Raw genomic sequence first — 72,089 nt, 5'->3', positions numbered from 1 at the left:
AGTTCTGTTGTATTGAGCGCGCAAAATGCCGTGACCGCTAGACTCAGCTGGTTCTCTCAGACGTCTACAGGGAAAATACCGAGAGCTGGAGGGGAATGTGTCGTTTAAATTGAAGTCTACACTCACATTTTTTGTAAATATTAATTGGGGATTTCTACGTCCACGCTTACATGGCAACCATCAAAAGTCTCTGTTGGATTCCTTTCATTTTGATTTCTTAAATCTGTTGTCATTTACGGCATAAATTCCTCTTCTAAATTTACTGTGGTGTTTCTGACTATCTGGGAGGAGACTGAGTAGTGGAACGTGTTACTTTTACACATAAACAAGAACGATCTGTCACACTACTACACTTTAAAACACAGATTATATGTAATTCATGTCACACAGTCTCATACGGAACCTACATCCGCTTTCTTTTATATACTGTATATGATAAGATACTGTAATCCCCCTTCCCTTCTGTGTGAGAGGATGAACGAGAAAATGTATTTCTAGTTGCATGCTTGAGGGTAGCAGACAAGCCTGTCTGCTAGAGAACAGTAGGACCAACGTCGGAACAGATAGCTATGCTTTCTAAAGGGAGAGAGGTTTCTATTCTTAGTATGGTCCTGTCCGTCCCTTTTCATGTTGGCATAGGAAGCTGCCTCTCTGGCCACTTCCGTTTGTATTTGTGAGACACCCTCAGGAAGGGACCACGGCAGTCTGTCCACGGCGAGCGTCTGAAGTGCTAAGATCTCCGGCTAAGCGCATGTCTGCTAAGTCCGTAGGACAATGGATTTCTTAAGATCAGCCTAACCGAAAATTTAATCACCTTTATTTCAGGTTTAGCTCTAAAATATCTAATGTTATCTTGAAGTGCAACGAAGTGTAATTCGAGTGTGAAGTTCAGAATATATTCCGGTAGTGGCTTTGTCACTACTTTGTGAGTAAAGTAGAACCACGTGTTGTTCAGTAACTCTAAGATCATTAATCTTAAATGCAAATTTGCGTGAGATTATAACGTCTCGTCTTGACAATATTTTTCAATATACCAACTTTTCTTTATGTTCAACCCACGTGGGGTGTACTTTGTGAGACCAGTACCAAGTGCTTATACTATTGTTTGACCCGTCAGGTTAATACTAAGACGATAGTAACCAGTTCGAGGTTTTTATTTTGTAAATTGCTTTTCGATCTAATTTATTGTAACTATCAAAATTATTGTGGAGTTACACTCTTTGTGTAAACCAAGTAGACCACGTGAAGCATGTGGTGTAATCATAAAAGTAGCCCTCAGCTATTCTTTTCGGGAGATTTCACAGAGAGTTAGTATGAATTTATTATGCCAGTGTGTGGTAATTACATGACGGACAGGATTGCGCTACGAACGTAACTTCTTTGGGTGAAAATTGGATCGGTTGGTTGTGGTTAATTTCCTCTTGGATATGTTTCAACGTTCTTCGTGTGTTATTTTATGAATGCAGTGTTGTATGTAGTCTCCCAATCTTGGCTCTCTATTTGATGTGTTCCATAAGATTAAAAAAATCACATTTTCACAATCCTAAATAAGGCACCAGCTTAGCTATGATTCAAGTTTAATATGCTGAAATTTCAATGATCAATGTTAAAATAAATTTCCAAATACAAACTGATTTATTTCTATTTATTTAAATTCTCTTTTATATATATATATATATATATATATATATATATATATATATATATATATATATATACATATATCACCGGTTGTCGTACGACTATTAAAAGGATACCTGGTGAAACAGTTGCGCAGTAATGCAAGGTTAACTTCCTCAGATAGCTCACAGGTTTTAACCCACTTTTATGGTCTTGTCTATCAGCACCGGTTACACCTCAAATTAAGCAACAACATTACAACCATTCAAAAATATCTGCTGTCATCAGTGCTTTCATTAGTCTCTAAAATGAATTCCGCCGGAAATGCAGCGATTTATTATCTCCTGGCTTGTTAACGATTGGCAACTTTCAGAGAAGCGTTTGAGTGGCGAATTTTAAGTAAAATATCCATATTTCTCTGGTTGCCATGTCAAAATTTGCTACTTATATCAAAACACAGTGCAGTTTACACTGTCTCACCTCACTAGCATGTTAAGCAGACACAACTGCGAGAGCATTTTGAAACAGTGGGTTTATTGAGTATATTAAGTGGGGAACAGAGGAAAACTGAAGTCAGTAGCTAATGAAAAAGCACATCATTGGCACAAAAAAACCTGTTATGTTTGGACATATGTTGTTCCAAAACCCATAGCAAGTCTCGTTTCACTAGCTATCGACGGCCCTAATAAATTACATTCTTGCACCGAAATAGTGTGTAGTTATTGGAATAACAAGGTAGACACTGAAGTCTTACATAATAATGATATGGTAAAATCCTGTCCTCTTTGCATGCTGCCATTTGCAAAAATCTCATTTTGGTATCTGACACTGTTTATGAACTATGAACAATGTTATGGATATTTCACCGAGCGAGGTGGCGCAGTGGTTAACACACTGGACTCGCATTCGGGAGGACGATAGTTCAATCCCGCGTCTGGCCCTCCTGGTTTGGTTTTTCCGTGATTTCCCTAAATCGCTTCAGGGAAATACCGGGATGGTTCCTTTGAAAGTGCACGGCCGACTTCCTTCCCCGTCCTCCCCTAATCCGACGGGATTGATGACCTCGCTGTTTAGGTACCTTCCTCCAAACAACCAAACAACCTTTATCACTGGCGCGTGATGGATGTGAAACATTAGACCAATTTTATCGATAGTGGCGACAGATAGATACTTCCACCCACGTCCTAATAAAAATTTTGTTGGATAAATTTCATACCCACCAACATGTTACGTAATAAGCACCAAACGCAACACCATAGCAACCTCTATTTTTCATTTCACCATATTCCGAATTTCGCGCAGTCTCTTACTCTCGCGAAATTTCACAATATCTATGACCATTAACGAAAAGAAAGGTACATCATCATGAACCTTACATATAAAACTATAAGTAAAGCAAAAATGAAACACTTTTAGTTTCTGTAAAATCGTTTGAGAAAAACTGCAGTGTGCTATTCTGTCATTGCTGCCCGGCCAGAAGGTGGAAAACTCTTGTCGGCCTCCCCTTCCACGCAAACGAATGAACTCGCCCAGCGCTTTAGACGAAAACTGGTCATTGCGCATCCGCCACCATATATTGCGTGAGTTATATCAGAAAATATTCTCAAGTTTTTAGATTGAGGTCAGGAATGCACAGAAAGAGAAACATACTTTTTCGTTCTCCTGATCAATGTGAGATTCGGCACTGTGAACATTTCTCACTTCCAGTACCTTATCATTCATTTGCATTATATAGTTCCACTTCAGAAAACATTGCCACATTTAGGATGATCGAAATCTGTGTATTGTAAACTCTAGCTAAATCGCACTTAACCAGTTTTTCTTTTTTCATCACGAAGTGAAACGACGTTCACTGTTCTGGATGCCAGTCAAGTCAAGCTCTTTTATTGTGACAAGTTTAGTGCACCCCTCCGTTGCTATTCGTTTCACCCGTGGCCGATAATGAGGATCGTATCTGTCTTTGTTCATTTATTTGCTGAAATACACTGACAACTTGTGTTGAATTCGTTCTCCGTGAGCTCTTAAATCTGCTGTAAAGTAGCGTACAATACAATTCAGTAACTAATATTAGCGTTAAGAATAAATATGACCGAGCGAGGTGGCGCAGTGGTTAGACACTGGACTCGCATTCGGGAGGACGACGGTTCAATCCTGTGTCCGGCCATCCTGATTTAGGTTTTCCGTGATTTCCCTAAATCACTCCAGGCAAATGCCGGGATGGTTCCTCTGAAAGGGCACGGCCGACTTCCTTCCCCATCCTTCCCTAATCCGATGAGACCGATGACCACGCTGTCTGGTCTCCTTCCCCAAATAACCAACCAACCAACCAATAAATATGAAAGGTCACAAGATACAGTGAGAGTAAATAAGATATATAAAACTGCTACCAGTCGCTTTTTCAGTAATTACGTTTTATTCCATGAGCCGGTTTTCGAACCTTTACAGGTTCATCTTCAGATGGTTTCTGGAACTTACATCATTACATCTAGCAGCGCGAGGTTAGGCGAGCGGTCTCAGGCGCTACAGTCATGGATTGTGCGGCTGGTCCCGGCGGAGGTTAGAGTCCTCCCTCGGGCATGGGTGTGTGTGTTTGTCCTTAGGATAATTTAGGTTAAGTAGTGTGTAAGCTTAGGGACTGATGACCTTAGCAGTTAAGTCCGATAAGATTTCATACACATTTGAACATTGCATCTAGCATAAAACCGGGTGCTGGCTCTACGAAAAAAAGATGAACAAGCTTGAATGTTCGCCATGACTATTGCTTGCCTGTCGATATGGATGTAAATTTAGGTTATTACTTACTGCGGGAGAATGGGTGGCTCTTTTCGTTAAGTGTCCCTCTGTCTGCCTCCATTTTGATGTCCTGTTGTTGTATCACTACACACACTTTCACACAAACTACATTAATTTACACTCTGTCAGAGTGTAAATTATCATTTAATATAAAAAGGAATACATGTCAAAAAGCGTGGCATTACTTACGCTGCTATCACTCTCAGATGGATGACTGAAATGTTGAACAATGGTGATCACGGAACGACTGCCCATTAATACATCAATATGTGAAACATGCAGTTATACACAACGTCAGCTGTGTCATCAAGTACTTAGCAATCTACGTGATCTATGGCATAATATATTAGTAAGTTAATTACTTTAGAACAGTTACAGTTATTTACTGAAAAATTACCTTTTAATGAAAAACTACTGGTGATAACTGATGGTTGTCTTTCCCACTGCACTTGTACATGTAATTCATTTACTGTTTCCTTATATATTTCATTTACTGTTCAGTGAAGATGTAGAGTAATTTGCATCGGTCACCCTGTAGCTCATGCAAACCAATAAGAGAATATTCTCTAATATTATATTTTAATGTGGACTGGAAACTTCCATGTTAATGATAATAGTCAACTAAAGTAATGAAAACGAACTATGGCACTAAGATTCTTTAAGCAACATTGTTAATAATAGGGGGCCTAGCCTACTCAAAAACCTAAAGATAACCCTGAATTATGAACAGATCATTCAACACAGTTTCATATTTGGACAGTTTCTCTACTCAATGATTATGGCAGTTTGCATGATAAGTTCCACATAATCAGTTATAACCTTTCATGGCACATAGTTTAATTCCCTTTCGGTTGATATTTGGAAATTTTAATGTATTTCTCTTCTATTTCTCCAAAAAAGCGATTCAATAATAATCCAATAAGCTGGTGTCCGTTGTTTTGATATGTACCTTTCAGGTGTATGGAGTTTTGTAAAACAGTCCTTCTTTAAACAAGTCAGTACATTTGCTGTGTTACTGGACTAAATGGATTACATGCAAAGCTAATTAAATATGGCAGGCTACAATTAGGTCAAAGACTTTTACCACTAATAAATGAATGTTGGTCGAACTGCAAGTTCCCAAACTCTTGGTATAAAGCAGAATAATCTCTCTTTTACAAAAACAGAAATGTAATGACTATAGAAATTATTATGGCATTAGTCTTCTAAACATTGGATATAAACTATACTGAAAGATACTCAAATAGCCACATGGAGACTATCATAGAAGCTATTATTTCTAAAGAACAAAATGCTTTCAGATCAGGTCATTCATGCACAATGTGTTTATATTTAAAAACGTCACAGCAAAACATAGAGAAATTAAAATAGAAATCTGGATAGCCTTCACTGAGATTGAAAATGCTTTTGACTGTGTGAGCCATTATGGCCTGAGGGTCATTATGTGTGAATGTGGATATTCACATTTTCTGGTAGGGGTAGTGAAAAGTCTCTACAAAACTACAAGCACTGTAATAAATACAAATAGGAATCGGTTAGAAGAAACAATTATTAACCACAGTGTTAGACAAGGATGTGGACCACCACTCACCCTTTTAATATTTATATATTGACTCGTCAGAAACGGAAATGTAACGTAAACAAAGGGATTAAGATAACGAATGAGAAATATTCGAATGTACTTTTGTTTGCTTATGTAACCATTTTTATTCAAAAGAATGAATGTGAGCTTCAAAGATCAGTATAGGAGCAGAACCAAATTTGCAAGAAGTACAACTTTACAACTTCTAGCAACAAAACAAAAATTATAACATTCTGTGGAAAATACCCAGTAACATCAAAAATTGTTTTGAATAATTCAGTTTTAGAGCAAGTGTCTAAAGTCTCTTTTAGGCTGTGTTATAAGTTTCGGCTTTGACTATGATATTCAGAATATAGAGCTGTCTATGGTACCAATAGCAGAACATTGGACCATACAGTCAAAGAAAAACCATCATGAACTTCTATAAAGTATTGGTGGTTCCTGTGTTATCCTACGGAAGCGAAGGCTGGGTTATAAAAAAAAACAAAAAAATATAAAAAAAACAGAGAAATGGAATTCCGATTGATGAGGCTCCTAAGAAAGATCAAGGGCTGCACAATAAGAGAAGATATTAGAATAGAATTAAATATTTTCAGCATGAATAAAAAATTAAAAACTATCATGAAGACAGGAGACAGCACCTCCTGAGAATGCCAGGCCACAGAATTCCCCAAAGATCCTGAACTACAACCCGGATGGGAAAAGAGATGCTGGAAGACGGCAAAAAAATGGGAATGATTTTCTTTTCTGAGGTCGGAACAGGTAACAACGTAATTCTTGAATGGAAGACGCTAATGGAAATGATAATATAGATGATGATATGACATGCCCGACTATTTCAGTGACTTGGTTCAGACGGTGACCATTGGATACTGAATGTGCATTCCCATACAGCCTTTTCAGTATGGGTAATTAGTTGTTCATCCCCATGAACAATGGACCTTGCCGTTTTTGGGGAGGCTTGCATGCCTCAGCGATACAGACAGCCGTACCATAGGTGCTACGACAACAGAGGGGTATCTATTGAGAGGCCAGACCAACATGTGGTTCCTGAAGAAGGGCCGCGGCCTTTTCAGTAGTTGCAGGGGCAACAGTCTGGATGATTGATTGATCTAGCCTTGTGACACTAACCAAAACGGCCTTGCTGTGCTGGTACTGTGAACGGCTGAAAGCAAGGGGAAACAACAGCCGTAATTTTTACCGAGGGCATGCAGCTTTACTGTATGGTTGAATGATGATGACGTCCTCTTGGGTAAAATATTCCGAACGTAAAATAGTCCCCCATTCGGATCTCCAGGCGGGGACTACTCAGGAAGACATTGTTATCAGGAGAAAGAGTGTGGAATGTCAGTTTCCTTAATCGGGCAGGTAGGTTAGAAAATTTAAAAAGGGAAATGGATAGGTTAAAGTTAGATATAGTGGGAATTAGTGAAGTTCGGTGTCAGGTTGAACAAGACTTCTGGTCAGTTGAATACGGGGTTATAAATACAAAATCAAATAGGGGTAATGCGGGAGTAGCTTAAATAATGAATAAAAATGTAGGAATGGGGGTAAGGTACTACAAACAGCAGAGTGAACGCAATATTGTGACCAATATAGATACTAAGTCCATGCCTACCACAGTGGTACAAGTTTATATGCCAACTAGCTCCGCAGATAACGAAGAGATTGATGGAATGTATGATGAGATAGAAGAAATTATTCAGATAGTGAAGGGAGACGAAAATTTAATAGTCATGGGTGACTGGAATTCGATGGTAGGATGACGTCCTCTTGGGTAAAATATTCCGAACGTAAAATAGTCCCCCATTCGGATCTCCAGGCGGGGACTACTCAGGAAGACATTGTTATCAGGAGAAAGAGTGTGGAATGTCAGTTTCCTTAATCGGGCAGGTAGGTTAGAAAATTTAAAAAGGGAAATGGATAGGTTAAAGTTAGATATAGTGGGAATTAGTGAAGTTCGGTGTCAGGTTGAACAAGACTTCTGGTCAGTTGAATACGGGGTTATAAATACAAAATCAAATAGGGGTAATGCGGGAGTAGCTTAAATAATGAATAAAAATGTAGGAATGGGGGTAAGGTACTACAAACAGCAGAGTGAACGCAATATTGTGACCAATATAGATACTAAGTCCATGCCTACCACAGTGGTACAAGTTTATATGCCAACTAGCTCCGCAGATAACGAAGAGATTGATGGAATGTATGATGAGATAGAAGAAATTATTCAGATAGTGAAGGGAGACGAAAATTTAATAGTCATGGGTGACTGGAATTCGATGGTAGGAAAAGAAAGAGAAGGAAACGTAGCGGGTAAATATGGAATGGAGTTCAGGAATGAAAGAGGAAGCCGCCTGGTAGAATTTTGCACAGAGCATAACTTAATCATAGCTAACACATGGTTCAAGAATCATAAAAGAAGTTTGTATACATGGAAGAATCCTGGAGTTGCTAGAAGATATCAGACACATTATATAATGGTAAGACAGAGATTTAGGTACCAGGTTTTAAATTGTAAGACATTTCCAGGGGCAGATGTGGACTCTGACCTCAATCTATTGGTTATGAACTGTAAATTAAAACTGAAGAAACTGCAAAAAGATGGGAATTTAAGGAGATGGGACCTGGACAAATTGAAAGAGCCCGAGGTTGTAGTGAGTTTCAGGGAGAGCATTAGGGAACGATTGACAAGAATGGGGGAAAGAAATACAGCAGAAGAAGAAGGGTAGCTTTGAGAGATGAAACAGTGGAAGCGGCAGAGAATCAAGTAGGTAAAAAAATTAGAGCTAGTAGAAATGCTTGGGTAACAGAATAAATACTGAATTTAATTGACGCAAGGAGAAAATACAAAAATGCAGTAAATCAGGCAGGCAAAAATGAATACAAACGTCTCAAAAATGAGATCGATAGGAAGTGCAAAATGGCTAAGCAGCGTAGGCGAGAGGACAAATGTAAGGATGTAGAAGCACGTATCACTAGGAATAAGATAGATACTGCCTACAGGAAAGTTAAAGAGACCTTTGGAGAAAAAAGATCCACATGCATGAATATCAAGAGCTCAGATGGAAACCCAATTCTAAGCAAAGAAGGGGAAGCAGAAAGGTGGAAGGAGTATATAGAGGATCTATACAAGGGCAATGTTTTTGAGGACAATATTATGGAAATGGAAGAGGAGGTAGAAGAAGATGAAATGGGAGATATGTTTCTGCGTGAAGAGTTTAACAGAGCACTGAAAGACGTAAGTCGAAACAAGGCCCTGGGAGTAGACAACATTCCATTAGAACTACTTATAGCCTTGGGAGAGCCAGCCCTGACAAAATTCTACCATCTTGTGAGCAAGATGTATGAGACACGTGAAATACCCTCAGACTTCATGAAAAATATAATAATTCCAATCCCAAAGAAATCAGGTGCTGACAGATGTGAAAATTACTGAACTATCAGTTTAATAAGCCACGGCTGCAAAATACAAACACAAATTCTTTACAGACGAATGGAAGAACTGGTAGAACCGACCTCGAGGAAGATCAGTTTGGATTCCGTAGACATGTTGGAACACGTGAGGCAATACTGACCGTACGATGTATCTTAAAGAATAGATTAAGGAAAGACAAGCCCACGTTTCTAGCATTTGTAGACTTAGAGAAAGCTTTTGACAGTGTTGATTGGAATATTCTCTTTCATATTCTGTAGGTGACAGGGGTAAAATACAGGGAGCGAAAGGCTATTTACAATTTGTACAGAAAGCAGATGGCAGTTATAACAGTCGAGGGACAATAAATGGAAGCAGTGGTCGGGAAGGGGTGTGAGACAGGGTTGTAGCCTATCCCCAATGTTATTTACTCTGTACATTGAGCAAGCAGTAAAGGAAACAAAAGAAAAATTTGGAGTAAGAATGAAAATCCATGGAGAAGAAATAAAAACTTTGAGTTTCGGCGATGACACTGTAATTCTGTCAGGGACAACAAAGGACCTGGAAGAGTAGCTGAATGGAATGAATAGTGTCCTGAAAGGAGCATGTAAGATGAACATCAACAAAAGAAAAACGGGGATAATGGAATGTAGTCGAATTAAATCGGGTGATGCTCCAGGAATTAGATTAGGAAATGAGACGCTGAAAGTAGTAAATGTGTTTTGGAGAGCAAAGTAACTAATGTTGGTCGAAGTAGACTGGCAATGGCAAGGAAAGCGCTTCTGAAGGAGACACATTTGTTAACATCGAGTATAGATTTAAGTGTCAGGAAGTCGTTCCGGAAAGTATTTTTGTGGAGTGTAGGAATGTATGGAAGTGAAACGTGGACTATAAATAGTTTGGACAAGAAGAGAATAGAAGCTTTCGAGATGTGATGCTACAGAAGAATGCTGAAGATTAGGTGGGTGGACCACATAACTGATGAGGAGGTATTGAACAGAATTAGAGAGTAGATAAATTTGTGGCACAACTTGACTATAAGAAGTGCTCGGTTGGTAGTGCATATTATGAGGCATCAAGGGATCATCAATTTAGTATTGGAGGGCAGGGTGCAGGGCAAAAATCGTAGTGGGAGACCAAGAGATGAATACACTAAACTGATTTGGGAGGATGTAGGTTGCAGTAGGTACTGGGAGATGAAGAAGCTTGCACAGGATAGAGTAGTATGGAGAGCTGCATCAAACAAGTCTCTCGACTGAAGACCACAACAACAACAATTAGTTGTTATATACTCTTAGCTACCTTCCAAAAGACCTTGAAATAGTCTTACTTCTGTACTAGCTACGTCCTTAATAGCAAATGGTGTTGGATACAGTCTCTTAAGGAAAGATGTAAAATTTTTTCTTATTAGTGGACTTTCATAGCCTACCATACACCCTATTTTTTCAGGAAAGATCTCCATTTATTGTTCTAACAATAATTGTACTTCTTGTCTCTCACTGCTAGTTAAGATATATCTTGATTTAACTTTCTCAAGTGATACAGGTGTGAGGGTCAACAACTGCAAGGTCCTTAGCATCCCTAATAAAGTATAATTAGACAATTGATGATAAAAGTCATAAAAGTTTGAAAATTGGAACTGCAACTAGTAGCGAAAGGGAAGTCCTGAAAACTTGCACACATGTATGCTCACACACAAAACAACGAAAATCGCATTATCAGATGTAACACATACTGAAATGGAAAAACCAGACGAATAATTAAAAGATGATAGCAGATTAGTGCAGCTCGCTGACCACTTGCATGTAACGAATGAGCCAGCCATATTGCAACACACTAAAATGTTCAGAATAAAATCATAGGCCAAAGTTTAAAAATGCCACAAAATTTTAAAAGCTTGATGACACCCATCATCAACTAAAATAGAGTGCAGATCACCACGTAAATTTGCTCCTGATCGCTTATCACAAAATAAAATGCACGCAATGAAAATGTGGCAGACATAGATTTGCGAGTCACAAGCATCACGGACGGTGCCAAATTTTTATGTGTATCAGGACCATTTCATACTGCCAAAAAAGACCACATGAAGAACGTCTGAGTCAGATCTTTGGCTTGGTCGTCAGTGACAGCCACTCTTACAGCAACTGCGTGGATCTGTGACCAACCAATAAGATGATGGCCTGCAGGGGAATGGCACATGGTTTGATGTCACGTTCTCTGCAGGCCTCCTTGGCAGCATTGTCTGCCTGTTCATCACCCAAAATTCTCTTATTCTCTGCTACCCAGCAGAATGACATCTCTCTCTGCTCTTAGGACTGGAGCAGACGAGAAACTGTTTGTCCCAAAAACATCCATCTCCTCCAGTGCATTCAGGACTGATGGAGCTCTGCCCACAATTCAGTATGTTGTAGAAGGCGAATCATCCTTTCCTGGGAACCATAAGCGTACATGAGTTGAAGACCATGATACCTATCGAAAATGTTTAAAAACGGAGATTACAACATAAAATCTAGAGAGCTATCGTTCTTAAAATTCTTCAAGTCTAACATAATTCTGGGCCTCTGCAGGAGATACTGTTGTGGAAGCTTGAAACCAGCCATACATATCTCCAAAAGGCAATCCTTCTCAAAACCCTCATTGAATTTCGTTGCTCGGTGTCGAGTATGAAAGAACCCTTCCGTTTGGTGGCCGAGCGATGGTGTGGTACGCAGGTGTGTATGGCGTGGATAGTGTTTCATATGCCTGGCGCACCATGAGGAGTAGTAGCTCGATGTAAGGCGGTGGGTCACTAGTTTTAGTGCAAACACTAGGGATGGGGTGGGTTCAAAACGACCTAGAGACCATCCCAAATCCTTCCTGATGCAGCACATCGAAATTGGTAAATAACAGTGTCTTACAGATCCGTACATATTGCACGTGTAATCGAGCCAAGATCAGTCGGAGACTCTGTAAGACTGGAGCACACAAATTCAATCTGCTCCACGTGAATAACTATGGCTACAACGCTTTTAAATACTTAATGATTTTGGCGACCATCTTTTCCACATGTTTCAAGTCAAGTGTGAGGCCCAGAAACCTCAGCACTTCTTTAAAATTCAGAACTTTGTCCCTCATCCTGAACTCACAGTCAAGAAAGCTTCCAACAGAACGGAAAAGTTCAAAAAGAAGAAACACAGACTTGTCGGTTGGTTATTTAAAAGCCCTCTTCTCTGCCCAAGAGCTTATTGTAATAGACAGGCTGTTGTTGCTAGGCTCAAAGAGGAGCGAAAGGCAGAGAATTCATCCCAAAGGTAGCCACACTCAAAACATTACCTTGAGAGACACTGGTTTCCTGCTAAGAGCGATCAGAAATGGCTGGGTGACAGGAGGGACGTATGAAAGCAGGAAACTTTTAAAGATGAGAAGACATCCCCAAAAAAGCCTGGTCACGGAGCTTCCCGCTCATTATACGCCTCGAAGTAATAACCCTTGTCGATTTCAAAAACTGTACTGAAAATGTGATACTGGTGCAGGCAAGCACGTTGTATTTAGTATTTACGCTTCTACGAGGGCCACGTTGTCAAAGGAGGAGAGATATCTAATGAATCCACATTGAAAGCGGCTATGGAGTTGCCTGTATTCTAAGATCGCAGTTGTATAGCTCTCAACGTTCCAGCAGTTTGCTTCTAGACTGTCTTTCATTACAGTCGTATCCGAATATCGGAAAACACTAGCTTTTGTACATACTTTTATGTCATAATCAATTGTCTCTTTTATATGTGTCTTCATCCAAAAGTATAACTTTATTTATATGCCATTCGAAACATAACCTGCAACATCAAAACCTTTGGGGCTAGCATCTCTAACAATAGTCCTGCTTTTCTCCTTCAGGCTAATTCACTTACGAAATTTCTTCCAGTCTGTAAATTCATTTGTTTGTAACACTTCCGAACTGGGAGCTTTATGACCTAAATGACCAAGAACAAAATGTAACTTCATATTAGTAGAGGGACAAGGTTTGTGCCAGCGCACGTTGCATTGTTGCCAAATTTATTCAAGATGTCGGCGATGACGTCATCCAAGATGGCGGTATGTAGACTTGGCAACAGTGCATGATGCCATCCAAGATGGCGGATTTTGGCGGGAGAATAGTCCAATTGTGCTACGTCCACTAACATAAACTCAAGAAAAAATGGCATGAAGTTTGAATTTTGGCGGGAAAGTAGTCCAAATGCGCTATGTCCACTAACCTAAGCCTCCAGAAGAAAAAAAATGGTGGGAAATTTGGATTCAAACAGGATAATGAATGCAAAGACCGTACCTGTCTTTTTATTACTATTGATTATCATTTATTAACATTCATTATCATTCATTGTAATTTATTATCATTGATTATCATTTATTATTATCATTTATTTATATTGACCGGCCTCCACTAGAAATTTACCTCCAAATTCAAATTCCAAAGTGATAATGGCTGCAAAACCTGACTTTTGTTTATTATTCATTATCATCATTATCATTTATTGACATTCATTATCATTCATTGTCATTTTTATCATTCATTATCATTTATTGTCGTTTATTATTATTTATTATTATTGACCCCCTTCCACTAGAAAATTCCCTCCAAATCCAAATTCCTACAGGTCAATGGGTGCAAAACCTTACTTTTGTTTATTATTATTCAATATCATTTATTAACATTCAGTATCACTGATTGTCATTTATTATCATTGATTATCATTTATTATCATTCATTATCATTTATTATTATAGGCATACCTCCACTAGAAAATTGCACCAAATTCAAATTCCAACACGATATTCTCTCGTAAACTGTACTATGTATTACTATCATTATTATTTATTCAAGATGTCCGATTTTCTCGGTGAGAAAGCCATTCTCCTTACATCCATAACAAAAATCTATCACAAATTCAAATCCCCAACACCATAATTGATCACATGTACGAGCTTTCTCCGTCACTTATCTTTTTCCACTGGTAGCCTATTATAATCGCGTCAAATAATAAACTGCACTTATAGTAACGTAATTAACGTCCTTTGATTTTGCAGGGGGGAAGGGACTGAAGACTTTATTTCAAGCAGTATGGTCATCACTTGTTCTCCAACACAGTCAGCACACACATCTTTGATATCACAGTGCAGTCACCACGACGTCCGCGCTCCAAATGAATTAGTTCAAATCCTCTCCACCCCCTGGCCAGCACGCGGAGACACTGCCTACACCTGTCACGTTAGGCGGCCGGCCACTAGCGCGGGGGTGAGCCCAGCGATCGCTCCCACGTCGTAAATATGTTTTTGCTGGACACACTGGAATTTCTCGAGTTTGACGTCACAGCGGCCCCTTGTCCACTCACCACTTGTACTCGTCGCCTCCGCACGTTTTCCGCCAAAATTGTCTGCCTCTGAGCTGAATCACACAATTGTCGACCGTTCCCTGAGCAAGTCCGAACCAACAGATACCGACCTCACACAGCCACTCGCCACGTGTCCTTGTGCGATCGAGAACGCAGTGCTATACTTTTGGCGACAAAGTTTGCTCGACAGTGGAATCTGCCATGACTATATAACAGCAGGTTTGGACCGCACTAAAACGCCCGCTAATTGACTCGATCTCGCGTGCGCGTATTAACTGCACAATCGCTGCGCCACACACACCCTCCATACATGCGACGGACATAGCCTTCTGTAAATACCTGGAAAATGACTATTTATTTCAGACATTACAGTCTTACAGGTGTGTTCCAACTGACTTCTCCGTGCTCACACAGCGAATCTCCAGAGCACAGCCAACGTACACGTGGCCGGCTGAGCCCGCTCTCTGGCCGGCTGACTTCCAAGTAGTTGACGGTGCCCGCACAGCCCCTACGGCCAGCGCGCCAGGTAGGCGGCGGCGCGTCGCCACAAACGGTCCGGCTACATAAACATCCTCACCCGCCTGCGAGCACTTAACCCCGGACTTGATGGAACCTGTCAACCGCGTACCATACAAAGGATACGTTTGGCGCCAGACTTTGACCGACAGTGGAATCAACCATGGCCATTTAACAGCGTGTTTGCACGTCGCATCAACGCTCGCTATTTCACTCTCACCACCCCACTATATTAAGTAATTCAATTTACAATTTCATATACGTATGCAAATGTGTTCTACTCCATAATTTCTACTACTTTTTGAGGACCAGACCGCCACCTCCTCCTCCTCCTAGGAACCAGCGCCAAGTTTGACATCTGCCAGTAAACAAAGCTCACTTGTGCTTCCACCACCAACCTAAGAAAATTGATTCAAGCTAAGCCACCAGCACTCAACCGCTTCCTACACGTTTCTGGTAAAAGCACTCACCCTCCACTACGTCCACGGATGGAGGAACGAATTTACTAGATTTAGGGGTGTAGTATCTATATCACACCGACATGCCCCACGTCTTACAGACATGCAAAACACTGTTACATAACTCATTTATAATGTTCTACACACACGCTTGCTAATTGTAAACAGTTAAAAATAACTCATAGCACAGCCTACAGACCTGCAAACCGCTCGTAAATAATGCGAAACATTTACCTCCAAATACCCAAACAACTGCTAATTTTCGGAAATAATTTCGGTGCATAGGCTGATGGAAGGAGGAACGAGTGTAATTTATTTATTTGCAACATATATTTTTGAACTTTTACTTCTCACACGATTCGATATATAAGGCTGACATAAGGCAGTTTCTGAACACCAGTTGTGCACTACACTTGGCAACACAACCACACCCATCAAGATATTCATTCCAATCCAGACCTGTAACTCCTCTACAGATAAATTTGTCCAGTTATTTGTCTATTCACTCACATTCTGACCAGATTGCCGTTATTGCGCAAAATCAGCTTAGACTGCACTGAGCTGCTCGGGGAAGTTAGGAAGGGCTGCACTCTATTTATTTGGAGCCCTTATATTTAGTCGTAGAGTATATTTGTCACAAAACAATCGCACTGTTCCCACTGTGGTCATCTGACACAGGCCACAAACACGTAAACAACTCCTAATTTCGCCACACAATACCAAACAGCTCTTAAATGATGCAGTACACAATATCAGCAGACGAGCTCTGTACTCTTAAACTCTCCAAATAAAGCACCGCACAGTGCAAAGCCATGCTCGCAAAATAGTGCAACAGACGCGCCCAAACACCACCAGCTGCCAAACCGACCAAACGTCTCGGCTCGGCCTCCCCCAAACATGACCTCAACACAGTCGCATTCTCACCTATCACCGGGCCCGCATCTTGTGGTCGTGCGGTAGCGTTCTCGCTTCCCACGCCCGGGTTCCCGGGTTCGATTCCCGGCGGGGTCAGGGATTTTCTCTGCCTCGTGATGGCTGGCTGTTGTGTGCTGTCCTTAAGTTAGTTAGGTTTAAGTAGTTCTAAGTTCTAGGGGACTGATGACCATAGATGTTAAGTCCCATAGTGCTCAGAGCCATTTGAACCTATCACCGGAGAAATTGATATCGTCTATGCGCCTTAGATTACGCTCCAAGGCAGGCCTTGCGCGCATGCGGTCGGCGGGGAAGGGGATTCCAGAGTCTTTAGCCAAGTTCAGCTTCCGAGCGCTCGTGACAGCTGACACATGTGAAAGCTGCATGGTTCTTCTCATGTATACAGCCGGCGTCTCAGGTAGGGACCTGCCTTCACGTCTATTCTCACAATGCCTCATACCGCGTTGACACACTCGATTAACGTGGCCGGGAAAACGTGTACTACTCGCATGCAACCGAGATGGTGACGGAAAACCAAGCACTCTGATATGCGCTTCAGGCACGTGCAATCATTGAGAACACTCTATTTATATTTTGAACAACTTATTTAACCATACAGTGTATCACAAAACTCCAATCACAGATGTGCCCTGGGCCATGTTGCACAGCCCACAGACACGCACTCAATCATAATTTCAGTACACACTATAGCAAACTGCTACTAAATGATACATCACACAGATGTGTAGATACGCACAGTACTCGTAAACTGTCCTAATAACGCATAGCAGAGCCTGCAGATCCGCTCGCAAAATAACTCAGCACACGTGCGCAGGTCCCCCACTCTGCACCCTACCCACAGGATCGTGAAGTCACCCATCCGTCTGATTTCAGACCTCGCACAGCCCCTGCTCGGCTTCCGCAAGCGTGAGTTGGTGCGGTCAACGCGCTCGTGAGCGGTCAAAGCACACATATATGTCCGTCCAGGACCGCGATCCCGAGCCGCGATCACCGAACGCGGCTGAAAGTCAGCTTTACATCAACGTGGCATAATTCCAAAGCGCAGCCCCCATGCGCTAGACACATCATTGCAGCCCATGCCTTAACCTCCTATGACACTGTAGCACACTGCACATTGCTCCTCACACGGCATTTCACGGCCCTTTAACTAAACATAACTTCACATCCCTGCTCTCGCCTCGTCGCGTGACCAGCCATGTAAAAACCGTCTCAATATTAATCTTAGTTTACAACATTTTTTTAAAAATAAGATCTAATCTAAACCTCCCACCGCAATTAACCCCACACGCATCTCACCATTGACATACGCAAACGTCCTCAACCCTATCTTGACACTCATATATCACCCCACAAAGCATGCCTATCAATCAATTTGCCATTCTCATCGCCTATTTTCGAATTATAAACGTAGTCTCTATCTAAACACCATTCAACTCTTCTTTCTCGCACTTTCAACAGTAAAATTAATTTTACACACACCCAGAAATACCAAACGCAATTAAAGAGGCAAACTTTTATACAGAGCATCAAGCACATACGACAATATTCAAAACCCGGTCCATATTTACCACCTCCACCTTCAATTAAATATTATTACCATTGCCCCAACATTCTGCCAGCGCTCGATTTGTACCAATTTGTCACTAGCGGTCGAATACCACTATCTATAGATTCCATAAATTTCCACATTAAAAAAAATCTCGGCCCGCCGTTTAGAGATTCCTATATCCGAACACATAGCATCATTCAACTATCTCTTGCTCTTATCTAGTAACACATCCATCAGGTCTGGGGCAAGGTCTTCTCTCTCATTCTTTCTTTTCTTTCTTTCAGCAACAGACTGCTATTTTTTTTTTTCATTGGTAGCTAAACTAAGCCATCAACTTAACATCATCATTCACGAAACATATCTTCAAATACGTAAACACACATACTTCATTACACAGCGGTCCCATTGAGGACATGATCTTCAATATTACAGCTGTTAATCCAATAACCACCCAAACAACCTCTCAGGCCCAGACCAAAATGCTGAAGTGGGCTCTCCCTATACCTGCTCTCTAGCTGTTGTCTAACGACATACAGTGCACTAATAGATTCCTGAATAGCGCAGATCTCTATCTCCCCCTTGCATCTCCAACAGGACTTGTAAACAGTATCCCCTCCAAGCCAGCGAACTCGACGTCATTCACCCTTCGTGTCACAATTTCCACTCGCATATATAAAACCATATTCACTCCTGCAAAAACTCACTTAATAATTAAAAAGCATTCTCCCTTTACAAGCATATATGAGTATGCATTTACCTTCACCCATCTGATCTCTGCAATTTAAGATGGAGAAAGACATATTTATTACCTTCTGCAACCTGTCTATAAACTGAACGATCTAGTTACTACAACAGGACCTTGTTTTGACCATTCGCCGGAAATGCGCGCAATGTTGTATGCCTCAAACTGCGTACAAGTACAACAGATCCTCTACACCCTATCATCTCTATCCTCTACCATCAAACAGTGAAAAAGTAGTGAAGGTACCAATGCTATCCACCTGCAGTGCGGACAAACAGAATTCACAAATACTCCCCCCGAATAACTCAGAGTGCAGCCATCCAAGAATTCCTAACAGCTAGCCAAATCCAACACCTCAAACTACAAATGCCTATATGAACAAGATCATATTAAATATAAACACACGCTGCAGAGACCCCTTTAACGTTTGATCACCCATACTCTAAGCGAATGAGAAGCTGCCTCTGGCCCTTGTTCAAACAAAGTTTTGTAGTACGCTTTTGCACACTGCCATGCATTTCGTTTTTCTGCCGTGACTTCGAAGTCATTGTCTGATTCTAAACAGACATTAACACGGACTGATGCACAGTCTCTCACAGGAAACTATATCTTGCGCCTTATAAATCATATTCTCACAGTCGGTAGCATAACATTGAATGATTTTAAACAAAGGACACCCACAAAACAAGGAAAATAGAAGAGCCTGCTGGCGTTGTAGCCACTTTCCTCGAAAGTGATTGACCACCTCTACATTTAAACTCATATGTTGCAGTGACCGAATAGTTTATAACTCTGCATTCAACTTCTAGTGATTGGTCATTTTTTGCACACAAGTACAGGATCACCGTTTTCGGCGCTAGCAACCCTGGAAGTTGTGGTCCATCAACCAAAATTTCTCCCCGAACTCAAGCAAGCATTGTGAGTCAATCATTATGCCGTACCTAATGTGCAGATGCGATCGATAAGACACCACCGATGTACTGTAATATTATCCATCACAGCTGAAATCGCAAAAAATTTTACAGTAAGTCCAACACTCGCCAATCATGTGACAGCTTTTTCTTCTTAATTTCAGTATCATAGCTAAACCATACATCCTCTACTTTGCAAGTATCATTGCGACCATTCATAGATGACTGCTCAGCACGTCCATTCACACTTAATTCTCAAACACATAAAGACGATCAAATTATGCTAGACAACACTATACATATTTCCAGGACCTCGCGCATAGTACTCGATCAATCTCTCTGCATATGTCGGTCACAGAGCTATATAGTCCTCTTACGTTAAAAGACCTACCTACCCCGCAACATCGCTACCCAATTATTCCTCAACCGAGCAGACTAATACAGCTTCACTCCACCTCTCTTGACTGAATAGAGTTTTCCTAGTCCTAATCCATCCAAGTGCACCACATTTCTCGAAATGTAACCAAATCTTGGAGCTTAGCACTCCATATCGATCTATAGTAACAGATCTCAAAGTGCCTTAATTTAATAGCATACAGTTAAGAAGAACAAGAAAGGAGCGAAATTTATACACAACGTAGTTCGATAGATTTTTAAGCAAATCATCCAATCTATCATGTGTAAAGTATTGTTCTAGGGACCATGATCGGTGCATCGAAGGTTCCGGTAGGTGAGACAGAGAGAGAGAGAGAGAGAGAGAGAGAGGGAGAGAGAGAGATAGAGAGAGAGAGAGGGAGAAAATAAACACACACACACACTCCTTAGACTAGAACGTTCAGCACTTAAAAACGGGCAAAATCTTAGATCGCTTACTTTTCCGTCCTGTCAGACATACATTCTTCTCCCCAGTCACCTTACGCTCAACTATCTCTACCCCAATCGTAAAACTTTTCCTTACTATGATACGAGCCCAATATAGCCCTGCGGACACGTCTAGTGCCCGATAATCACGCCTGATCCAGAGTCAGAAATAATACTATTAGTCCATAAGGTCTATATAAAAATGATAGTTATTAGCAGGCGGTAAATGCTACAAGCAAACAGATGCGCATAACAGCAGCCTCCAACATGTGAAAATTGAAAGTCATCCCGTCACCGACTCTGTAAACACCCGTCTGTCGGGTAAGTGTGCACACAATGATTACAACCCCTCACACATACCCACAGCTAACTTAGTTATGACGCTGTAGTCTCGACTTTACACCAAGCATGCGATGGGTGGGGATCGCGTAAATCAAAGTGCATTTAGAGGAATGTGTCAACCATCATCACACATGAGATGGAAGTCCTCTGATGACCGACGGGTTCACCGTAACGATCGCATGTAGACAGCGCTTTAAACCACATACCGAACACGTAGCTGCATACGACTAGAACGCTGGCTATATCACGTGACTAAAGCATCCAAATAGAATACTGGAAACAAAATTCTGCCTTCTTGAGAAGGCTCAAGAATAAATGAGTCAACGTTTGAATCGTACCTAGTTATAGCTCTGTCTCAATCGATCATCCTGTACACCCTCTTTTATGATTTAACACAGATGTGAGTAAGCTTAGACGTGAATGATTCTCTGTCCTCCTGAAAAGCATCAAATACAATATTCAACTGGCATGCATCACTGCTACCTCAGTAGACATACACTATAATATGATTGGGGTGGAGATAGCTCAGCGTAAGGTGACCAGGGAGAAGGATGTATGTCTGACAGGACGGAAAAGTAACCGATCTAAGGTTATTGCCCGTTTTTAAGTGCTGAACGTTCTAGTCTTAGGAGTGTGTGTGTGTTTCTGTTCTCTCTCTCTCTCTCTCTGTCTCTCTCCTACCAGAACCTTCGATGCACCGATCATGGACTCTAGAACAATACTTTACACATGATAGATTGGATGATTTGCTTAAAAATCTATCGAACTACGTTGTGTATAAACATCGCTTCGTTCTTGTTCTTCTTAACTGTGTGCTATTAAATTAAGGCACTTTGAGATCTGTTACTATAGATCGAAATGGTGTACTAAGCTCCAAGACTTGGATACATTTCGAGAAATGTGGTGCACTTGGATGGATTAGGACTAGGAAAGCTCTATTCAGTCAAGAGAGGTGGGGTGTAGCTGTTTTCGTCTGCTCGGTTGAGGAATAATTGGGTAGCGATGTTGCGGGGTAGGTAGGTCAATGCCGAGGTGAGCATGGTCTTTTAACGTAAGAGGTCTAGATAGCTGTGTAACCGCCATACGCAGAGACATTGATCGAGTACTATGCGCGAGGTCTTAGAAATATGTATAGCGTTGTGTGGTATAGTTTGATCGTCTTTATGTGTTTGAGAATTAAGTGTGAATGGACGTGCTGAGCAGTCATCTATGAATGGTCGCAATGATACTTGCAAGGTAGAGGATGTATGGTTTAGCTATGATACTGAAATTAAGAAAAACAAGCTGTCACATGTTTAGCCAGCTTGGAATTACTGTAAAATTTTTCGCGATATCAGCTGTGATGGATAATACTACAGTAGATCGGTGGTGTCCTATCCATCGCATCTGTGCATTGGGTATGACATAACGATTGACACAAAATGCTTGCTTGAGTTGGGGGAGAAATTTTGGTTGATGCACCACAACTTCCAGGGTTGCTAGCGCCGAAATCGGTGATCCTGTACTTGTGTGCAAAAAATGACCAATCACTAGAAGTTGAATGCAGAGTTATAAACTATTCGGTCACTGCGATATATGAGTTTAAATGTAGAGGTGGTCAATCACTTTCGAGGGAAGAGGCTACAACGCAAGCAGGCTCTTCTATTTTCCTTGTGTTGTGGGTGTCTTTCATTTAAAATCATTCAATGTTGTGCTATCGATGTAAGAATTTGATTTATAAGGTGCAAGGTATAGTTTCCTGTGAGAGACTGTGCATCAGTCCGTGTTAATGTCTGTTTAGAATCAGACAATGGCTTAGAAGTCATGGCAGATAGACGAAATGATCGGCAGTGTGCAAAAGCATGTTAGAAAACGCTATTTGAACAAGGGCCAGAGGCAGCTTCTCATTCGCTTAGAGTAGGGGTGATCAAACGTTAAAGGGGTCTCTGCAGCGTGTGTGTATATTTAATATGATCTTGTTCATATAGGCATTTGTAGTTTGAGGTGTTGGATTTGGCGAGCTGTTAGGAATTCTTGGATGGCTGCACTCTGAGTTATTCGGGGGGAGTACTTGTGAATTCTGTTTGTCCGCACTGGAGGTGGATCGCATTGGTACCTTCACGACTTTTTCACTGTTTGATGGTAGAGGATAAAGATGATAGGGTGTAGAGGATCTGTTGTACTTGTACCTAGTTTGAGGCGTACAACATTGCACCCATTTCCATCGAATGGTCAAAACAAGGTCCTGTTGTAGTAACTGAGATCGTTCAGTTTATAGTCAGGTTGCAGAAGGTAATAAATATGTCTTTCTCCATCTTAAATTGCAGAGATCAGATGGGTGAAGATAAATGCATACTCATATATGCTTGTAAAGGGAGAGTGCTTTTTTATTATTAAGTGAGTTTTTGCAGGAGTGAATATGGTTTTATATATGCTAGTGGAAATTGTGAGCAAAGAGTGAATGATGTCGGGTTCACTGGATCGGGGGAGACACTGTTTACATGTCCTGTTGGAGATGCAAGGGGGAGATAGAGATCTGCGCTATTCAGGAATCCATTTGTGAACTATATGTCGTTAGACAATAGCTGGAGAGCAGGTATAGGGAGTGCCCACTTTAGCATTTTGGTCTTGGGGCTGAGTGGACGGCTGATTGGATGGACAGCTATGTGGCTTTGACATCTCACCGACGGCACTCGGACACTCGCTTTCTAAGGCGCTATGGGATTAGTTTGAGCATTTAGTACTTTTCTGGGTGGTTATTGGATTAACAACTGTAATATTGAGGGACATATCCTCAGCGGGACTGCTGTGTGATTGAGTGAGTGAGTTTACGTATTTGAAGACATGTTTCGCGAATGATGATGTTAAGTTGATGGTTCAGTTTAGCTACCACTGTAAAAAAAAAATAGCTGTCTGATGCTGAAAGAAAGAAAAGAAAGAATGAAAGAGATGACCTTGCCCCCAGACCTGATGGATGAGTTATTAGATAAGAGCAAGTGAAAGTTGAACGATGCTATGTGTTCGGATATAGGAGTCTCTAAACGGTGGTGCGAGATTCTTTTTATGTGGAAATTTATGCAATCTATAGATAGTGGTATTCGACTGCTAGTGACGTAAGTGAAGAGTGGAAAAATTAGTACAAATGAAGCGCTGGAAGAATGTTGCGGCAATGGTAATAATATTTAATTGAAGGTGGAGGTGGTAAATATGGACCGGGTTTTGAATATTGTCGTATGTGCTTGATGCTCTGTGTAAAAGTTTGCCTCTTTAATTGCGTTTGGTATTTCTGGGTGGGTGTAAAATTAATTTTACTGTTGAAAGTGCGAGAAAGATGTGTTGATTGGTGTTTAGATAGAGGCTACGTTTGTAATTCGAAATGAGGCCATGAGAATGGTAAATTGATTGATAGGCATGCTTTGTGGGGTGATATATGAGTGTCAAGATAGGGTTGACGACGTTTGCGTATGTCGATGGTGGGACGGGTGTGAGGTTAGTTGCGGTGGGAGGTTTAGATTAGGTCTTATTTTTAAAAAAAATGTTGTAAACTAAGAATAATATTGAGAAGGTTTTTAGATGGCTGGTCACGCGACAAGGCGAGAGCAGGGATGTGTAGTTATGTTTAGTTAAAGGGCTGTGTAATGTCATGTGAGGATGAATGTAAAGTGTGCTACAGTGTAATAGGAGGTAAAGACATGTGCTGCTATGATGTGTCTAGCGTATGGGGGCTGCGCTTTGGAATTATGCTACGTTGATATAAAGTTGACTTTCAGCCGCGTTCGGTGATCGCTGCTCGGGATCGCGGTCCTGGACGGACGTATGTGTGTGCTTTGACCACTGACGAGAGCGTTGACCGCGCCAACGCACGCTTACGGAGGCTGAGCAGGGGCTGTGTGAGGTCTGAAATCAGACGGATGGGTGACTTCATGATCCTGTGGGCATGGTGCAGTGTGGGGGTACCTACGCACGTCTGCTGAGTTATTTTGCGAGCGGATCTGCAGGCTCTGCTATGCGTTATTAGGATAGTTTACGAGTACTGAGCGTATCTACACATCTGTGTGATATATTATTTAGTAGCGGTTTGCTATAGTGTGTACTGAAATTATGTTGGGTGCGTGTCTGTGGGCTGTGCAACTTGGCCCAGGGCACATCTGTGATTGGAGTTTTATGATAGCGTGATAGATACACTGTATGGTTAAATAAGTTGTTCAAAAAATAAATAGAGTGTTTTCAATGATTACACGCGAGTGCAGCGCAGATCAGAGTGCTTGGTTTTCCGTCACCATCTCGGTTGCATGCGAGTATTAAATGTTTATCCGGCCGCGTTAATCGAGTGTGTCCGCAAGCTATGAGCTATTCTGAGAATAGACGTGAAGGCCGGTCCAGACCTGAGACGCCGCGCCGGCTGTATTCATGAGAAGAACTATGCAGCTTTCACATGTGTCGGCTGTCACGAGCGCTTGGAAGCTGAACTTGGCTGGAGACTCTGGAATCCCTTTCCCCGCCGACCGCACGCGCGCGAGGCTTGCCTTGGAGCGTAATCTAAGGAACATGGGCGATATCAATTTCTCCAGTGATAGGTGCGAATGCGACTGTGTTGAGGTCATGTTTGGGGGAGGCCGAGCAGAGACATTTGGTCGGTGTGGCAGCTGGTGGCGTTTGGGCGCGTCTGTTACACTATTTTGCTAGCATGTCTGTGCACTGTGCGGTGCTTTATTTGGAGAGTTTAAGAGTACAGAGCTCGTCTGCTGATATTGTGTACTGCATCATTTAAGAGCTGTTTGGTATTGTGTGGTGAAATTAGGAGTTGTTTACGTGTTTGTGGCCTGTGTCTGATGATCACAGTGGGAACAGTGCGATTGTTTTGTGACAAATATACTCTACGACTAAATATAAGGGCTCCAAATAAATAGAGTGCAGCCCTTCCATACTTCCCCGAGCAGCACAGTGCAGTCTAAGCTGATTTTGCGCAATAATGGCAATCTGGTCAGAATGTGAGTGAATACACAAATAACTGGACAAATTTATCTGTAGAGGAGTTACAGGTCTGGATTGGAATGAATATCTTGATGGGTGTGGTTGTGTTGCCAAGTGTAGTACACTACTGGAGTTCAGAAACTGTCTTATGTCAGCCTTACATACCGAAACCTATCAGAAGTAAAAGTTTGAAAAAGATATGTTGCAAATAAATAAAGTACACTCGTTCCTCCTTCCATCAGCCTATGCACCGAAATTATTTCCGAAAATTAGCAGTTGTTTGGCTATTTGGAGGTAAAGTTTTGCATTATTTACGAGCGGTTTGCATGTCTGTAGGCTGTGCTATGAGTTATTTTTAACTGTTTACAATTAGCAAGCGTATGTGTAGAACATTATAAATGAGTTATGTAGGAGTGTTTTGCATATCTGTAAGATGTGGGACATGTCAGTGTTATACAAACACCCCATTCCTAAATCCAGTAAATTCGTTCCTCCATCCATGGACGTAGTGGAGGGTGAGTCCGTTAACCAGAAACGTGTAGGAAGCGATTGAGTGCTGGTGGCTTAGTTTGAAACAATTTTCTTAGGTTTGTGGCGGAAGCGCAAATGAGCTTTGTTTTCTGGCAGATGTCAAACTTGGCTCTGGTTGCTAGGGGGAGGAGGAGGTCGCGGTCTGGTCCTCGAAACGTAGTTGAAATTAGGGAGTTGAACACGTTTGCATATGTATATGAAATTGTAAATTGAATTATTTAATACAGCGGGGTGGTGAGAGTGAATTAGCGAGCATTCTCGCGATGAGCAAACGCGCTGTTATATGGTCATGGTGGACTCCACTGTCGGTCAAAATCTGGCGCCAAACGTATCCTTTGTACGGTACGCATTCGACAGGTTCCGTCGTGTCTGGGATTAAGGGCTCGTGGGCGGGTAAGGATGTTTACGTAGCCGGACTGTTTGTGATGCAGCTCGCCACTGGCTATCTGGCGCGCTGGCCGTGGGGGTTGTGCGGGCACCGTAAACTACTTGACGTCAGCCGGCCAGGGAGCGGGCTGAGCCGGCCGCGTGTACTTCAGCTGTGCTCTGGAGATTCGCTGTGTGAGCATGGAGAAGTCAGTTGGAACACATCTGTATGACCGTAAAGTCTGAAATAGAGAGTCATTTTCCAGGTATTTACAGGAGGCTATGTCCGACGCGTGAATGGATGGTGTGTGACGTAAGCGGGGCGGTGGCGCAGCGATTGTGCAGTTATTACGCGCGCGCGAGAGCGAGTCAATTAGCGGGCGTTCTACTGTGGTCCAGACGTGCTGTTATATGGTCATGGCAGATTCCACTGTCGAGCAAACTTTGCCGCCAAAAGTGTAGCCCTGCATTCTCGAACGCACAAGGGCGCGTGGCGAACGGCTGTGTGACGTCGGTATCTGCAGGTTCGGTCTTGCTCAGGGAACGGTCGACCGTTGTGTTATTCAGCTCCGAGGCAGAAAATTTTGGCGGGAAACTTGCGGAGGCGACGAATACACGTGGTGAGTGGACAAGGGGTCGCTGTGACGTCAGACTTGACGAGTTCCAGCGTGTCCAGCAAAAACATGTTTACGACATGGGAGCGGTCGCGGGGCTCGCCCCCCGCGTTAGTGGCCGGCCTCCTCACGTGGCAGGTGCAGGCAGTGTCTCCGCTTGGTGGCCAGGGGGTGGCGAGGTTTTGAACTAATTCAGTTGGAGCGCGGACATCGTGGTGACTGCACTGTGATATCAAAGATGTGTGTGCTGACTGTGTTGGAGAACAAGTGATGACCATACTGCTTGAAATAAAGACTTCAGTCCCTCCCCCCTGCCAAATCAAAGGACGTGAATTACGTTACTATAAGTGCAGTTTATTATTTGACGCGATTATAATAGGCTACCAGTGAAAAAAGATAAATGACGGAGAAAGCTCATACATGTGATCAATTATGGTGTAGGGGATTTGAACTTGTGGTAGATTTTTGTTATGGATGTAAGTAGAATGGCTTTCTCACCGAGAAAATAGGGCATCTTGAATAAATACTAGATGATAATAATACATAGAAGTACAGTTTTCGGGAGAATATTGTGTTGGAATTTGATTTTGGCGCAATTTTCTAGTGGAGGTAGGCCTACAATAATGTTTGATAAAAGATGGTAATGAATGGTAATAAATGATAATGAATAATAATAAACAAAAGTAAGGTTTTGCAGCCATTATCATGTACGAATTTGATTTTGGAGGGAATTTATATATATATATATATATATGGTTCTAATGAGAAATTCATCAATGGTGTAGAAGGAGTTGGCAACCAACAAATCCTTTGGGCTTCTCTTAAACTGAATTTTGTTAGTTGTTACGCTTTTTATGGCAGCTGGCAAGTAATTGAAAATATGTGTTCATGAAAAATGAGCACCTTTTTGTGCAAGAGTAAATTACTTTAAATCCTTGTGAAGATTATTCTTATTTCTAGTACTGATTCCATCAACTGAGCTGTTGTTTTGAAAAAGTAATGTATTTTTAATGACTAATTTAGTTAGGGAATAAATTTATTGAGAAATAGCAGAAAGTATCTGTAGTTCCCTAAACAGGCCTTTGCAGGCTGTCCTTGAGTTCACACCACACACAACTCTTATTGCATGTTTTTGCGACCAGAAAACCTTAGATGGCTTGATGAATTACCACAAAAAATAATCTTTTATGACATTATGGAGTGAAAGTGAGCACAGTGTGCCAGCTCTTTCATTCTTATGTTCCCTATGTCTGACAGAATTCACATTGCAAACACAGATTTATTTAGACACTTCTACTGTTCTGTGGTGTGCTCCTTCCAGTTGAATTTATTATCAAGCTGTAATCCCAAGAATTTAACACTGTCCACTACTACTACCTGTCTGTCATCATATAGTAGGCATATATTCATGGGACACCCCTTACAGGTTCTGAACTGCATGTAGTGTGTTTTTTCAAAGTTTAGTGACAAAGAACTGGCTACGAACCAGTGATTAATGTCCAAAAATGTAGCCGATCTTTCTAAGACTACACTTGATTTGCTATTTATTGCAATGTTTGTATCATTGGGAAACAAAACAAGCTTGGCATCTGGTAATGTTACTAATGAAAAAGGTCATTGATATACACAAGAAAAAGTAAAGGCTCTAAGATGGAACCTTGTGGCACCCCACATATAATTAATTCCCTGTTGGATGATGCCTCATAGCTTAATACATGTAGTTTTCCTAGTAACGCCCTTTGTTTCCTGCCAGAGATATAAGATTTGAAGCATTTTGTAGCATTTCCTGTTACACCATAATATTCTAATTTACTTAAAAGGGTATCGGGCTTTACACAGACAAATGCTAAAGGTTTTTAACGTGGCTGTCAATCAGCGACTGATGTATAGTACAAAATTTTTAAAACACAGCCCTCAGTCGCGAACACATTTATTATAATTGTGTTTGCGACTGAGGGCTGTGTCTCCTCCTTCACTATATTCCATATTGCCTTTATTTTGTCATCTCATATGACTATATTTTCCTTGTAACATATTTGCTTTGAAGTCCATATTATAGTCTTTAATATTTTGCAATACATCTTGTAATGTGTAATGGCATCAACATCAGAACTGTTTTGGATTGACAGATTTAATTTTTATGATCCCATTAAAAGAGTGGCACTCACTAGGTTGACAAAACGAATAGTAGGTTTCTACGAAAACAGAAGTAAGGAAAAAACTAAGCCAATTAAATGAATCACTTCAACTAAGGAGGATCCTAAAGTGATTGTTATAACTCAGGCAGACGTTACAGGTTGAAAAACATTCAGAGAAAAGACATTTGATTGGAATGGTGGTCAGTGGGAAATTAGAAAACAGATTGGAACACTGTGGGCTCATGAACGAAAGATAGTTCATTCTGAAAGGATAAAGCAAATCTGGAAACCAAGGAAGGCCAACCATCAAAAGCGACATTGATTGATTGTACCTCGAGTGGTCCTATTGCGCCCAATACATGAATAATAATAATTATAGTGTGTACCCTTTGTGATATTCGATATTTTTGGCTTAATTAAAACAGCAAATTCAGCCAGAAGGCAAATACTTGTTTATAAAGAATGATTAATATATAATAAGGCGTCGCATGGCGACGGTGGAATTTTCTAGTGATGTAATTTGTCGTCTTTGGGCGGCAATAAAAACAGAAAAATACGGATAGATATACGATCCTTCACTATTTTGTTCGCGGGAGAACAAATGAAGCCTGGAGCGCTAAGAAGACTTTTACTGTTTTTCTCGAGTAAGACGGACGCAGATTTGTGGCGGTCTGATCTAATTATTTTTACTAAATAAATAAAAACGTGTTCCGTCTAAGTTTTGAGTGAAGTGTAGGAAGAAGAACTGTTATAACTTACCGTGACGAAGCACGAGCGACTCAAGAGGACAATGGCTATATAAAAGAGCGCTCAATGGACATGATATGGACATAAAAATCTACCGTCATTGTAGTATTAAGCTTAAGGTACGATATATGTTTTAGTTATAATAAATATTTGTTCTGGGAATACTGAATCATTTAGCAGTGCTCATTCCTATTATCTCCTCAGTATTATTTTCATTTTAATTATGCATTTTGCTAATATTACAGACGCCAAGATCAGCAGTCCAATGTGCGTGTTACATTGATAAAAAGAAAACTGTTTTATCGTCTTCTTGCATCAGCTTTAATATTGAATTTCCCTTTTGTGTGATGTTACAGTTGTTTTTGCGCCCTTAAGAACTTTCTGGTCCCTTAGGATTTTTTTTTTTGTCATAACAATAACTTCACAACCGGGTATGATCGTATCTACGATCATGAAGTAATTAGAAAGACGATAACGCAACTTCTTAATCAATAGCACGCTAGTTGTGACTGCCTCAAGCCACGCGAAACCGCAAGTAAAAACTATTCACATCTCATAATGCAATATTTTATGACAACGGTCAATCCATGATTCTTACGCCAATTGTGATTGATAAAACAGTTAGTTGAATCTCAATTTCCAACTTTCCATTGAATAGCAATATCACTCTTATTTTGTAACATCACACTTGGCGCCCGAACAGGGACTTGACCAAAAATTAGTTCAAATTCTTGGAAAATTTCTATGTGCTTTTGTTAATAAATGTTCTCTCGTTTCATGTACACATCATCTCTCTGTGAGTAAGACAGAAAATACGCTGGTCGATAACGCAGTTTAATTATCGAGAGAAAGGAAAAGAAAAGAGACGCGAATTTGCTGAGACAACATAGCGGTAATGAAGCCATCAAAAAGTAAGTCAGAATTTTGCATACGCAGTGTAGTGCTTCAGTAGCAACGTTGCTTTTCCAAGTCGATCCACATCCTTTCTATCTCCTTCCCGCTATAGAAAATCTGCTTTATTTTATCTTTCAAAGTAAAATTATTCGTAGTCTGATAATAGAAATTATTTCTCCCCATTGTTAGTATAGCTGTATTACATTTTCAACATGGTGGATAGTGTGTGCAATTTGCAGTGAAGAGCATCTTCATTCATTTGTCTGAAACGTTTAGGTTCCATCTTGTCTTCTCGCAAGATAGAATTTCATTTGTTGCTCACGCGAGAGCGGTGCTCTTAGCGGACTCACCACGTCACTGACAAACGACGAAAGCCTTGCGTAGCACGTGATTTACTAACGAAAATGGCAGATAGTAAACAGAGACAGGTGACAACAGGAGACGGGAGTGAAGACGTTAATAGTATTCCATACCCTTTACGATCGCGAACGGTAGGTTCCCGTGTGGAAACCGAACTAACCATGTCTGTAACAGGGGAAAGTGACCCTAAAGTCCAAATTCTTCCCGCTGCAGCTACAAATGACCTCGGTGCGTTAATGGAAATGCTGAAACAACAGTTTGACGCAGTAAATGAGACTATAAAAACACAAAATGAGGCTGTTAACGCCCGATTAGATGCTGTAAGCGAATCAGTAAAAACACAAAATGAGACTATAAAAACACAAAATGAGACTGTTAACGCCCGATTAGATGCTGTAAGCGAATCATCAAAAACACAGCTAGGCACAATCAAAACAGATCTGCATAAAGAAATTACGGCTGAATTAAATACCCATTTGGGTGAGGTGCAAACTAAGATCAGTGATCAAATTCAGAAAATGCAGAAACAGGTGAAAAGTGAAATAGCTGAAGTATCTGGAACATTAAACACAAAAATTCAGGCAGCTACCAAAGTAATAAACTCAGTTAGAAATGCAGTATCTGACATTGAAGGTGTAGTGGAGGATCTGTCGAGGCAGATAGACTCAATCAATATTGGAGAACAGGTTAAGAGCACCGTGAAAGCACACACGGAGGCATTGTCGGAACACTACGGTGAATGGATAAAGGGTAAAGATATTTTTATCGAAAAGAAGGTCAGGGAGGAGCTTAGGGAGACTGTCAAGGATGTAACTTATGAAATCTTAGCTGCTCCTGGTAAGTCGGGAGACACAGTAGTTTCTGAATTGGGACAGATTCGGAGGACACTTACACGGGATCTTCCCGAGTGGAAGCAGCAAGTAGTGGACGAAGTCAGAATGCTGAGAAACTGGGTAGAAAATCCGCACACACATACGCAAACTATAGGGAACAACTCTTTAGACGGTGACGAATGTCAGTCAACTCCTTATCGTTCACCGCCTGATTACATGCAAAACAACAGTCCTGTTGAGTCCCGAGTAGGGAAAATAAATGATCCGCCCACAATCGTGAGTTTAACGCAAGAGGAAAGTGTGATTAAGCATCGCACTTTTCCTGTTTTTCATCCGCAGAAGCGAGAAATACACCCCATCGTGTTCCTAAAGAATTTTTCCGGCATATTTCCCAGGAGCTGGACAGACAGACAGCGTATTCAGTTCGTCACTGGCTTTATTTCTGGTGATGCAGCATTATGGGGAACGGAAATGATAGACACGTGTAGGAATTATGAAGAGTTTGAGAAAATGTTCTTGGCAAAATTTTGGAGTAATGGGGTACAGCAAAGATTAAGGAAGGAGGTGTATGGTGCGGAAATTTTCAATGAGAAGCATGGAAGTCTCCGGCGATACTTCGAGAAGTATCTAGCAAAAATTAAATTCTGGGATTCTCCGATTTCTTCCAAGGACGTAATTATGATTCTCAAAAGCAAACTCCCTGTGTCTATTGGAGAGAAATTAATAAATGTGTCCGAAGAAGACACGGATGTATTCCTTTCTGTGCTGGATTCCTTAGATTTAATTAGCGAGGATGTGCGCTCCAAGGTTGGCAGCGGCAAATTCTTCCCTGGCAGCCAGCAGAATGCATCGCACGCGGACAACAATGCGCCCAAGGAGAGAGCGAGCTACTGCGACCGCTGTTGCCAACCTGCCAGCGGTTATCAAAACGCAAATGGCAATAACTTTAAATGGAAGCAGAAAACCAATTACAGTAATCAGCAGAGATACCACCCAATTTACAACCACCAGGTACAACATCAGTACGGAAACCCACCCTTTAATTCTGCGCCTGAGCAGTATGAAAATTCTCCACAAACGATTGGTAATTTTTCAAATGGGCCAGTGTACAATCAAAGTTATAGGTCGAAAAATAGCAAGTGGCATGGGCAAGGCGGAGGCCACCCAGCACATCAGAACAACTTTTCACAGAATAGAGGACCGCGGAACAATTTTCAAACGGTACCAAATGCGAACTTTCCTTCACAAGGAAATGGTTCTGCCGGCAACCAAAATATCAGGCGACAGCAGCCGTCTCAAGTATTTTATTCACAAGTGAATGCACCCAGTGGATTTTACCCCTCTACACCGGCATTTGTACCACATAACCAGCACCAATATGAAACGGAACAAACACTTAAGGCTCTGAATGACAAACAAACTAAACATCCTGCGGAAAATTAGAGGCAGCGCCTTTCAGCCTCCAAGAGGTCGCTGCGGATTTTGAGTGGGGGCACTAACGAATACTCTGAGTATGTTAATGCGATACGGTACGACCATGAGACCGACTTACGAGATGACCTTGCACCTGACCTAGAAGCTCAAGACATTAATGACATTTATGATGAACAGGTCCAGGCTTCGATTAAGATTTCTATTGCCAACATTCCTTTCACAGCCGTTGTTGGTACAGGAGCAAACATCAATGTCATGTCACCATGTCTCTTCAGACAGGTGTCTTCTGTTTCAAAAGTTTTATCATTGCCGATTCAGGGCTGCTCCATATCGGGAGCGATTGGTCCATTGAAACAGAGAGTTAGTTTACAGACACAGCCTCAACTGCAGATAGAATCTGTTTCGGTTTCCTGCCTCTTGCGTACTGGAAATTTCCTTGTGTGAACTGTTAATGATAAGTATTGTGTTGAACAGCGCACTGACTACATGGTAACGGCTATTACATGTAAACTTTAAGTATTAAATGCTATGTATGGAAAAATTGTTTATAGTGATGGACATTGAACTGATATTTCTTCAACAAGCTGAAGCAGGAAATAGGGGTTGCACCAAGAATTTCAATTTAATTTTAAGTTAGTAATAAGAAAAAAAGTGCTTGCGAGGTGATTGCCCGGAGCTATATAAATATGTAAGGGTGAGAAATGGAGAAGGATGCGTAAATAAGCACTTCTCTCAAGGTACAAGAAGATAGATTTATTTTTAGTAATGTAAGTACTTGAAGTTCTGTTGTAAAAGCCCAAATTACCTGCTTAAAAAAAAAAGGTACATGTTCAAACACTCCAGACAGTGGACAGGAGTAGAAGAAATAGCTTAAAGTTCAGTTAAAGCGTGCTGTTAAATGGAAAAACAAGTGGTAACCCGCATGTGTTCACGCAAGGAGACAATAAGCTGTAGTAAACTAAGTTAGGTGAAATACAGTACAAATAGAGGCAAACCATGAAGCATCAATAATGTAGCGTAAGTACTCCACGAGGCCACTAATTGCTATGAAAGTAAACTATTTCCCTGTGATCTGAGCCCAATGTAGAGAGTATATGAGGAATGTTAGCTGACGAATTGATTTCAGTAGAATCGAGGTACTAAATAACCACACAGCAAGCCACCTGTATCATAAATAAGTCCAAGTAAAGATCTTCAGAAGATCTGTAGTGTAATCTAGCAACCATTCAATACCCTAATTGAAGGCTAATCTAAAGAACAAGCAATGCAGTGATATTTAAACTTAATATTGACTATAACCTGAGTAAGACGTAGAAGTAGCAAAGCATGCTGTAAGGAAGGAGGTTGAAGTTTATATATGTGCCTATGTTTATTATGATAATTTTATTTATATGCAGATTTTATTGTCAAAATGTCTCCTAAGACACTCCTCTTATGAAATCCATTTTCCTTGTGCCCGTTCCTTTTGATCCCGGTTCATTAACCCAGACCAAAGGTCGACTTGTAAAAGGCACGTGTGCTTCGAAGCAAAGCAGTGCTTATGAGAAATGAGACACGTAGCGTGATGAACTTCGCTAGCTTTGGTAATGTTTGTTATGGACCGGTCGCGTAAACCCAGTGAACTGTCGGTAATTCCATTCATGCAAAAAAATAGTAGACACGCGTTACCCTATTTTTTTTTAAACAGAGAACGATTGCTGAGTACATGAAGCGAAGAGGGAGAACTATTGTTATCCAGTCTGCCCTCAAATATAAAAAAAATTTGGCAAGCACAAAGGAAAGCACAAAAAGAAAAAACAAAGATTCAGCGTTAAATGTGTACTCGTTAAGTAGTAGATATGCTGCGTGGCAGTAGAAAATGATCTTGGGTGCACTAAAGAATAAATGCAACGAGTGTTGCGAAGCCTGTAGTTCTCATAATGAGGAGATGAGCACTTAAAAGAAAGTTTGAGAGAATATTTTTAGGTTCACTAGTGAAAGCAAATCTTGAGATATAAAGAGTCCATTCATAAAGCAGTTGTTCACTGGACTTAACGAAAGGAGTGACCATTAATTGTAAATATTAGCTCGTAAGTGATCTTTTGTAAATAGTAGAATATAAGTCTTTCTGTACAAATGGAGGAAACCTGCAAAATTAATTGTTTTGTAAATGAACTCCATCGGCGAAGGAACTAAGCACGAATGCTGTGTGAAGATGCACACTAAAGTGCGACGTGCATAATAAAAGTAACTGTTCACTGTATATTAGTGGTAGTGTTGTACTGCAAGTGTAAAAAGAAGTCAAGGCTACGACAACAGGTGCAACGCAAAGTTCAGTGTTGTTCTAAGTGCAGCGACAGCTAAAACATTCGTCGTCACTTACCTGTGAGCCTCATGGGAGGCAGTTGACAGAGAAGTATGGAGGCAGCGTCAGTGTCCAGCTCCTCCGATGGAAAACGCGCGCGAGGTGTTTGTATCGATGCACTCGTGTGATACGAAGTTCACAAAAAAAAGGAGCAATCTACGACCAGCAGCTCTGTTACAGCCTTAGCGCGAACGGATACTGAGTATTGGAGCTCACGTAACACTGTGCAGCCGCTGTGAGTGGCTGACGTGTGGGTGACGAAACAATCCAAACTTTAAACTGCTAACCGCCATGACTTCCATCGTACATACTGGAGGAAAGACATTTGTACACTTGTGTGACTACATTTTCATATGTAAATTAAGCAATTTTCTTGAGTTGAAGTTAAGATGAGTGAGAAGTAGATTGTTAGATTACTCAGGCCTTAAAGCCATTAATACCGGCACTCCTGAACACTGCTAAAATGAATTATAATCCAGTCTCTTGATGGACAAAGAAAATGAATGTGCACTATAGGAAGACCCTAAACTCCAGACCAGTCCCGATCCTTAACAAATGTATCCAATAGGTTATAAGTTATACTAATAATTTTCCACTTCTTCTGTTTCATATTGTAAATAAAAACCCGGGAAGCCGCATGAATTCCTGGCACCACAGCGGAAAGGACAGATGTACTGCATGATGAACGCCGTAGACAGCTAACACAGAAACTGAAAGCATCACGAAGTGTAGTGCTACGTTATTAAACTGTAATTGAACCACAAGGAGTCAACAGATGCTCGAACATTGTCCACTCTAGTTTAGTGAAAATAAGCACTCACTGTACTCATGTATTAGTTGTTAAGCTCAAGAGAAAGTAATTCCTGAATTCTATCCCCTGAAGTGCGAAATGAACGTTCACTTATTGTTATCAGCAAATATGGACCAAACTTAAATATGCACATAAGTGTTAATCTTGGTATTATGGAATGAAGTGACTGATGAACAAAGATTGAAAAACTTTATTTTGAAAAATGATAAATATCTGATATATGTTTATAAATGTGATTTCAATTTATGTACTTTGTACGCCAGTAACGTTATGTAAATGTCACACCAAAAATCACGAATATCTCATGAGGACATGAGGATCGAGGTAATCCTTCGGCATTCCCTCTCTCCTCATGGGAGGCAATGTGATATTCGCTATTTTTGGCTTAATTAAAACAGCAAATTCAGCCAGAAGGCAAATACTTGTTTATAAAGAATGATTAATATATAATAAGGCGTCGCATGGCGACGGTGGAATTTTCTAGTGATGTAATTTGTCGTCTTTGGGCGGCAATAAAAACAGAAAAATACGGATAGATATACGATCCTTCACTATTTTGTTCGCGGGAGAACAAATGAAGCCTGGAGCGCTAAGAAGACTTTTACTGTTTTTCTCGAGTAAGACGGACGCAGATTTGTGGCGGTCTGATCTAATTATTTTTACAAAATAAATAAAAACGTGTTCCGTCTAAGTTTTGAGTGAAGTGTAGGAAGAAGAACTGTTATAACTTACCGTGACGAAGCACGAGCGACTCAAGAGGACAATGGCTATATAAAAGAGCGCTCAATGGACATGATATGGACATAAAAATCTACCGTCATTGTAGTATTAAGCTTAAGGTACGATATATGTTTTAGTTATAATAAATATTTGTTCTGGGAATACTGAATCATTTAGCAGTGCTCATTCCTATTATCTCCTCAGTATTATTTTCATTTTAATTATGCATTTTGCTAATATTACAGACGCCAAGATCAGCAGTCCAATGTGCGTGTTACATTGATAAAAAGAAAACTGTTTTATCGTCTTCTTGCATCAGCTTTAATATTGAATTTCCCTTTTGTGTGATGTTACAGTTGTTTTTGCGCCCTTAAGAACTTTCTGGTCCCTTAGGATTTTTTTTTTTGTCATAACAATAACTTCACAACCGGGTATGATCGTATCTACGATCATGAAGTAATTAGAAAGACGATAACGCAACTTCTTAATCAATAGCACGCTAGTTGTGACTGCCTCAAGCCACGCGAAACCGCAAGTAAAAACTATTCACATCTCATAATGCAATATTTTATGACAACGGTCAATCCATGATTCTTACGCCAATTGTGATTGATAAAACAGTTAGTTAAATCTCAATTTCCAACTTTCCATTGAATAGCAACATCACTTCTATTTTGTAACATCACACCTTCTACCAGATTAGAATAAAGGAAATTTATTAATAATCTATTATTATATGTGTTTGCTAATGTCTACCAGTTCTGTTTTGTATGACAGCTCCTTGGGGTATTTAGTATCATATTAAAAGAACAGCTGACACTGCTATCCACTGATAACCATGTGATAACTGCATCAGTTGCTGGTTTGCTTAATTCCCTGCATAGGTATCTGTGTCCAATGTTCCAATATTTTGAGATATCGTTTGCTCACTACCAACTTCAGTACTTGGATATGTGCATTTACTGTAGCTTTATATTCTCTGATTTTTTTCATCCATTTCTCTTATTTTCTTATAATCTCATCACTATCCCACATAATAGCTACTGCGCCCTCCTCTCTCTTAAAATTATCCTCATTCACTTTGCTACAGACAAATCTAACATTACACAGTGAATTTCATATTTCCTCCCACACTATCTCTATACCTCCTTACATGTCATTCTTAACTACACTAATTTTTGTTCTACATTGTTAATAGACTTTATTTTGCAATTAATTATTTTTTTTCTGGAGTTCAGGCACTTTTTGATTAATTTGTTCCTCCTGTAATCTTTATTCCTTAAAATGAGCATCCATTCTTTCTGTTTCATCATCTATCTTTCCTAAAACTCTTGACATCTTCTCTAGGAACTCCTTCATTCCTATACTGTTAGCGTCTTATCCATTCATGAATTTTTTCATTCAGGTACTGTTAACAAGTAACTCTCCACTGATATGTTACATTTTCTCTGTTATATGACTAAGCCCCAGGCTATATCTCTTACAACTTTTACGTGAACAAAGGTTCTTGTTTAGTAATCAAAAAATATTTCCCCAAATATTACCTCAAATGCATAGATGTTACAATACAAAACTGTAGCCCTGATAATAAATTTCTGTCATATAGTACAGTCCTGTATTTGCATATATCTCTATTTCTCAACATTATTATAGCCACTTCACTGTCACAAAATTAGCAAGAAAATTTATTTCTTGTCAATTTACCTGATTGTATGACTTTTTTTACATTAATAAATATTAGTTGCTGTGAGCACTGCTTTCTGTTTTTGGAATGTGCCGTACTTGTAACTGTTGTTGTTGTGGTCTTCAGTCCTGAGACTGGTTTGATGCAGCTCTCCATGCTACTCTATCCTGTGCAAGCTTTTTCATCTCCCAGTACCTACTGCAACCTACATCCTTCTGAATCTGCTTAGTGTATTCATCTCTTGGTCTCCCTCTACGATTTTTACCCTCCACGCTGGCCTCCAATACTAAATTGGTGATCCCTTGATGCCTCAGAACATGTCCTACCAACCGATCCCTTCTTCTGGTCAAGTTGTGCCACAAACTTCTCTTCTCCCCAATCCTATTCAATACTTCCTCATTAGTTATGTGATCTACCCATCTAATCTTCAGCATTCTTCTGTAGCACCACATTTCGAAAGCTTCTATTCTCTTCTTGTCCAAACTATTTATCGTCCATGTTTCACTTCCATACATGGCTACACTCCATACGAATACTTTCAGAAATGACTTCCTGACACTTAAATCAATACTGGATGTTAACAAATTTCTCTTCTTCAGAAACGCTTTCCTTGCCATTGCCAGCCTACATTTTATATCCTCTCTACTTCGACCATCATCAGTTATTTTGCTCCCCAAATAGCAAAACTCCTTTACTACTTTAAGTGCCTCATTTCCTAATCTAATTCCCTCAGCATCACCCGACTTAATTAGACTACATTCCATTATCCTTGTTTTGCTTTTGTTGATGTTCATCTTATATCCTCCTTTCAAGACACTGTCCATTCCATTCAACTGCTCTTCCAAGTCCTTTGCTGTCTCTGACAGAATTACAATGTCATCGGCGAACCTCAAAGTTTTTATTTCTTCTCCATGAATTTTAATACCTACCCCGAATTTTTCTTTTGTTTCCTTTACTGCTTGCTCAATATACAGATTGAACAACATCGGGGAGAGGCTACAACCCTGTCTTACTCCCTTCCCAACCACTGCTTCCCTTTCATGTCCCTCGACTCTTATAACTGCCATCTGGTTTCTGTACAAATTGTAAATAGCCTTTCGCTCCCTGTATTTTACCCCTGCCACCTTTAGAATTTGAAAGAGAGTATTCCAGTCAACATTGTCAAAAGCTTTCTCTAAGTCTACAAATGCTAGAAACGTAGGTTTGCCTTTCCTTAATCTTTCTTCTAAGATAAGTCGTAAGGTCAGTATTGCCTCACGTGTTCCAGTGTGTCTACGGAATCCAAACTGATCTTCCCCGAGGTTGGCTTCTACTAGTTTTTCCATTCGTCTGTAAAGAATTCGTGTTAGTATTTTGCAGCTGTGACTTATTAAGCTGATAGTTCGGTAATTTTCACATCTGTCAACACCTGCTTTCTTCGGGATTGGAATTATTATATTCTTCTTGAAGTCTGAGGGTATTTCGCCTGTTTCATACATCTTGCTCACCAGATGGTAAAGTTTTGTCAGGACTGGCTCTCCCACGGCCGTCAGTAGTTCCAATGGAATATTGTCTACTCCGGGGGCCTTGTTTCGACTCAGGTCTTTCAGTGCTCTGTCAAACTCTTCACGCAGTATCGTATCTCCCATTTCATCTTCATCTACATCCTCTTCCATTTCCATAATATTGTCCTCAAGTACATCGCCCTTGTATAGACCCTCTATATACTCCTTCCACCTTTCTGCTTTCCCTTCTTTGCTTAGAACTGGGTTTCCATCTGAGCTCTTGATATTCATACAAGTCGTTCTCTGATCTCCAAAGGTCTCTTTAATTTTCCTGTAGGCGGTATCTATCTTACCCCTAGTGAGATAGGCCTCTACATCCTTACATTTGTCCTCTAGCCATCCCTGCTTAGCCATTTTGCACTTCCTGGCGATCTCATTTTTGAGACGTTTGTATTCCTTTTTGCCTGTTTCACTTACTGCATTTTTATATTTTCTCCTTTCATCAATTAAATTCAATATTTCTTCTGTTACCCAAGGATTTCTACTAGCCCTCGTCTTTTTACCTACTTGATCCTCTGCTGCCTTCACTACTTCATCCCTCAAAGCTACCCATTCTTCTTCTACTGTATTTATTTCCCCCATTCCTGTCAATTGCTCCCTTATGCTCTCCCTGAATCTCTGTACAACCTCTGGTTCTTTCAGTTTATCCAGGTCCCATCTCCTTAAATTCCCACCTTTTTGCAGTTTCTTCAGTTTTAATCTACAGGTCATAACCAATAGATTGTGGTCAGAGTCCACATCTGCCCCTGGAAATGTCTTACAATTTAAAACCTGGTTCCTAAATCTCTGTAACTTGTAACTGTGTGCCGTCAATTTGTCAGTTTAACATAGCAAACTTCAACTGTATTGGCATGTACTGGTGCTTTGTGTTAGACATTTTGAAAGCTTCCACAGCTAGGACCAGTAAAAAGAATCTAGACAAAATAAGTAGTTCCTCCCCGTCCCCATCAGTTATGCGTCCTTCCTCTGTCTTGCATCTTGGACTGTGAAGTTGTACCTTGATCATAGTTATTCATCTTTTTACTTGTGCTTCCAATCTTCCAAAAATCCCTCTTTTCTCTAGTTTTCTTCCCGCTCTCTACCGCCACTCATGCACTAACCTCATCCCCTCCACACCTCCCTATTGCTCCGCCTGTATGCGTCGAAGCACCGTCTTATATGAAGGGGGCTATAGTTTGCTGCCTCTATCTGTTGCCGCCGTAAGGATTGGTATCTGCAGGTGCCAATCGCTTTGCATAGATTTCGGCTGATCTGTTGTTTTTTTATTTGACTGGACCGGATTGTACCTTCGATAGTCCCTATTAAATTTGTTTCTGTCTTGTCGGAAGCCACTACCATTTCCATTTCCACTGTTGTTCTTGCAACTACTGTTTGGATTACCATTTGGTAAACTGCTTGGATTTGCTTTATTCATTTGGTTTCTTCTTTGTGCAGTTGCTATTACTTCCACAGCCAGTAAGTGAGTGATATACACCATTGTTGTCATTATTACACGTATTATTCGAGGCGATTTAATGTCTTCTTGAATCAGGTCGATCGAATGTAACGCAGATAAAAATTCCTCCAAATTTTCGTGTGACATTATTAACAAGCTGATTTCTGACACTGATCGGTAACTTAACTTTTAATATTCTAAGTGTATACTGTTGTGGTAACGGTTCGTCCTAGTAGCAACATTTATTAACATACTTTTCAAATTAATTTTTTTACGTTCTTTGCTTGAGTGAGAATTGTTGAGTGTAAAATACTTATCAGGCAACCTTTCTTTGAATTCCGTGCGACCAGTATTTTGCTAAGAGCGTCTGCTGGAATTCTTCATAAGTCCGACAAAATTCACATGCTTCGGTTACCTATAGCGCACCCTCTCCTTGAGTAGAACCCGAAATATAGCTTATCTTGTCTGTCTCAGTCTAGCTCCTTGGCAAAGCTTCCCTGAAGCTTCGCACGAACACTACGGGATTTGCCTTCCTCTTATCGGGATTAGATATCTGAAACTGCCGATGCGTGAGCATTTTATCTTCAACATTCTGTGTAGAATAGACGTACTTGCCCATAGTGGCTTCTTGTAGATTGTTTGGAGGAGTACAGTACGGAAAATACAAGTTTGTATTTCCGTAACCGGATTAGTCGCCTGAAGTCTGTTATCTTAGAGATTGATATACTGTATTTACCGCAGCTCGAAACCCTTCTACCTTTCCTTTGGTCATCTTAACCGATTCCTTGACTTGCATCTTCCATTTCACAAAATCGGAGCCTACCTGACTTTTAACCTCTCCTAACAATTTCTTAAAGAAATTCTCTTCTGGCAGCTCATCCGGGAATGAGAATGAGACAGCAGATATTACACCATCCTGCGCCTTAGCTGTTGGGTCGTCTATAGAATCCATACGTTAGCTGACTACATTCTACATTCTTGTTTCGCTTACATTTTAAACTGCGCTCGAGTTTATTAAACCATGAAACGCGGCAAAAAGTTCCGTTAACTTTAGTTTTCTCATTAACATACACAATAAATTGAGTCACTATCTGACACGCAATTAAAATCTTGTAGCACTCCACAGAACACCGCTACGGAAGTTTGTCTATAGAACGATAGCGAAAGAGGAAAACTGTAGTCTTATAGATAGCTATCTATTACATAAAACACCAACACGGTCCTTCTCACTTCTGCTCTCTGCAAGAACCAGTGTACCAAGGTATGAGAAAGATACTTTTGCACTGGTGAATGTGATGGAAATCAAAGGCTCAGAAAAATTAGCACTGTGTTAGGGCGTGTTGAAACGACAGCTGAAACAGAACAACAGACGGTAGTACTAAGAAGAATACTACATTTACTCAGATAAACTAAGTGATCAGCCATCCACTTATGTTAAGATTCAAAGTGATGAAGTTTTCTCCGTTGAGGTGGGACGGTTTTATACATATTCCATAGACAAAGGAAAAAAGCTGACTACTTGTAACCGATAGAACGACACAATGTCGTGGCTAACCATTCAGTGTAGCCCAATTGGACGTCATTGTCGACTCACAGAGTTGTCTGCGCAGTCATTACTGGCTGAACTGTTTCAAAACAATGGAGAATTTGCCTTACAGAGATGCCTGCACAGTGCTTGTTGTGGCCAGTTATTAGGCGATTAATCTCGTGTCTGGACTTGTTCACTGCAAACAGTGGTAGTGTAAAATTACTGTGGACAGGATCATAAACAGAAAATGAGAGATCCCCTTGCGCTAAGATCGGATCCATGTAATGTATTTATTTTTTGTCGTTTTACTAGTGTGAAAGATATATATTATCCAAATTAGTCCTTTCAGCATCACTTAAATAAGGCGTGATTTATGTAGTAATAATTCTATTATAATGTTATTATACATAACGTGATAAAGGCGGACTGCTTGATGCTTTTGAGCTACAGCTTAAGCCGTGCCGCGGCATTACCTTTCACGTTCCGATCATCAGCCTCTCTGTCCGGAACCTATCCATTAATATGGGTATAGGAACGGTGATCAACATTGCTTGTATCCTGTCCTTGGATCAATCTCGCCTCGCCATCGCCAACGAAACAATCAACCATCGTCAAAAAATTCAGTGTATCATAATTTTTGACGTCTGCTATTACACTATGTTACCGAAAAATCAGGTGATGTTGCAGAATATTGAGGAACGGTTGACACATTCATATTAAAGGAAAAAAAAAACACTTCATGGCTTGTGAATACTGCAGAAAGAGAAAGATGTGTATATACACATTTCTTGAATGTTTAGTATGCCAAAAAAATTCTGTCATCTGAACACTAACTGACACTGGATTTATATTATTATTTTATACTGAATTCATACTTCAATGATTAATTTTTTATTATAAAATCTATGAAATATTCAGCCCCAAAGTGAATTAAAGTTGAATGCCAAAAACAAACCGCAGTAAACTTTGTGTCTGCCATTTAAGGGGCCTTGTAGGAAATCATTATAACATAATTTTAAGTCAAACACTTAATCATGTTGCAGAGAGTACATCTCTAGCTTATGTAATACTATCTCTTTACAATTTCGTGAATCATCTGTTTCAAAAATTAATGTACGAGTGACTCGTGTTTCAACTCTAGTCTTAACACTTGGCTTGAATGTTTTTTATCCATTGTTGGACTCCAACATTGCATTCTGTTTTATTTACTCAGTATCCTGCATTACTAAATTTAAATATTTTGTGTAATGTTGTAACATTACGAGTCAAGATAGCTGTAACGGAACTTGAATAGCGTAAAGTTATCGTTAGAAACGCACGCCGCGCGATTTGTTACGATTTGGTCGGTCATAATAGTAGTATTATGCTTTTGAATACAATTAAAATAAAACGGCGATACCTGTTTAGTGTTATTGGAAATAATATGTAGTAAATTAATGAGTAAGGTAGCCGATCCTATAAGAAGAGGTAAAATTGGGCATATTAAGGTGTTTTGCTTTATATCGACTAAGCCGATGATACGATGTCTTTTTTTTCGTTTACTCTTAGAAAAAAAAAAAAACAAGTAAAGAAGTGCTAATTGCGCATTTTGAAAAATATATGGGCGAATTTTAAATAGCTATAGTGTATAATCAGACTAACAAATGGACATTCAGTTACGAGAAATAGCCGATAGCGAGGTGTGGTCATTAAACTGAGTACACCTACAGGGCAGTCAATTCCGGGATAAGTCTATTCGCATCTCACGAGGGACGCGGTATTGAGACCGTTTTTTTTTTTTTTTTTTTAATTATATCGCGGAGAGCGGACTTCCATTTATAAAAAGGAGAAAAGCTGTATCATTATCATTGACTGTTGGTGTCAAGCAATCAAAACTGTTCATCAAAGAGTTTCGGTGAATGAGTGGTGAATGCGAAATGAAACTGTGAACGAAGTTATGTTAAATAAAGCAGAAGAGACAAGACAGTTTGATCGTATCTCTTATTATTCCATAAAATGTAACATTTCTTCTCGTTGTACGAAGCCTTTATAGACCATCGTTATGACATTTTGCTTTGAAGGGATCTCGTTACGAGTTAAGTTTTGGGGACCTGGTCAAGAGGGGATAGTTCGTAGATCCTAACTACTGCAGCTATTCTGGAATCAGGTGCTACCGTGACCGTTGTGTGTTGTCAATGGCTTAGGGTCATCATATCTGATGCTCTAAGGTCGACGCGCCTTTCCTCTTGGTATAACGCTGTCTCACGGTAACAACGACAACGCCGACGGCGAAGGACGATACGGTAGAATGTTACCACTTCACACCTTTAAGGTGCTGCTGTTCTCTAAGCACTATGTGCATTAATCGAGCCTGCAGTCTATAAAATCATCGAAGTCCTATTACAATCATTATCTTCATGCAAGGCTGACGATGACATGGTGAGACATCTCCTTGCCCATTGTTTTCCAAATATGACCGATGGCTTCGAGAAATGTGGTGAGACATAGGATTCACTACACACGTCTGTTATCTAGCAGGGGAAATCACAGGTTCCTTTGTTATTTAAAAAATGACTCTGAGCACTATGGGACTTGACATCCGTGGTCATAAGTCCCCTAGAACTTAGAACGAGTTAAACCTAACTAACCTAAGGACATCACACACATCCATGCCCGAGGCAAGATTCGAGCCTGCGACCGTAGCGGTCACGCGGTTCAAGACAGTAGCGCCTAGGACCGCACGGCCACACCGGCCGGCTAATTTGTTATTTAATCCTTTCTGATTATATAGGTTGTCCCAAAAGAATACTGACAAGCTTTAGGGACAGGTTCCTTACACCAAAATAGGAAGTAAATGTCAAGGGATCATGGGATGTAAAATGCATACATTGAGCACTTGTTCATCTTCGATGATATTAAATAGTGAAGCAGAGTTCCTCTACTGCAAGAACTTTGCTTTCCATATTATGGGGGAGGGGGGACGGAGGTAGTATGAACCAAACCAAGAGAAAATGTCCAGTAAACGTGCGGTCTAAACTGCATACTTTAAGACCTAGGAGCACTTGTTCGTCTTCTCTCATGTGAAACACATCTCTTCTGCTGAACAAGTGCTTATAGCTCTTAAGGTATGCGTTTTAGATCCTATGATTACTAGTATTTTCTTTCCTGATTTGGTGTATGGAACCTGCCCCTAAAGTTTACCGCTGTTTTTTTTTTTTTTTTTTTTTGTTACGCCCTGTGTATTTCTAACTCTGGTAAGGATTATGAAGAGATAAATTTTCGTTTCTCAGCTTATTCTTCCTTGAATGAGACGCATGCAGACGTTTATAGAAGTAACCATATGCAATCAGAAAGGATTAAACAGCAGAAGAATTCCTGGTGGAGACGTGACAGCACACAGACAAGTTTTAATCTAAGTACTAAGATGTACAAAGCCCACGTCTCAGTGCAGATAATAATAACAGAGTGTCATCGTTTACATATTGTGTAATTGTTGCTGCCAGTACGTACTATGTTCCACCTCGTTTTGGGAAATGTTTGTTGTCGTGCTTATGTTAAGAAAGCAGCACGAACTTTTTCTTCAGTGTAGTGGTACCATTACCATGGTATTTAATACGAAACACCCAGCAAAAATTACAAGTACTTTCAGCGCAGTTGTTCGCTATTTGGTGTATCGTCTGTATCGATCCCAGAGATGTGGCGTTATTTCCCGCTGAGTAGGTCCAATGTCAGCTTGCTCTCAATTCCCGATGGTTAAATGCTTTGTGAAAGAACCGGCGGCGCTGGAGTGGCGCCAGAGGCTGGCGCCAGATTTACTGCGCCCTGTTTTGTCCCGTGCTTTTCTATGGCAAACTAATGCTCGTGACGTCGGCAAAAGTGTCCGCTCAACTCTCATAAATTTGTTCGGCCCTAGAAAGTGGCACCTTTTGGGTTCGACAGTGCGCGAACGAAAACATGGTCCTGCGTGCGGACTTTTGCGCTGGATTTATGTCGTCATAAATAAAGAGCATTGTTATGCACTCTTCGCGAAATCTGTACAAAGGACACGCGCTTGGAAAGCAGGCTGGCTTAGCTGAACATCGCCCCCTAGTTTTTAGAAAACTAACAATAAATAAGAGCCGCTTTATTCACTATTCTCGGCGTGGGACTAACATTTCTTCCAGAATAAGGTCATTGTTATTGTTACTAAAGTTAATGTTAGACATTCAGCTTACTTCTTAGACAATCTATATTAAAATTAATAATATTTGTAGCCTACGTCAAGTAGGTGAATGCCCACTTGCCTCCAAAGACTTGTTGAGGCTATAGCGGTTAAAAACTAAATGTGAATATGTGACGACGTGAGCGCAACAGACGCAATTTTATGGTGGATTAATAACTTAAATAGTTCATATTATTATATCTACATGTGAATGATGTAACTATGTTCATTAATAAACTCTCGCTAATTGATGAGTATGTAACTGTTGTACAGTTAACTTGGTTCTCGTTACAACTTGTATGACCTACGAAACGAAACAGGTAAACGTCATATCAACAAACTTTTCGTTAGTGTTTCACTATCGAAAAGCTTAATCCAGGAAATTTACAGGTATAGTATATTTTTATGCGTCGATATACCACATATAGACCGATGACCTCAGCAGTCTGGTCCCTTAGGAATTCAGACCCAGATATACCATAAACATTATAAACAAGTACTTCACCAAGGTCAAAAACGGCATTGAAATGCTGCAGTTCTGTAGCGTCCTCTGTCACTTGCGATTTTATTCAATGCCATTTGGAGGGATAAGAATTTCCATGTATTACCTAATATCCCCGCGAAGGAAGAAATCTCAACGAAATGGCAATACTGCGAAACTCATCCATGTATTTGTTGGTTTCCATTGCTCTGCTTGTCAGTTCGGCCAAGAACGGTGTTCGCAATTTTTTTAAAGGTGTGATGTTACACTGTGAACATCACTGTGAACAGCACGCGTGCGTTCTGTAGGCTACCAGGTGGTGGTATGGTTGGTCGTATAAATACCTGCCCATGTGAATGAGCTTCACGTACAAAATCTGCGTAGATGTATACTTCTAGATCTAGGAATGGAACTACACCATACTTTGAGCATGGACTGAATCCTTTGAGAAGCGTGTTCAAATATTCGTGAGACCTGTTACTCAGTCTCAATACGTGGCCATATAGTGAACGAGGCGTCCACGAATATGAATCAGCAGAGTGGGCGTAATAGGACCTATGAGACATTGTTCAAAGGTCAGCATGAACATTTCCATTGCCATCGGTGCACTCCATGTGGCTGTTCGCAGCATTTACTCTGCTAATAAATTATAGATCTAGATGAACCAAGTAATATATATATATATATATATATATATATATATATATATATATATATATATATACGGAATTTTAGTATAATCTCAGTGATATCTACAGCTAAATACTTAGCTATTGTAGTGTAGGAGGTCGGGTAGTATAGAAATTCTTATTGTCACTGAAGGCTTTATTGGAACATTCTTCCCATTAACCAGTACCATGAAACCTAACTTAATATAAATATAAACCTCAGTGTCATAAGAATATAAATTCTTTGTTTTATTTGTATTTATTCTACAGATTATGTTTCGGGAGTTCGAATTTTTGGCGAGTACTGTCGGATAGGAAGCTATAATGGAAAAAGAAAGTTTGTTATATGTAAGGATTAATTAGAAGACGAATATTTGCAAACTAAAGTAAGTATGTGTTAAAAATCTTTGTACTAAGTTTCCACGTCGAGTGAAAGTTGACCCAAATAAGAAAAAGAAACATACAACAGTTATTATATTACAGTTTTGAACAAAATAGCTCCCAATCGAAACATTAATTTAACCTTTAGTGAAACATCCGTTCATCTCTATATGTACATATTTCATGTTCCAAGCCCTCACATGCATCTCATTGAATCTAGTATTCTTCAAAAGTTTCACTCATCATACAGTATTATCTCCTGCTCATCACTGAATGTGCCTGGAAGAAGCTTGTTATTTCCTGAGGCATATTTCGTGTCCACGTCTCTATTTTCCCCTAAAGCTTTAAGTCTGTCACCTAACATCTTGTAACTGTATATTTCAGTCTAGCTTTGCAGAGTGATCTCAACATGTCTGTCTTTTTCTATAGCTTCTTTCACTTAATTTTCACCCAGTTATGTCGTGGCTTCTGTATATTTATTTGTTCAAGCAGAAAAGAACAATAAATAGATAAGTTCTTCTGGTGTCTCTTTCATCAACTCATTTCAACTTATTTCTGCTGTTGAAGTTTAATATTCCCATTGTGATTACTTGACTATATACTGACACTCCTGATATATAATAATATCAGTTGTATCAGAAGATGTAGCAAATTTTAATACTGCTTTCCTGCAAACAAAATACAGCACTCCAAAAAGTTTGTGCACTAAGAAACACAGTAGAAACAGATTACTTGTTATCTAAATTGCTCCTCAATAGTTCACACTGTAGCGCTGCATTAGGTGCTTCCATTTTTTAAAATTACGAAAGGTAAATTATGTTCAGTTTTGTTGGGGTCTTCCTAAAGTCTGTGAGGCAAGTGGTACCTCTTATTTCTAACATTTTTTCTTTTTTTAAATTTTTTTTGCAGAATCTGGAAGTAAATCTCAGTGTATTACCAGTGCTACCGGTAACTCCTTCTCAGAAGAGAAATCTAACTATCCAGGTGGTTGGTAAATATTCTTCACAAAAGCATATTACCTCCGCTCCACTCTTTTGTCTTTCTAGCAACAATTGTTTCACCCACACACTGCTCTCCTACTTAAAATCAACCAAACTGAAATGCTTGCACTAAATTAGGTTTGAAACTCACGTGATCAATTGACTCCTCGCTTCTAATCTGGTATAAATTGGAACACTGTAGGCTGAGTGTCTGATCATTGCCGCTAGTAATAGTAACAATAAAAATATCAAAATTTAGGACACGTTACGTATCTATTGTTGTGTTGTCGTGTAAATTGGTTCGTTTATCTGTTGAAAAGTGAACAATGAAGCAATTTTTAATTCGTTACAGGTACTGCCTATAATTTGCAGAGTGCATTTCTATGGGATATTTAAACAAATTCTAACACCTGTATGACTAGTTCTGATCTGTTTTCCTACCACAGTTGTGCAAGTACGCTCTGTGAGTGTTTCAGGAATTTGGGGTGGAACCTACAAACTGCAAGATAGGAAGATACCAACTCATACGTGCAGGGTTCGGAAACCTGCAGCAGTACGGACAGGGATGTAATCGGTTCCACTATACTCCCTGTAAAGGAAACGTTAACGCTAATAGAAGTTACTGTACGTGTGCAGGTGTAACTATATGTTGGCAAAAAAAATAAAAAGTAGAATGATCGTTATTAAGACTTATCTTGGCTCTAAGTATGACTTCACACCATAGCAATGTTAACAAAATTACGTACAGGGTCGTAAAATATTGATACTCGGTGTTCACAAGAGTGAAGGGAAATTTGTAACTATTACAAGGTTCTTTAATGGTAAGATAGTTGATGACCATCTCTGGGGGTTGATAAAAATACAAACAAATTAAATGCTCTTGGGGACAGAGATAATAATTACGCTAAAATCCACAATTAGACAAACAAAATTGAATGGGAGTTGGAAAACAGCAATAAGAAAGAAGTACACAATTAAAACAATTTATGACACTACAGTGGCTGATCAGTCCTTTTCGTCAGGTCGTACATCCCACATTTCTGCTTCAGAGAGGACTGACAACAGTGACTTTAACTGCAGGTCATGTTGAATGTACATGAACCGTGGCAAAAATTACTGTTTTGCACAGCGTGCTGCAGCGCGTTGTGTGAAGCAGTCGCCCTCCGTTTCTGGTGGTGGCGCCGCTGTGGCAGTCGCAGCCTTGGTGTCTCACTCTGGTGGGAAAGAGGAAAGGTTGCCTGTTCACGTGCATTTAAGGGGTGCTATGAGCTCGCCAGTGGGTCAGGCTGGGTGAGTCTGCAGTCAGTCTGGGGTCAGTCTCTCGTCCCCAGTTTGCTAGTCTGTCTCTCGTCCGAATTTGTGGGGCAGTCAGTGTCTGTCTGTCGTCCGGAGTGTTAGTATGTGTTTCGTTCGGATCAATCTTTAAAGCCGGATAAATAAGAGTCTTTCCACTCCGCCAGTAAGAGAACTCAGCGAGTGGTCGCCCAGTCGGGGCTTAGTTCCTGCATCGGAGTCTGCGCGTTAGGCCGCCAGTCTGCTCGATTTGCTCAATGGTCATTGGGGGTTGGATCGATCGGTTGGTCGGTCGCGCACTGATACACAAAATGACTTGTCCGCCTTGAGCGTCGGCGCATGTGAGGTCGCCACGTGAGTCCAGTGGGCCGCGCCGTATAGCGAGTGGTAGTGGGTTGGCGGCCGACATGAGAGAAACAGGAGTCAACCGGTGCGTGCTGCGACGCCGTGAGAGGAGAGATCGGTGCGCCTTCCTGCGTCCGTTGAAGCGGCTGGCAACGGACGGTTCAGGGGAGCGATTTGGGGGTGCTGCGCCAGGTCTTCTCCAGAAATTGCAGTTTATTAGAAGTTAAGTGATTGGTGATAATTTGTTTCATTTACTTGTTAAATTCTACTTGTTTTCTTGGTTACGTCAACAGCCGCTTGGTTTTGGGGTTGTCCCACCATTATTCTCCGTCTGCTCACCCGCGGGAAGGTGGTTATTTATAAATTGGGGATCCGTTTTTCCCTTGTGGAGTAGGGGCGGGTTAGAGCAACCTGCGGTTTGGGTTGTTCGGTAATCTCCCCATGAACCTGCCATACGTTAATAGCTGCTTGTGTCATGTTTGTCGGATTCTATGTGTTAACGAATTTATTGCTTGGCGTGTAACGACCTAATTCCTGAAATATCTTGCCTATCATCTTGAGAGGCGGTATATGTGTACTGCAGAGCACGTTACCTCGTTTGGCCAACTTTGTATAATTTTATATAAGATTGCATTTCATGGAATTTTATTGAAATGGTCATTTTAGTGTATAAAGTTGCCATCCTTCCACCGTAAGAGTTTTCTTAGAAGTTAAAATCAAGTTGCACCTTCGGTGGTAAGTTAATCTTTAATATTAGTGTTTTGTACCCGTGGTCTAGGGGTAGCATCTTTGATTCACAGTCAAAAAACGTCATCGGTCCCGGGTTCAATCCCCACCACTGCCTAAATTTTGATAAATAATCAGCATTGGCGACTTCCGGCATAAGAAGTCAGCCTCATTCTGCCAACGGCCTTGTCAAAGAGGGTGGAGGAGCGGATAAAGATTCAGGGCACTCTCTTGTCCTAGGGGTGGGAAATTTCCCATAAAGGCGGAAGAATCAGCAATGATCAACGACATGAGGATGCAGAAGGCAATGGAAACCACTGTATTAAAGACACGTAACGTGTATCCACAGGACATGTGGCCTGTAATTGAAGAAGAGTCGTGATGATCTCTCCATTGGCAAAAGATTCCGGAGTAGTCCCCCATTCGGATCTCCGAGAGGGGACTGCTAAGGGGGACGTTACCATGAGAAAAAGATTCAATAATCTACGAATGGATAACGTTCTACGAGTCGGGGCGTGGAATGTCAGAAGCTTGAACATGGTAGGGAAACTAGAAAATCTGAAAAGGGAAATGCAAAGGCTCAATCTAGATATAGTAGGAGTCAGTGAAGTGAAGTGGAAGGAAGACAAGGATTTCTGGTCAGATGAGTATCGGGTAATATCAACAGCAGCAAAAAAATGGTATAACAGGTGTAGGATTCGTTATGAATAGGAAGGTAGGGCAGAGGGTGTGTTACTGTGAACAGTTCAGTGATAGGGTTGTTATAATCACAATCGACAGCAGACCATCACCGACAACGATAATTTAGGTATACATGCCGACGTCGCAAGCTGAAGATGAACAGATAGAGAAAGTGTATGAGGATATTGAAAGGATAATGCAGTATGTAAAGGGGGACGAAAATCTAATAGTCATGGACGACTGGAATGCAGTTGTAGGGGAGGGAGTAGAAGAAAAGGTTACAGTAGAATATGGGCTTGGGACAAGGAGTGAAAGAGGAGAAAGACTAATTGAGTTCTGTAACAAGTTTCAGCTAGTAATATCCAAGACCCTGTTCAAGAATCACAAGAGGAGGAGGCATACTTGGAAAAAGCCGGGAGATACGGGAAGATTTCAATTAGATTACATCATGGTCAGACAGAGATTCCGAAATCAGATACTGGATTGTAAGGCGTACCCAGGAGCAGATATAGACTCAGATCACAATGTTGTAGTGATGAAGAGTAGGCTGAAGTTCAATACATTAGGAAGAATCAATACGCAAAGAAGTGGGATACGGAAGTACTAAGGAATGACGAGATACGTTTCAAGTTCTGTAACGCTATAGATACAGCAATAATGAATAGCGCAGTAGGCAGTACAGTTGAAGAGGAATGGACATCTCTAAAAAGGGCCATCACAGAAGTTGGGAAGGAAAACATAGGTACAAAGAAGGTAGCTGCGAAGAAACCATGGGTAACAGAAGAAATACTTCCGTTGTTGATGAAAGGAGGAAGTACAAACATGTTCCGGGAAAATCAGGAATACAGAAATACAAGTCACGGAGGAATGAAATAAATAGGAAGTGCAGGGAAGCTAAGACGAAATGGCTGCAGGAAAAATGTGAAGACATCGAAAAAGATATGATTGTCGGAAGGACAGTCTCAGCATACAGGAAAGTCAAAACAAGCTTTGGTGACATTAAAAGCAACGGTGGTAACATTAAGAGTGCAACGGGAATTCTACTGTTAAATGCAGAGGAGAGAGCAGATAGGTGGAAAGAATACATTGATTTGTCTGATGTGATAGAAGAAGAAACAGGAGTCGATTTAGAAGAGATAGGGCATCCAGTATTAAGAATCGGAATTTAAAAGAGCTTTGGAGGACTTACGGTCAAATAAGGCAGAAGGGATAGGTAACATTCCATCAGAATATCTAATATCATTGGGGGAAGTGGCAACAAAACGACTATTCACGTTGGTCTGTAGAATATATGAGTCTGGCGATATACCATCTGACTTTCGGAATAGCATCATCCACACAATTCCGAAGACGACAAGAGCTGACAAGTGCGAGAATTATCGCACAATCTGCATAACAGCTCATGCATCGAAGCTGCTTAAGAGAATAATATACAGAAGAATGGAAAAGAAAATTGAGAATGCGCTAGGTGACAATCAGTTTGGCTTTAGGAAAAGTAAAGGGACGAGAGAGGCAATTCTGACGTTACGGCTAATAATGGAAGCAAGGCTAAAGAAAAATCAAGACACTTTCATAGGATTTGTCGACCTGGAAAAAGCGTTCGACATTATAAAATGGTGCAAGCTGTTCGAGATTCTGAAAAAAGTAGGGGTAAGCTATAGGGAGACACGGGTCATATACAATATGTACAACAACCAAGAGGGAATAATAAGAGTTGACGATCAAGAACGAAGTGCTCGTATTAAGAAGGGTGTAAGACAAGGCAGTAGCCTTTCGCCCTACTCTTCAATCTGTACACCGAGGAAGCAATGATGGAAATAAAAGAAGGGTTCAGGAGTGGAATAAAAATACAAGGTGAAATGATGTCAATGATACGATTCGCTGATGACATTGCTATCCTGAGTGAAAGTGAAGAAGAATTAAATGATCTGCTGAACGGAATGAACAGTCTAATGAGTACACAGTACGGTTTGAGAGTAAATCGGAGAAACACGAAGGTAGTCAGAAGTAGTAGAAATGAGAACAGCGAGAAACTTAACATCAGGATTGACGGTCACGAAGTCAATGAAGTTAAGGAATTCTGCTACCTAGGCTGTAAAATAACCAATGACGGACGGAGCAAGGAGGACATCAAAAGCCGACGCGCTGTGGCAAAAAAGGCATTTCTGGCCAAGAGAAGTATACTAATATCAAATACCGGCCTTAATTTGAGGAAGAAATTTCTGAGGATGTACGTCTGGAGTACAGCATTGTATGGTAGTGAAACATGGACTGTGGGAAAACCGGAACGGATGAGAATCGAAGCATTTGAGATGTGGTGCTATAGACGAATGTTGAAAATTAGGTGGACTGATAAGGTAAGGAATGAGGAGGTTCTACGCAGAATCGGAGAGGAAAGGAATATGTGGAAAACACTGATAAGGAGAAGGGACAGGATGATAGGACATCTGCTAAGACATGAGGGAATGACTTCCATGGTACTAGAGGGAGCTGTAGAGGGCAAAAACTGTAGAGGAAGACAGAGATTGGAATACGTCAAGCAAATAATTGTAGACTGGTGACAAAAAAAAAAAAATCCATCCCTCATACGGGGTGCATAGTTTGAATGCTTGTGTGAATTGTTAAAACTTTTACTTTAAGGTAATCTGGTGTGTTGCAGATTTGCACCAGTGTAGTCTTTCAGAGGTTGTTGTGAGCGGTCGTGACTACTGCCGTGTGAAAAGGGAGCGGCAAGATTCTCAGCCCGGAAGCTCATACAATTAAATATTTGTTTCTTTCTGCCTCTGAGTGAATTCTAACTTGATATTTAGAGGGTGTTTTCTACTTGTAATTTTAAATCTGTTTCTTTTTTTTTTTTTTTTTAACAAAGGTACAGAGGTATCTCTTTAATCAGCGTTGTGGGTAAAATCTTCTCAGGTATTGTTGAAAGGAAAGTGCGAGTATTAGTTGAGGACCAAATGGATGAAAATCAGTGTGGGTTTAGACCTCTTAGAGGTTGTCAGGACCAGAACTTTAGCTTGCGGCAAATAATGGAGAAGTGTTATGAGTGGAACAGGGAATTGCATCTATGCTTTATAGATCTAGAAAAGGCGTATGACCGGATTCGTAGGAGGAAGTTATTGTCTGTTCTACGAAATTATGGAATAGGAGGCAAACTTTTGCAAGCAATTAAAGGTCTTTACATGGATAGTCAGGCAGCAGTTAGAGTTGACGGTAAATTGAGTTCATGGTTCAGAGTAGTTTCAGGGATAATACAAGGCTGCAACCTGTCTCCACTGTTGTTCATATTATTCATCGATCATATGTTGAAAACAATAGACTGGCTGGGTGAGATTAAGATATGTGAACACAAAATAAGCAGTCTTGCATATGCGGATGACTTAGTTGTGATGGCAGATTCGATTGAAAGTTTGCAAAGTAATATTTCAGAGCTAGATCAGAAATGTAAGGACTACGGTATGAAGATTAGCATCTCCAAAACGAATGTAATGTCAGTGGGAAATAAATATGAACGGATTGAGTGCCAAATTGTTCCTCCTATTAGAACAGGTGGACGGTTTCAAGTACTTAGGATGAATACTCTCACAGGATGGCAACATAGTGTAAGAACAGGAAGCGAGGTGTAGCAAAGCTAATGCAGTGAGCGCTCAGCTACGATCTACTCTCTTCTGCAAGAAGGAAGTCAGTACCAAGACTAAGTTATCTGTGCACCGTTCAACCTTTCGACCAACTTTGTTGTATGGGAGCGAAAGCTGGGTGGATTCAGGTTATCTTATCAACAAGGTTGAGGTTACGGATATGAAAGTAGCTAGGATGATTGCAGGTACTAGTAGATGGGAACAGTGGCAGGAGGGTGTCCACAATGAGGAAATCAAAGGAAAACTGGGAATGAACTCTATAGATGTAGCAGTCAGGGCGAACAGGCTTAGATGGTGGGGTCATGTTACACGCATGGGAGAAGCAAGGTTATCGAAGAGACTCATGGGTTCGGCAGTAGAGGGTAGGAGGAGTCGGGGCAGACCAAGGAGAAGGTACCTGGATTCGGCTAAGAATGATTTTGAAGTAATAGGTTTAACATCAGAAGAAGCACCAATGTTAGCACTGAATAGGGGATCATGGAGGAATTTTACAAGGGGGCTATGCTCCAAACTGAACGCTGAAAGGCATAATCAGTCTTAAATGATGATGATGGTGGAAAAAGATTTTAGGTTTAAAATTCCCCTTTGTTAAATGTAATTTGATTTAGATTTCATCAGTTATTCCCTGGCAACTACTTCCACGCTCACGTAGTGTGACTAAATGTGCTAATGTTCTCGATGAATTGGCAGTAAATAAAATAAATTTGTAAGAATATTCTTTGAAAATAAATCCACGGTTCACTACAAAAACAATTTAGGACAGACAGACGACTGTAGCAGTGTCTTGAATATCACTTGCTGGCGTGGCGTGGGTGAGCGTGTGTTTACCTTGCTTCGGCAGTGGCAGTTGTTGAAGCGAGCTGTGAACCTGATAATCTCTTATAAATCCTTACCGACTGTTAAACACCAGTCAGATACGTTTCCTAATCCTTCAGGGAAGCCGAGACTGCTAGTTATTCTCTAGCTGATTGGCATAGTACACTATATTTGGCTGGAATTGTGCGTACGTCATTGCCCTCAAATCACTTGCCAGATTTAACTGTCACTGCTCGGTGCTATTGTCTGTACTAGGAGTCGTTGTAGTTTAACTCCTTACGAGGTGAGACTAGCCTGTGAACAAGCGTTCACCACAGAATTCTTGCATACGTCTCAGTACGGTGTGAATCGCCATGTTCAAACACTGGATAATTTCCGAAAGAAATGAGAACCAATTAGTCTGTCCAATTAGTCTGTCCGTTATTTGCCTATATGAAAGCTGGTGGCCAAACGTTTTCTTTCTGGCCAATCAGGACGTCCGTACTTTGTTATAACGCCACCCACTAGAGATTTGTATCCTATCACAGGCGTTATTTCTTTCATATGGCAGAGTTTAACTTTTGCTGTGTAATACTGAGATAAATAGTCTTTTCTTTCATGTGAGTTTTTGATACAGATGGCTACAATGAGACACCTATGCTTTGTGTTGGATTTGTCCGGATGTTTCATCTCCTAACGTTCTATCTGGCCTCGCCGACCATGTTACCGTTGAAAGGCTTTCTGAAAGGTCCTCATTAAAAGCAGGGACATGGGGCTGCTTTTGCCGATTGCGTATGCAGTAGCAGTGGGCATCTCATTGTGTCCGCAAGATTACCCTTGGCGAACTGTGTTGGCCTAAATGGAACAGGCACTGCCTTGGTAAAATTCGCTTTCCCTCAGAACTGTGTCTCGTAGCTCGGGTCGGGGTAACTACTAGTTTGCAATTACTAGTGTGAGTGTTAGTGGTGTGTTTTCATGAAATGCTGGCTTATTTATTACATTAGCATTTCAATAACATTTGTTCAATTTCACGTAACTATGTCGTGTTACATATCGGGTTAACTGGAATTGTCTCAGGAATTCAATGTAAGGTGTGCTATTTGTCTGACACCTTATGTATCGCGACCCTTCCGTGAAATTTTTTGTACTGAAGTTTGGCAATGGTTGAGGCGTTGTCTAAGTCAGTCAAAAATTTTGCTGTTTCTTAAGCATTGAATATTTGTCAGCCACTTGGTCTAGTCCTCATTCTATTTATTTTATTACTTTTTATACTTTAATTGTTAACATGAGTCACTATGTTATCGATTGAAGTGTCTCGCTTAAGGGAAAATTATACATTTTTATATTAATATCAGTTTACGTCTCCTACTTTCTTCAAATGAGTTGCGTGTGTTTCAGATTCTATATAGAATATGACAAGCCTCTCACATCTATGTATTAATACTATTTTCTCAACCACTTACTATTTAAATCAATTTAAGAATTTATATACTTTATGCATTCCCCAAAAATTGCACTCTTCACATTGTGCTGTTTGTGTAACTCAAATTTATGATTCTAACAACTAATGGAAGTATCAAAATAATTCTTTATCGAATCCTAACCTTGTCAAAATTTTAAACGTTTCTATTATTGATTTATGCAAAATCAAAAATATTGTAGCTAGTATTACACTCACGAACCATATTCATACAGACATATTATTCTAAGAAAATGATGACTGTAACCAACAATGTGGTTTTTAAGAGATGTTGCACTGACAATTATGCCTGAATGAAATTTAAAAATATTGAACTCATGGACAGTAAATTAACTTAAAAGATTTTATCCTTAAGACGCAATATATATGAACAGATTTTCTTTTTAACATCTCATTCTACTTACATTATAAGTACATAAACATTTCATTAAAAAAAGGTTTCGTCTGCATTGTTCATTGAACTAATATTATGAAAAGACTGTTATACAGTTCTTATTCAGACACTTACCCGTATTGTACAGAGAGATGTAAATTGTATCAAATCGCTGTTATTACATCAAAGTCCTTTGTCAACTGTTGTGCTTTTTTGCAGCTTTTTCACTGCCTAACACTGATCTTTACCTAATTTCGACCACTATTTTCTTTGCATGGAGCTGAAGGATTTGTGCGAGATGTTTGTATGCAAACCTTTGAGTGGGCAGCGTCATTCTTCGAGAAATTTTACAACAGGATGTTGGAGTGGCCCTCATCAAATGTAGTCCTTTTAGTGTTAAGTCTCGTAGTATTGGCTTCAGAAACGTGTATTTTTCTTTTCAAGACATTGCTGTACGTACTTATATTTTGTAGCTCTTTACAGACAACTAGTTTACAACACGATGGCTGTTTGGAAAAGTGTACCTTGAAATATTTTCGCATTCGTCAGTCTTGGTTCATCCTGTGTTCCTCAAAGCTTCATCTTTTCTTCAGACTTGAATCTTGTCCCCTCCCTTACCAGAATGAGGGAATTTGTTGACTATTACCTGCTTTGAAACTTCACATTGATTAATGATTCAGTCGTTGATTAAGACGTGTAGTTCAGCGCTGACTGACTGATTTTTCCGTCAGCTTGAAAGTTAACCTGACATGGGATGCCACAATGAAAGTTAACCTGTGGTGATGACTATATAAAATGATTGAGAATGTAATAAAATTTCATAAAAACATCTAGTTTTTAAAAGAAAAACGGACTTAAATTATAATAATTGATTGAGTACGTTAAGCAACTAATAGTTGGGTTAAGGGAACATTGGACAACGATCCTGGGTGGCAGAAGTTAGTCAACTACTCTGGCACTAAATATATGGATAACGCAGTCTGAATTGATCTGACACTGAGCAGACTTTGATTGATAATCTACAGAAATATATACAGGTACAGCTGAAAGCAAGTGGTGATTGAGATCTGTACGCCCTGATAAGGCCAGAGCAGCGGTATGTTACCCTGTTTGCTTCGTGCAGCGATGTAACTTGCAGCTGGCGAGGTGTGTACAATGGAGGCTAGACGTAAGGCAGTACATGTGAATCGATCACGGCAACAAAGGAAATGCAGGATCTCACGGTCTAGCTGTCCAGCAGACAGATCGCAATTTACTCTCTACCAGAATCCTGAAATCAAGGCAGACTTCAGTGTGTGACAGAACCGTTCGCTGGTGGTCCCAAGGACAAATTTGGCTCACTTATAAGACAGAGTGCCAAGGATACCAAACGTTGAGGCTGGTAATCCAAAAACGAATAAGTGTGCCTTCGGCAAACGAGTAGTCCGAGACGTTTGAAGTCACACTGCCGGTACCATAATAACTTCACCATAGGCTCTCCAGTCTAACTATTCACAAATGAAGTCACTCTCAGGACATGTCTCAAGCACCAACCCCGTATGACAGAGGTTCGACCAGAAGATCACTTCCAGACTGAGGTTCAGAACCTGAGTGGCTCACACCTCTCCTGATATAAAAATTCCTTTTTTCCGCAAAGTCCACGAACGACACCGCCTTCACCGTCTTGAACCAATCACATGGCTCTAGAGGTGGTAAATCTCCCGTCCTACACGACAGCACAGACTCATGTCGAACCAGCGCAAGAGTTAAGAAACCTGAACTCTGGGAAAAAAAGAAATGGCCAGTTACTGGCTTTTTTAAGCTTTCATGGTGGCAGAAGATATTTTCTGAAAAGTCGCGTCACTTTCCGCAGCAGCAAGCAAACAGAAACAATCTTAAATATCTTTATCTAAATCGCCTGTGCCTTGGATGCCTTGGAGCATGTGAGTCCTAGCTATGGGGTGTAATAAAGAGATTATCTCTAAGCGTTTCTCAGATGTAGGAGTTTCTTATACAACCGAGGCAGCCAATGGAAATGAGTCACAGGCCGATTTGCAGTATCGGCAAACGCGACAAATTGTGAATTTTTATTATGCATGGCTCTGCACACAAAGCCTGGATTATGACTCCACTGTGTAGATGCATGCCTTCAGTCCGTCGCTCCCAGCCCAGTCTTTGGATGGCTCCAATGCAGGTATAGCGGCATTGTCCTGCTGGAGACCTGTTTTGACTAGGGGCTGCTCTATGTACCCTGTATGGCTGTGGGCCTGTCTGGCAACATTTGCTGATGGATGGGCTGGTCGACAGTTACTTTCAAGTTCCAACATGCCATTTCTACAAACTAAGAACCGTAAAAATACCTCATGCTTTCGACTCCCTACCTGGCTCCATCAACAGCTCCTGAGGCAGTTAAGTTTCCATAGTCTCACGCGAGGTGCATAAGGTTGTAACATAATATTTAATAATTTTCTATATACAAAAAATTGGTCAGAGAGTAACTTGTTCTCTCTCTCACTGCGCGCTACCTGCCATTGATTTCTGCATGGGTGGTGTCTCACTTCAATGCTGGTTAGTGTGACACAAACCAAGGGAAATCATTCAAAATAGTAGGAGAATCTCATGCTTATAACCGATACATATGTGTGGTAAACTTTGCCAATCAGGATTGCCCATGGCTAAAGCGCATCCTAGATTGACCTCATTCATTCACTCACATAAAGCTGCAAGCCAGGAAAAGTACATGAAAAGTTTGCTGTGAGTAGTATGAATTATTTTAGACCGAGGGGTTATTGCTACATCACAGACTTCTGATAAACATTTCATAGGCAGTCAAAAGGCCTTGCAGCAAAGAAAGATACCGACTCACACCGTATTCTGAGGTCAAAGATTTCTTATGTCTGTAATCATTTACAATGTCCTGTAGTATGAATTGCTCTCTGCTCATTGATTTACTCCTGCTCTGTCATTCATTTGGTCACATTCATCAAACACATATTTTCTCAAATTCTCGATGAACAGGGAAATCACATGTGTAATCTGCTTTATTACCTAAGTTGTGTAATTTGTGTATTATTTCCTATTACGTGACAACAAATACAGTCACATAATCAGAGCATCAATAAATGTGCAGAACGACATATATGTCACAATCAAGACAGTTGAATTGATACATACAAAAACACAAAAAGATATTACATAATGATATTACAGAAATGTATCCTATCACCCTCTCCACAAGGGTCCCTCGGGAGACCAAATTTACAGTTGAAAATGTCTCGCGAATTGAAAACATGACATTTATGCACTGACACTAACTGTGACTGGTAGGACTGAAGAACAGCAGTATGTGCCAGAGTGGAATGGCATCTCACTCAGCGCATGATTTGTCAGAAGTGGCGGAAGACGTCTCTGGCATTACCTGTCGTTTCACAGCATCTGGTGTCTGGGCAGCCACTGGCATCTTTGGGCAACTTACGCACCGCATCTGGACGCTTGGCCTCATCCTGGTGAGGCAGCAGTTAGCCATCAGCCACTGGCGTGACAGTGTTGCATTTGACATGCAACCTTCCCCCTGGTGTAGAAATCCATTCAGCGTTAGTGGAATGTGGGGCAACCCTGCTCTCCTCATTCACCTCTGCATCAGAATGCGCCTGCCGGCATGGGACATCGGATTAGTCACCTTTTGTCAACGTGACACGTCCCTCTCAGCACCCCACTGAGTCAGCTAAGCCTGGCACGCATGTTGACTGTTGTGCCATGCAACTCGCTTATCCCTCGAATAGCTGTCTGGCAGTTTGTTGACCGCTAGGGCCTGGCTGCCAGCGCGTGGTGTCGTCTTGCTGTCTGTGCTGGCTTGTGATGACCCGTTGTCTGCATCATTACATGACGGGGCTGGCTGCATGACGTAGACACGTCAGCTGGCAGGCCAGTTCAGTCACAGAGGGGTGTCCCCCACACCTGGGCTGCCACAGCTGAAAGTCATTGTGGCCACTCGCTCCCTTCTCCCCTTGCTGGCTGGCATGAGCTGTGACGTCCAGTCTGCTGTGTTGGTTCTGGAGTCTGCGCAGTCCTCAAGTGTGGTCAACTGCCATATTCTCTCATAAATGTCATTACATTGATATAATCCATTTACATAAAAAGAACATAATGATGAATAAAATTTTTTTAGTTTACTTACTAAATTTATTTATTTATTTTATTGCTGAGGACACAAATCCAAAAATAAATTTAATGAATGCAGGGCTGTGTTAACGTTGTACAGAAGTAAATTATTTGGTGTGAGGTGTCTTTGTTTGTATGTACGAGTGTTTTTGTCAGTTTTTTGGTTAGTTGTCATGCATACTAGTGTTTTACGCTGGCGCTACGTCTATACCTCCATCAAACGTGCAGACTTCTCCCAATAATAAATATTAACTTATTGTACTAGCCTATGCTTTTGCTAATACTACCGAAGTGAATTTTCGTGCATTTTATTCCTTGTGCACCCCTTTTTTATTTTTCGATGACCGGCGGTGTTGTCTGCTGACGCTCAAGTGGCCAGAAAGTGCTTCTACTCACTCAGGTGCTGGTGATTTGCCTGCAACCTTTGAGGTGGTATTTTGCGATTGTGTACGTGTAATTGTACATAGTACAAGTATGCCTCCTGTCTCCTCTGTTAGGATCACTGCTGTTGAAATGAAACAGAAGCAACTGCAGTATATTATAAATTTGTATACACATTTTTGTTTTAAATTCCAGTCTTACCCATGGTTCGTCATTTCTTTTCTGCTTCCTACTTCCGAGTCTGGGGTTCGCCACTCTACCATGACTTGCGCTTGTCCGTGCTAATTCCCCATACACAGTATTTCGCTGACGGCGCTAATACCACTATGTGACAGGCAACATCGCATGACAAGCAATGACTCACAACACACCGAGTCTTAGCGTCGACACACGCCCAAAGCGTGGACCGCTAACACCATACGAAACTCATCGGAAAACCGAGACTCACGTCCTCATAACACAATGAATCTTAGCGTCGACACGCGCCCAAATCGTGGAACGCTAACGCCATACGAAACACATCCAAAAATTGAGACGCGCATGCTCTATGGCACTATTTACCGTCTAGACACCACGAAAAACATAAAGTGACGTACATCCGTCCCTTGGATGTACAAGAAACCACGGAATGTAAACAGAAAAAATTTCATCGACCAAGTTGATAATTGTGAAAGCTCTTCTAAGAGAATGCTGTCACAGAGTATGACGTGCAATTGTGAAAATCGTACAACAATTGTGAGGCCCAAAGGAATAATAGCAGTATTCAGTTGTTTGGGGTACTCAGTATTGCAACGTGCCTGGTGTGGTATGTTACAAAAAATTCCAACTGGTGATCACATATGACTGGCAATGGAATTTTAATTCAATCTGACATCTTCCAGTACATGTTAGCGTAAAGATGTCACAAATAAGCAACGCATTTGACCACGTTCAACAAGGACTCATGCTGAAAACTAATGGAAATGACAAACAAACAAAAGAACACCTAAATAAAACAAATGGAAAATTACGCTATGCAACACAATATCAACAGTAAATTACATTAAACAGTTCGTCCACGGAGACTATTTACATACTGCACCTTTTCTTCCATTTACAGTCCTCTTGTATCTTAGTACTCTAACAGGTTAATATCGCTCTTTCTGACAGTTTCTGCGGCATTGTTTGAGCTGTGCCCGAGCGGCTCTACGTGACCCTTGAGGTAGGTTAGGTGGCCTCAATTCCACATATTGGCTGCATTTGTCATTTCATTAACCCTGACCGTTGTACGACCTGCAATTGCTTTGCTGTTGGTCCCTAGAATCCTGTTGATCCTGATTCGAGTTCCGTTGCTCTCTCCAGTTTCCGTTTCGTCGGTAGTTGTTATGATTGTAATTTCCTCGTCTTCTTCTATTTTCCCATGATGGCTGGTTATTCTCATTGAAATTTGAATTTTGGTTTCGATTCGATCGTTTTTCCCCCATTTCATAGATCGTCATTCCTTTCTGGCGAATCTGGCCAATTACTGTCGCTATTTCTACTTCTTTCCTGCGATTTGTGAATTTCACTCACGTACTCCAGTTCGCACAGCGCGCTCTTGAAAGCTTCAATTGAATCGCTGCATCTACCGATGAACAGCTGCTGGTAACGTAGTGGTAATTTAATGTAGCAGTGCCTGATCATTTCCTTGGGACTGTATGGTTGATCCATGAAGCTGTTCTTCTTGACCAGGGATTCGAAGAAATTTACAGGACTGCGGAATCCTGACACTTCTAAGTCCTTTCGCGAACATGACCACCTGTTTTACCCTCTCCTGTGTGTTTTGCGACTAGTATGTGTTAAGGATTGCGTTCTTAAATTCTTGGTAGCAACGACAGCTCTCCACAACTCCTCGCCTATATTCTGCTATTGACCCTTCTAAGAAACCACAGATAAATTGAAGCTTGCACTTTAGCGACCAAGATTCTGGTAGCACGTGATCGAACTGTTTGGATGTAATGCGTTGTTTACCTCCTTGTAGACTTGGAAATTCTGGATGGTCAAGAAAAGTGTGTGGTCGAAGGTTCGACGTATTGACCGTACGAATTTTCCCTCTTCCGCACAGCGTGATTCCATGTATCTGTAACCAAACGATACTCGTGCACTGTTATGGTGTCCCCTCGTGTCGTCAGATTCACGTAATAACCTTTCTGACTTCCATAGACGTTACAGTTGTTTTCAGCTCGGTCTATGACATGCTGCGTGTTACCGACGGAGCATCTTCTATTACGCGTTCTTCCGCGGCAGGACTAATATTCTTGCTGCAATCGCCCAGGTGCAGCGGATGTGTCCTCTTATAGTGCGGTTCGTAGAGTCGCAAAACATTGATCCTCTCTATGGCACTCAACCGCACGAGTTTGTGTGTGCAACTGCGCGGCCCACTCATGTGCCTGCCGAACGCCCTCAGCCAACTCGTTCTGATGGACGGTGACTCGGGTCTGCTGATGTTTAACTTTAGAGATTTCGGCGTGTTTGATTTCTATCCGTTCAATTTGCTTCGTCGCCTTTGGAGAGTTGGAAGTGCTCTTTTTGTCTTACACACGTTACATATTTCCAGTTTAACTTGTTCTTTGGGCACTGATGCATCCTTTCGTGCTACCTGCTTTTTCCAATCGCCCTGTTTTGGCATTGCGTTTCGCCTAGCCCGAGACATCACTCGTTTCTGCTGACATTTTCTTGACGTTCTCTAGCTCTTCTTGTGCTCCTATGATCTCTTTCTTTACTTCATCTATACAATCTGTGACCCTTCCTATGACTGATTTGTGTCTTTCCTCTTCTTTCTCCCGTCTCTTTTTCCCTGCCTCTTGTCTCTTCCTTTCTGTCTCTTGTATGAATTGCAAAAGAGACTCAAACTGAGATCCACTGCTAACATCTTCCGGATTAGATGAACGAGATTCTATCATTCTGTGACGTTTCGTTCGTGATTCTGGTCTGCCAGGCTCACTGATGGTGCGTCTCTTACCAGCAGCGCCTACATTTCGTTCTGCTGCCGTCTCCCGTTCACTTTCGTCACCTGACAGAGACGCGTTGTCATGCTCTGCGGGCTCTACTTTCTAATTTTCTGCCCTATCTGCAACTGAATTTACCTGAGAATCCTGTGTAATATCTGCCTGGTCACCGCCAATAATCTGACGAGGATCCATGGATACAAAACACAATTACTTCCAATACTCTGTAGCAAACGTGCCTTCCTTCTTGTAAGCATACACTCTAATTATGACTCAAACGAATTTAGACACTATACAGGGTTATTACAAATTATTGAAGCGATTTCACAGCTCTACAATAACGTTATTATTTGAGATATTTTCACAATGCTTTGCACACTCATACAAAAACTCAAAAAGTTTTTTTAGGCATTCACGAATGTTCGATATGTGCCCCTTTAGTGATTCGGCAGACATCAAGCCGATAATCAAGTTCCTCCCACACTCGGCGCATCATGTCCCCATCAATGAGTTCGAAAGCATCGTTGATACGAGCTCTCAGTTCTAGCACTTTTCTTGGTAGAGGAGGTTTAAACACTGAATCTTTCACATAACCCCACAGAAAGAAATCGCATGGGGTTAAGTCGGGAGAGCGTGGAGGCTATGACATGAATTTGCTGATCATGACCTCTACCACGACCGATCCATCTGTTTTCCAATCTCCTGTTTAAGAAATGCCAACATCATGATGGGAATGCGGTTGAGTACGATCCTGTTGAAAGATGAAGACGGCGCTGTCGGTCTCCGGTTGTGGCATCAGCCAATTTTCCAGCATGTCCAGATACACGTGTCCTGTAACGTTTTTTTCGCAGAAGAAAAAGCGGCCGTAAACTTTAAGCCGTGAGATTGCGCAAAACACGTTAACTTTGGTGAATTGCGAATTTGCTGCACGAATGCATGAGGATTCTCTACCGCCCAGATTCGCATATTGTGTCTGTTCACTTCACCATTAAGAAAAAATGTTGCTTCATCACTGAAAACAAGTTTCGCACTGAACGCATCCTCTTCAATGAGCCGTTGCAACCGCGCCGAAAACTCAAAGCGTTTGAAGTTGTCATCGGGTTTCAGGGCTTGTAGCAATTGTAAGCGGTAATGCTTCTGCTTTAGCCTTTTCCGTAAGATTTTCCAAACAGTCGGCTGTGGTACGTTTAGCTCCCTGCTTGCTTTATTCGTCGACTTCCGCGGGCTACGCGTGAAACTTGACCGCACGCGTTCAACCGTTTCTTCGCTCACAGCAGGCCGACCCGTTGATTTCCCCTTACAGAGGCATCCAGAAGCTTTAAACTGTGCATACCATCGCCGAATGGAGTTAGCAGTTGGTGTATCTTTGTTGAACTTCGTCCTGAAGTGTCGTTGCACCTTTATGACTGACTGATGTGAGTGCATTTCAAGCACGACATATGCTTTCTCGGCTCCTGTCGCCATTTTGTCTCACTGCGCTCTCGAGCGCTCTGGCGGCAGAAACCTGAAGTCCGGCTTCAGCCGAACAAAACTTTATGAGTTTTTCTACGTATCTGTAGTGTGTCGTGACCATATGTCAATGAATGGAGCTACAGTGAATTTATAAAATCGCTTCAATCATTTGTAATAGCACTGTACTTATAACAGCACACTTGTCTATGCTAACAAACAAAAATCTCGATCTATTCTAACAAATCAGCACATCGCCATTCGCCGTCAGAAAGAAACAATCAAGTGACATAGAAGTCACAATCATAACATGAAAATACAAACATACAATAATGAAATATTAGTACTATGTCTAGACGCAAACTACTCGAATCTATTTTGCCCAGCAGACCACATTAAGCATGGGGAACGGAAAATTCACTACGCAACACTGTCTACGATCTGACGGTCACAAAAGGTGATATCAATTCAAAATTCTGCGTAAGGGACGTCAAACTCAATGACTACTCTAGGGAACGCGAACTGACCGTCACAGACTGTGCCATGAATCCGATATCCTGGTATGGGACGCCACAATGAAAGTTATCATGGCATGAGAAGCCACAATGGAAATTACCTGTGGTTTAGACTATATGAAAGGGTTTTTAAAAGAAAAACAGACATATAGTTATTGTTTGAATACAGTAAACAACTAACACTTGGGGTAACAAAACAATGGATAACTATCCAGGGTGGCAGAAGTGAGTCGAGTACTCGGGCCCTAAATATGCGGCCGCGGTGGTCTCGCGGTTCTAGGCGCTCAGTCTGGAACCGCGCGACTGCAACGATCGCAGGTTCGAATCCTGCCTCGGGAATGGATGTGTGTGATGTCCTTAGGTTAGCTAGGTTCAAGTAGTTCTAAGTTCTAGGGGACTGATGACCGCAGCTGTTAAGTCCCATAGTGCTCAGATCCATTTGAACCCTAAATATGTGGACAACACAATCTAGATTGATCTGACGCTGAGCAGACTTTGATTGATAGTCTACAGAAGTCTATATAGGTCCAGCTGAGGACAACTGGTGATTGAGATCTTTACGCCCTGACAAGGCCAAATCAGCAGTAGGTTACCCTGTTTGCTTCGTGCAGCGATGTAACTTGCAGCTGGCGAGATGTGTGCGGCGAAGGCGAGGCGTGAATCAATCGCGGCCACGAAAGAAATGCAAAATCTCACGGTCTAGTGATCATGCAGACAGGTCGCAATTTACTCCCTACCAGAGCCCTGAAATCACAGTAGATTTCAGTGTGCGACACACCTGATCACTGGTCGTCCCAAGGACCAATTGGGGCTCATTTATACGACAGAGCGCACAAGGATACCAAACGTCAAGACTGATAAACCAAAAACGAATAAGTGTGCCCTCAGCAAACGAGTAGACTGAGACGTTTGAAGTCACACTGTTGGTACAGTAAGAACTTCACCACAGACTCTCCAGTCTAACTACCTGCACGTGGTGTAGGTTTCAGTACAGCTCCCAAGCACCAACCACACATGCCAGAGCTTCAACAAGAAGATCACTTGCAGACCGAAGTCGAGAACCGGAGTGTCTCGCACCTATCCACTCTGTTCCAAAACTGTAGCCCTTTTATTTTTCCACAAAGTGCACGAACAACACCGATTTCACCCTGTCTTGACCCTATCACATGGCTTTGAGGCGCTAAATTTCCCCTTCTACACGACAGCACAAGAGTTAAGAAACCTGTATCTCTGGAAGGAAAAAGAAACCGCCAATTACTGGTTTTTTAAGCTTTCACTGAGGGAGAAGATGTTTTTCTGAAAAGTCACATAGCTTCCCACAGCAGCAAGCTAACAGATACAATCTTAAAGATCTTTATCTAAATCGCCTGTGCCTTGGAGCATGTTAGTCCTAGCTATGAGGTGTAACAGAAATTCTATGTCTAAACGTTTTTCAGACGCCAGTGTTTCGTATACAGCTGTGGTGGCCGATGGAAGTGAGTCACAGGCCTATTTGCAGTATTGGCGAGCATAAAAACTTCTGAATTTTTATTACGCGTGGCTCTGCATACAATGCCCAGTTTACGACTCTACTGTGTAGATGCGTCCCTTCAGTCCGTCACCCCCAGCCCAGTCTCTGGCTGGCGCCAATGCAGGTATAGCGGCATTGTCCTGCTGGAGAACAGTCTCGAATAGGGGCTGCTCTGCCTGCCCTGCATGGATGTGGGCCTGTCCGGCAAGATTTACTGAGGGATGGGCTGGCTGTCAGTTGCTATCAACTTCCAACATGCCACTTGTACCAACTAAGAACCATTAAATTTTCTCGTGCTTTTGGTGCCCTACCAGGCTCCATTAATGTCTTCTGAGACTGTTAACTTTCTAGAGTCTCACTCAAGGTGCGTAAGGTTGTAACAAAATCTTTAATAATCATCCGTGATAGAGAAACTTGACCACCCTCAAGCTCTGCAGTTGAATGTGGTATCGCAGTCTGGTGACAACACTGAGATTCTACACATAACTTTTTTGCCGAATTGTGCATCAACTAAGCCAGGGTTTCGGTGAGACGATTTCTTTTGATGCATCACGCACTGCTTGTCGTTTCGTTTTTCTTTCTTTTTTTTGTGGCCTGCTATGTCTTGCATTCCTTCCGACTTGAGGATACCGTAGCAGCATCGCGATTTCGGACTGAAGCGCCTAGAACCGCTCGGCCACACCGGCCGGCTGTGTTGATGTCTGCCGCATTGTAGTGGGCAGTTGACGATTCTTTCTTGCAGGAGATCGGGGCATAAATATTTTCTTGTAATATACCTTATGCCTAACGTCTAATTTAAGTTATACCTCGTGTTCAAATGTGTGTGAAATCTTATGGGATTGAACTTCTAAGGTCACCAGTCCCTAAGCTTACACACTACTTAACCTAAATTATCCTAAGGACTAACACACACATACCCATACCCGAGGGAGGACTCGAACCTCCGCCGGGACCAGCCGCACTGTCTAGGACTTCAGCGCCCCAGACGGCTTGGCTAATCCTGCGCGGCTATACCTCTTTAAAATTCTTCACATAGTTTGTCGTCCTATGTCTGTGTTACAATTCTAGTTTCTCTATCAGGTTATA

This window comes from Schistocerca americana, chromosome 1 (assembly GCF_021461395.2).
Source record: "Schistocerca americana isolate TAMUIC-IGC-003095 chromosome 1, iqSchAmer2.1, whole genome shotgun sequence".
Taxonomy (NCBI): Eukaryota; Metazoa; Arthropoda; class Insecta; order Orthoptera; family Acrididae; genus Schistocerca; species Schistocerca americana.
Note: the sequence above shows the minus strand (reverse complement) of the source record.